This window comes from Lissotriton helveticus, assembly GCF_964261635.1.
Source record: "Lissotriton helveticus chromosome 1_1 unlocalized genomic scaffold, aLisHel1.1 SUPER_1_unloc_69, whole genome shotgun sequence".
Taxonomy (NCBI): domain Eukaryota; kingdom Metazoa; phylum Chordata; class Amphibia; order Caudata; family Salamandridae; genus Lissotriton; species Lissotriton helveticus.
In genome coordinates, this window is record NW_027611713.1 from 926,132 (window position 1) to 998,220 (window position 72,089).

Sequence of the window (72,089 nt, forward strand, 5' to 3'; positions counted from 1 at the left end):
CACTGTGAGAGTGAATAGATAAGTGCAGTTGTGGGCCTGAGATAGCTAGTTGTAGGCCATAGTGAAGAGCCAGCTCTTTAGCTATTTCTGAACCACAGATAGTCTCTCTCAAGCCTGAGGTGAGCAGATAAAGCCTTCCTGATCATGGGACCCAGGAAAGGGAACCTAGTCCTGCCAACGCGTTTGCGACGGATTCTGGGCACTGTCAGGAGGTTCTGGTGCGAGGACCTCAAAGTCACCTTAGGTAGATGTTTATTGATCAAAGAGATGATGAATCTTGGGCCGGTGTCTTGAATAGCTTTGAAGAGTGTACAACCAGCTTTGAACAAGGCCCGTTGCTCTACTGGGAGCCAGTGGCGGTCTCTAAGCAGGGGGGTAATATGCCATTGTCTGTCCTTAAGATAGATGATCCTCGCCACTTGATTTTGAATCATCTCCAATCGGTGTCTCAGGAATTGTGGGAGTCCAATGTAGAGGACATTCCCATAGTCAATTATAGAAAGGATTAGGGCTATGGCGATTTGGGTGATGGCTTTCTTACTAAAGAAGTGTCTGATCTTGCGCAGTTTGCACAATTGGACAAAGCATGGTGATGTCACTGAGCCAATTTGGGTGCTCACAGAGAGGTCGGCATCAATATGAAGACCAAGACTTTTTATAGCAGATTTAGGGATGGGTGCCTCTCCTAGATCGAGAAACCAATAGGAGGGGTCCAGTAGTCATGTTTGCTGTGGGGAACGATGATCTCAGTTTTTTCTGAGTTCAACTCTAGTTGATTTTCATTCATCCATGCTTTCACATAGAGCATCGACCACTTGACAAAATCCTTAGATTCTACAGAGTTGTCAAGGGTGAAAATAAGCTGCATGTCATCTGCGTAGTTGAAGATTTTCACACCCATCTGACGTAGACCTGAAATCAGGGGTCGTATATAGATATTAAATAAAATTGGCGAGAGAGAGGAACCCTGAGGAACGCCACAGTTCAGGTCTACCATTCTAGATTTGAAGGGTGAGAGCCACACTAACTGTTTACGGGCTTCCAGAAATGAGCTGACCCAGGCAAGGGCAGAGCCCCCGAGACCTGCTGCGGCAATGCGCTCCAACAAGATTTTGTGGTTCACGGTGTCAAATGCCGCAGACAGGTCAAGGAGGATCAGACCCGAGTATGGCCCATGTCAACCTGTCCCTTGAGGTCATCCAGTACTGATAGAATCACTGCTTCGGTGGAGTGTGCGGGACGAAAACCTGCCTGATGGTTGTCCAAGAATATAGTGGTTTCCAGAAAAGAGCTTAGGCGAGTAGCCACATGGGTCTCCAGCACTTTCGTCGGGAAAGGGAGGAGAGAGATGGGTCTGTAGTTCTCCAATTTATTGGGGTCTATGCCTTCCTTTTTTCTGAAGTATAACAACCACTGCTTCTTTAAAAGTAAGTGGAACAATGCCAAGGGACAGTGAATGGTTCAGTAATTTAAGAGAGGTATGGGGGAAGTATCGATAGATTGCTTTGGAGACATAGATGGGGCAATCCTCCTTGGGTGAGCCTGATTTGATCTTAGCTATAAGGTCCAGGAAACGTTTCTTGTCCATTAAGGGAAGGGAGTTTAGAACACAAGGATTGGAAGTCTCCCGTTGTTTCGGTGGTCACGGTTAGTGGGAGCAATGGAATTTTGAATTTTTTTTATTTTGTCCAAGAAAAAGGAGTTCAGGTCATCGCAAAGTACCTGACTGGGCACAAAAGATGGCGTGACACGGCTGGGGTTAGAGAGTTCTTTTACTATCTTGAAGATTTCTTTCGAGCCATTGTCAGAGTCGAGTACCCTATTCGTAAAGAAGGCTCTCTTGGCCTCCAGTATAGCCGCCATATACTGATGGGGAATGGTGGTGTAATCAAGTTTATCTTGTGCTTTGTAGGTTTTCCTCCACCTCCGCTTGGCTTGGCGTACTTGGAGTTTAATGTTTTTTAGATCTTTATTAAACCATTTGGTGTCTTCATGCTTCCTAGGGCGATAGGTTTGGTCTGTAGATGTGCATGGAGTTCGAAGGCTTTCTTTTGATAATCGTTAATCTTACTCTCCCAGTTATCAGGATTGCCTTCTGATACCGGCTGCTCTGTAAACAGAGTTTCTACTAGTTTATCCAGCTCAACCCGATTCCAGTTTCTATAAGTGCTTTTTGAGAGTGAGGGATTAGAGTTCAGGGTAGGGTGGGGGGGGGGCAAGCAGAATAAAATTATTGATATAGTGATCAGACCAAGCACAGGGTAGTACTGCCAGGTTAGTCAAGTTAACATTGATTGACCACGCATGATCAACGGTGTGGCCCTTAATGTGCGTAGGGGTATCAATGTGTTGAGTAAGGTTTAGACAGGCAAGGGACTCAGAAAGCTCTCTGGAAGATTTTCCCTCATCAGTCTCATTGGCCTTCAGTTCAGGTCACCTATAATCATTACTTTGTCATAGTCAGTGATCAATGATGCAATGTGATTAGCAAGGGTCTCGTCTCGTCTTCATGCTTCAACACCCTGCGCATGCTCCGAAAGATCTTCCGATGGAACCCACCGAAACCAGGAAGACGGTCACCCAGGCACTCGTCACCAGCCGACTAGACTACGGATACACCCTCTACACCGAAACCACAGCCAAACTGCAGAAAAGACTCCAATGCATCCAGAACGCCTCCGCACGACTCATCCTGGACATCCCCCGCCACAGCCACATTGCCGGACCCCTGGAAGACCTACACTGGCTCCCCGTCAGCAAAAGAATCACATTCCGCCTCCTCACCCACGCACACAAAGCCCTCCACGACCTAGGCCCCAGGTACCTCAACAGCCGCCTGACCTTCTACACTCCCACCCGCCAACTACGTTCAACCAGCCACGCCCTGCCACCGTTCCACGCATCCGAAGAGCCACCATGGGAGGAAGATCCTTCTCCTACCTGGCAGCCAAGACCTGGAATTCCCTCCCCATCCACATCCGTCTTACCCAAGACCACCTCTCCTTCAGGAAGCAACTCAAGAACTGGCTGTTCGAGCAGTAGCGGACCCCCCCCCCAAGCGCCTTGAAACCCTGGGTGAGTAGCGCGCTATACAAATTTCTTGATTGATTGATTGGGTCTTGGGGAAGTCAGGCATTGTTGCGGGGGTCTGTATAACATCAGAAAAATAAGCGTGCTACTGTATAAAGTAAGTTTAATTACAAGAGAATCTACTGATGCAATTACCAGGTGAGACAGGGCAGAGGGGGAAGTTCTTTTTTTTAAATTGCAGCCACTCTCCCCCCTCTCTTCCCTAGTGGCCTGTCTGTGCGTAGGATATAGTAATTGTCGGGGAGGGCTGCCAGGATGTCAGGTGACGACTCCTCTGTGAGCCAAGTCTCAGTAAGTAGCAGGCAATCCGGTGCCTTCGTGTCTATGGTATTACAAATTTCTAACTGGTGTTTGACCATGGAACGGGTATTAAGGTACATCAAATCGAGGTCTTTAACCAAGCCTCTGCCTGTTCCTAATGTGGATGACATCAGACGAATCACAGATCGTACACCCGGGGTTGGATATCGTCAGCAGTCAGGGGCTTGGAGTTTAAAAGCCCAAAGGACTGTAGCTTTTGCCGTAAATGATCCTCAATCTTATAAAGTTTCTTGGGTGCCATATGTAGGAGACTGGCTAAAGAATAGATGTATTTTTTGGCATGGTGGCGTGCCCCGTGTCTCGTAATGGCACGGACGGGCGCAGATGGGCTTGCCTTTGGGGAGCCCGCTGCGCCCGTCCGCCCCAGCTTTGACTAATACACCAACCTGATGGCCCGCATCCGGACAGGCAGAGATCTCAGTTTCTTTTGAAGCATGCAGCAAAGAGGCCCGCTGTCGATTACTTTTGCCCTAGCCATGGATCTGTTCGCTGTCCTGTTTCGTTCACAGGACCCAGCAATCAGTATACCGAGCGAGCCAAATTGACAGGACATGTCACTGTATGCTGATGATGCATTTGTGTACCTCAGGATCGTGCATTCGTATCTACCACAGGTGATGGATGTTCTAGACGATTTTGGTAGGGCTTCTAGATTAAGGCTAAATTGGACCAAATCCAGCTTAAATCCCATGCGCAAACTCGCAACTTACAACAGGAAGTGCTGCCCCAATTAGCACTGGGGTGGCACCCTGATATCTTCAGGTATTTAGGGGTGAACTTACCACACCGACAAAGAACGTATACAGGGCAACTTAGGTGATGTCCAATGTTTGCAGCTCCCTGTCATTTTGGGGCTCCCTGCCACTATCGACCCATGGGTAGAGTGGAAGTTGCAAAAATGATGTTAATACATTTATACTGCTTCTCGACCCCCCCCCCTCCAGTTTACCCGCCCTGGCGCTTCTTCAGGAAATTGGACTCAGTTTCTGTTCTTATGGACCTAATCTGGGGAGCGGGCCACAAGAGAGTCGCGCTTCGCAAACTATACTCTACCTTGGAACGGGATGGGAGATGTACATTTAAAAGAATAATAAAGAACTACAAACTACTGTGTGACTTGGAAAACGATTATTTCTCAATACAGCCCTTGTTTGTGATATCGTTACATTTCTCATATTATCATCCGCAGTAGAAGAAATGTGAGCCTGGGGTGTCTGATCACAGAAACTCATTTACATAGAAAGAGGGGTGAAAGCCTGTTCACAAAGCGCAACACAACTTGTTTATGTAAAGGTTTGTACATTGCACAGGGATTGTGATTCAGGTAACAGTCTGAGTGTTGTATGGCAGCAGTGAGCAGTCTTAGTTGCTGAGATATGAATCTCTGACGGGTGCATCTTTAGCTCTTTCAACTGTTTCAGACTGAGAGGGTGGCAGTCTCAAATTCTTAGGGCACAGATACCAACAGCTTCCCTCGTAATCTTGGCTTTTTGCATCTACAGGTGGCACAGATGCCACCTAAGAGAGTAACCTTAGTGTGCTTTCTGGAGTCAGCCTGCTTTGATTTTCCCAAACTTTGGTCAGCAAAGGTAAATGTCTCTTCTACTAAAGTGTTCTTAGCTCGCTTTTGGTAACGTGGCTTGAGCAGTATGGCCTAAGGCGCACTCGAAGGTAAAGAAAAACAGTGGAAGTCACAAATTTCAATACAGTTTATTAAAAATAGACAAGGAACTTTAAGATTCAAACCAAGTTTAGATCAAAAAGAATATTTAATAATTATTCAGAAGCACAATCTAAAGGAGGGCTGTGATTTAAGCATCACTAATTAGCAAAACCACTGTCAAAACCAAACAAAAAGGTAAATGAATAAAAAAAAAAGCAGATCAACTGAATCAATCAGGAAGTCACCTACAAAATTGTAGCTGACTTCGGTAGCTATGCTCGAGAGGACAAAGATACGTTTAGTCTCTGGTGATGATTAACACTGGAATTTGAAGCAAGGTTTTTGGCTGAATGAGTCTCAGAAGGTGACGAGCTGCACAGAAGTAGCTTGAAGTGCAAAATTCCCACAGAGTAGAGTTGGGCTATCAAGTTGAACCTGAATCCAGGGCCATCAACATGCGGGAAACTTCAAGCAGTTACAACAGCTGCACATTCTTCGGTGCTTCCAAGTTATGGAGATGGTTCAAGGTTGATGATAAGAGCCAAAGCATGGAACGTGGCAGGCCTGAGGCATGGTTAAGGGGATAGCAGGTTCCATTTGAAACAAAAAGAAGATGGAAAGAGGCCACTCGTATGCATCTTTGTAATACGAGGCCATATCCCATTGGAACAGAAGTCATTAGGACTATTTAGGGTGGAGCCAAGAATGGTTTGCATATGGCTGGCCTCGTCTGTAGTTACACAGGACTAGAGAATGATGTGGTGGGATGTTGCCGAGATTAGCTACCAGTCCATCCATCACCTTTAGTTTTTCTCAATGATGAGCCCTACGTGGTACAGATATGAACAGATGTTGGTCCCATAGAGACCTATGACAAAGGGACTCCTGCTGCAGCCCCCTGGTGAAGCTCATTTAGGATGGAAACAGTTTGAAGTTACATGCATTCCAGACCCTTGGGGGCGTGGCCTCAAAGTTCAGGATCAAATGGACTTTGTGGGTCAGTCATGGCTTATAAACACTCAGCAAACACAACACGCTGAATGGAATGAGGCCACAAATAGTTACAAAAGAATGAGGTTAATTCAAGCATTTCCATCCCACACTGTGAGCTTTTCTCAGTAGACGGTTTGTTGGACAAACAACGGATCAATGTCTTTGTGGCTGCTTCATGCAAAGGTTTTGTGATGCTGAAAGCTCCTCCTCAGGGTTCACAGTGAGCACCTTTTACTCTCCCACATTGTCTCTCTTATGTAGAAAGGTTACATTTACAACTAACGTTTTTGTCACATTGAGAGCACAGATCATTTTCTTTCTCATTGTGGGTTCTCTCTTGTTGAATGAAACTGAATCTCCAGTAGACGCTTCCCTGGCATTTAGAACAATGACGAGATTTTTTCCAGGTAAGTTCTCGCAGGTTGAGTGAGACCAGATTTCCGGCTGAAACTTTTACAGCATTCAGAGAGCTAAGAAGGTCTTACCCCAGTGTGAGTTCTCTCATGTCTAGTGAGAGCCTGTTTCTGTCTGAAGCTTTTCTGGCATTCAGAGCACTGATATGGTTTATGCCCAGTGTGGGTTCTTTCATGTACAGTAAGGTTGTATTTCTGATTGAAGCTTTTACCGCATTCAGAGCACTGAAAAGGTTTCTGTCCAGTGTGGGTCCTTTCATGTGCAGTAAGGCTGGATTTCTGACTGAAGCTTTTCTGGCATTCAGAGCACTGATAAGGTTTTTGCCCAGTGTGAGTTCTCTCATGGTGAGTGAGAATTATTTTCCGACTGAAGCTTTTCTGGCATTCAGAGCACTGATAGGGTTTGAGCCCAGTATGGATTCTCTCATGTAGAGTTAAACCGGATTTGTGATAGAAACCTTTTTGGCATTCAGAACACTGATACGGTTCCTGCCCAGTGTGGGTTTTTTCATGTGCAGTAAGGCTGGATTTTTGACTGAAGCTTTTACAGCATTCAGAGCATTGATAAGGTTTTTGACCAGTGTGGGTTCTTTCATGTGCAGTAAGTCTGGATTTATGACTGAAGCTTTTCCAGCATTCAGAGCACTGATACGGTTTTTGCCCAGTATGGGTTCTTTCATATGAAGTGAGATTGGATTTGCTACTGAAGCTTTTACAGCATTCAGAGCACTGATACGGTTTCTGCCCAGTGTGGGTTCGTTCATGTACCGTAAGGTTGGATTTATGAGTGAAGCCTTTCTGGCATTCTGGACACTGATAGGGCTTTCGTCCAGTGCTAGTTTTCTCATGTTTAGTGAGGTGGGATTGATGGCTAAAGCTGTTCTCACATTCATTGCTCTCATTCGAGTTCTTTGTTGGGTTTGTTCCTGGATACATGCCATCTTAAGACTGAATCTGATTTCTGATCATGTACTTGTTTGTTACAACTCAGCATTAACTTCTAAAATAAATTTCAGATGCTCTTCTTAACATATGTATTTAACTAATTATAGTTTTTTCCTGGAGATCATTTTCCTACCTTTAAAGGCACCAATCTAACTTGTCTTATAAACTTTCACTGAGGAGCCCCTTGTATTTACTAAGATGCTCCTCATGGATTCATATTCTCCAAGTTATGCCCGGGTGAATTCTGTCTAGTTTAATTAGTCTCATTTAGGTATTCTAGTTTATCACATTTGATTTAGGAGTTTTAAAGGCACTTATAAGGTCTTTGGGCTTTAGTGTTTGCCTGTTAAGTATGTTTGTTCATTCAAGTAATGGCAGGTAATTAGGGCATGCCAGGGTGGTTTATGAATTATCAATAGTGTAACACTGGCCCCTTTTATACTTTCTGTAGCAGTATATGCTGTTTTTGCTCAGTGGCTAAGACAAGTACATGATCCACTTTGGAAGGTTCAGGCCACTTGGAAACTACTCGGATCAACCGAAGAGACAGTTGGTGGGGGAAAATCTTCCTATATTGGAAATGATAATCCGGCATCTTTGCCGAAACAACATCTAATAAAGAGCAGTTACAATTTGTTTCTTTTAAACAATCTTTTCTCTCCTCTGAATCACAGGAGACGGAGTCAAAAGCTTGCACTTGTAAATCGGGGATATTAGTCTTTTTGACGGTTCTGTCACATCACAACACATCCACGGATGCTGATCTGTTGGGGAGGGTTTAAGTCTCCAATGCAGTTCTCATAAACCATCAAACAGAATTTGGAACACGAGTTTTCTCAAGTGCTCTGTGTGGGTATCAGTTGTGGCGAATGTTCTCCTTAATCTCAGTTACTGACACTTGGTAAACATTTATGATCATTTTGCTTTAGGGAGTTGACAACTTTCACATTCACCAGTTTCTTCCGCTCCAACATCCTCACCATTCCTGGCACATAGAATGTGTTTCTTCTCTAGAGCTCGAGAATGTTTTAACTTTCCTTGAAATAATCTTTTTCGTTGTGTTTCACTAAATTTAAACCTTCTTTTTTCTGTTCATGCTTCTGTCACCTGTAGAAATGGAGTCAAAAATTGTAAATGAACACAAAGACAAAATATTTGTGACTTTATACTTTGCACAAAGAAAGCATTAACAAAAATAAGACAGGAAATCAGTTTGAGTTGCATTTCTGATAGTGGTGAAACAGTGTTGATCGGGAGCTTGTGATCACTGGAAATCAAGGATGTGAGAGCAAAAGAAGTAAATATTTAAGAAAGAAACGCAGATTCTCAGAAGCAGCCACACTATCAAATTGCAATTTCTGTGGCAATGGCTGGGAACATAGTGAGATATTTGTAATTCTTGTAATAAATTACTAGATGTTATTTAGTCCCCTGCCCACCTAGACTGTTAATCTATTCCTTTTTCGAGTGTTCTAGGAAGGGACATGTTATTGAATAGCACAACAGTAAAGGAAAGCAAAAAGGGTCAAAAAAAGAAAAACACAAAACATTTGGGTAATTTCGCGTTCTGTGGAGAACACGGAATTGCCAAAATTTCGGCGATTCGACGGTTTCGAGGAATTTTTTGCTTGCTCGCGCTTTCAAAATGCTTGTTTGCGAGATATTTCTCCCCAAGCACGCAAACAGCATTCGCGAACAGGAAAAAAGCAACGTGAACGGGTGGAACAAGCAATTCCGTGTGTTCGCTGAACGTTTGTGCGCTCGCGGAGATTTTTTACCATTTCGACAACCTTTGCGTAGAGCAACTACTCAAATTGAGCCCACCCCTACTCTTCAGCAGATGCTTGTGAACCCATAAGTTACTTCTAAATACAGTGCCCCCAAGGTCAGCACCAGGAGCAGTTCCACCGGTCGCACCACCCTATAGCAAGCCCTGTGTGCATGTGTGTCCACGCACATGTACTGTGTCTTTTGCTTGTAGTAGACAGGACAAAAAAGGGCAGGATGGGAGGACGCCAAGAGATGGAAGTCAGATCCAGAGAGAAAATACGCAGAAAGAACAGACAGAGGGAGGATGGTATCATGTGGTCTGGAAGAGGAGACAAATGTGCCAATTGTTAAGGAACTGGTGGGTAAAACTGACCTAAAATGAACTGGACCTGCACTATACTCCCAACATGTACCAGGAGGAATGTGGATCCATCAGGTGATTATCAGAAGTTTATAGTGCACAGAGGGAGTCAAATGTGGAAGCTGAAGAGACAAAAAAAACAGAGATCAAGAAAGGGAATAGAGAAAGAAGAAACAGGGGAAAAGGAAACGTAGAGTTATAGGAATCCTTACCTGACAGTTATATTATATTTTGTTCTTCCGAGGGTGGCACCCACGCTGCACTGCCTGCTCATCCCAGAATACCTTGAAAGGAAGTAAAGAAATGGTTTTGCATCAGACGGCAATCACACTTTATCCCATTTTACAAATAACCGTCCTGAATTTACAAAACAAAAGAATCTCTTGTTCTCTGGATGCCATTGTCAAGCAACTCTGGTTATGAATACATATTTTTTTTTTGGGTTCAAGAACCATGATCCTTTGCTGGAAAAGGTCTCTGTGAATATAGAGTGCACACACAGTCTCAGAGAACAAACCCTAACAATCCAGTCCAAGTCTTCATAACCCCCATCTTTCCATTTACAGACCATGAAACTTGCAAATCAAAACAATCTGGTTTTCAAAGGTGTGTTAAAGTCCTTGTACATAATTCTGCCCACCGTTCATAAATCAGTCAACCAGACTCTTAGATTTATACAAACCATGCTCTCTGAGCAAAAGCAATTCACGTTCAAGCTGGTGCAGAGTTTGAATGCTGAGCAATGGAAGCAACAAAGCATCAACGTGTTGGTGCTTTTTATCGATAACTTATCTGAAGGGATGATGCGGGGGGTCAGCATAAATAAATCCTTCACGAGACAAAGCTTGGAACATTGAAATGTTGAGACCTCCATTGAAGACAATGGAGCAGCAGCCTATTCAACCTGATATAGGCCCGCTGCTCTCAACATTACAATGTCCTAATACACAGCCTCTGCCTCTCTGAAATATATGGTTTGGGCAGGAGAAGGCAGAAGATAGAGCCTGCAGCGGGGCACACAGGAGCCTCCCCCTTCCTCCTCTCATAGTTCGCAGTGTCACTGGTATCTAAGAAGGAAGAGGGGGGGTTCTGCTCATCTCCTGCATCTCCCCGGCTCAACTGAATGATGAAAACAGTTTAGCCGAGCCCAGGCAGAACCAGGGTCTGACTTCAGCCTCCTTTCACAGCTATTGCTGTGACTGTTCAACATTTCACCCCTGTGGTCCTGCATGCGGCTGTTAACTGTTTCACATTCACAGCAACAACTGTGAAACAAAGGTTTCGGAGTACCGGAGGTGTTCCGACCCCCTCGGTCTCTGGGACACCTTTATTTTATTAATTAACACATTATGCCCTCATGGGGCAAACAGTGTAATGACCTTATAGTCAGCCGTAGCAGGCAAAACTGCCCATTAAAGGACCGTTCCCTTGGTAAAGGCACTTGCATTTAGCTTTGGAGTTACAACAAGCAGTAAGGTCATATTAAAGATTTAAAGTAATGGTTACTTAGTCAGAGAAATAATCATCTTAATATTTGCAGACTCTGATATAACTCAAGATGTAAAGTCAATAGACAGACCACCACAACAAATGTGTGCTAAGAAATAAGAAAACCTTTTTCTATAATATCAAATAGCAAACTGACATAGAATCTGCTTAGTTCAAAATCAAGGAAAAGTTCTTACGTACAAAATCAGTAAGAGGACTGACATGTAGTCTGCATTTTGGAAAAGGGTAAAATAAAACAATTGCAACAAATATCCCAAAACAGTACATTTTATAAGTTTTTAGACAGAGAGAACACATTATTGACATGGTTCATGATGAGGTAAAAATGACAACAACTAATGAATGTTCATGAAAACATAGCACAACAAAATGTAATTTAATAAAACACACCTACAAAATGAATAATTAATTATGACTCTTCACCTTAAAGCAGGAGATTGGCATTGGATCTTGCATGTTCTACCAACCAATACAGCAACATGGGACAACACTAGTATTAATTCTTCTCAGGTCCTTTACTATCCTCCTTTTTCTACCTGTTTATTTAATTCCCGTGATAGTAGAGTTACATGGGCTCCATATCTCTTCTTTTAGAATGCCTTGCTTAAAAATGTTATCAATGACAGGTATATGCCCTCCTCTGCTTCACGTGTATGGTTGTACTGAGGAGTGTGTGGACACACTGCATTCGGTTTCACTGTGATTTAAGCTGGCTCTGCACTTTCAATCAATTCACATTTTTTTCCTGTAAAATTCCAAGCCTCTTGATTTACTGTGCAATTTAAATCTGGAGTTAAATACTCTTATGTAAAGCCTGGAAACAAATTAACTCTTGAGTTGCCGAATGTAATTTAGAGTCTTGACGTTGTGTTTGAATACCAAACACCATCCGGTGTACAGTAAATTGCTCAAGTCACTTGACACGGTTATTCCCTCACAAGTTTCTGGCCATTCATCATTGACCCAATTTGTACGGGAACATTTGCTGACAGCTCATCAGTTGTTTATTAGAAATGCCTACAACTTGGACTCCTTTCCCAAGAGGGATGGGTTGGGAGCTCCTGTCAGTCTGACTGTGGAACGGGTAGCACATTTAATGATTAAAAGTGATGCTGGGCGTGGCTTGGCGGCAGCTGTAATGGCCGCCTGATCCCGGAGCTCCGCCGGCCTGAGCCCTCAGCCTCGATCCAGCCGTACATAATCCGCTGCTTCGCGCGGATGACCAGTGTCCCCAAGTTCCCCTGACCCCGCCGCGCACAGCGGTCTGCCTCCGGCTCCTCTACGTCTCGCCAGTACCGAGATATGGCTCCCGCCAGAGCGGGCCGGGAGAGGCCCCGGAACGTGCCTGCATCGCGGCCGGCGTGCCGCGCCACGAGAGGCCCCGGCTTGAGGCCTAGTCTTGGTGGCGACGAACTTGGCCCTGCGGCGGGCGCCCGGCCTCTGCTTCACGGAGCGCGCTGGGGGGAGGCCGCATGGGCCGCAGACCTTCGGCCCGGAGCCGGTAAGACCCCTGGCTGGACACTCCTGCCACGTGAGGGGGCGGCGTGCAGGGAACTGCGGCCCCAGCTTGCGGCCAGTCTACCAGTGGCCGACTTCGCCCACCGGGGCGCGCCCGACATCCTCCACGTGGTGCCCTGTAAGGGCAGGACATTTTGGGCCGAGGGGCCCCCGGTGAAGTGTCGGCGGACCTGAGACTGCGGCGCATGGGCCTGAGGAGGTGGCGGAGGCCTCGTGCAGCGCCAGAGATACTGTGTAAGTGGCGAGCTGGCCTGGGGGAGTGACTGGGACCCTGCGGAGCCCCGGCCCGATGATCGTGTTGCCTCTGCCGTGGCAGTGGTGGTTCCGCCTCTGCCTGTGGTCCACTGAGGTGCCATATGGCTGGGTAGTATGGCCCCTGGTGTCCACGCCGATCGCCTCACACTGCCTGAACTTTGAGGCGCTCCCTAATACCACTGACCTATCCTATCCGCCCTGGTGATCCTCTCCTGACCGTCGGCCCAGTTGGGGGGCTGGAAAATGGAGGGACGAGCACAGAGTGCTTCCATTGTACCAGCTATTGCATTGCGTGCCGGCGACCCACTGTGACGACAGAACACCGCCCCGGCCCACGGGTCTGCTTCTCGTTGCCAGCTTCAACATGAGGCCTAAGCAGGGTCCACCCGCACAATCGAACAATCTCGATAAATACACAGTACAGAGGGGTACGCCGTGGACCGAGGTACCGGCGAGCGGCCAGCAGAGTCCAAAGGAACCATCGCTGGCCAGTATTATGACGGCTATTCAGGCACTGGGCACCACCCTTGAAACTAAAATCGACAAGATGGCCATAGAGGTGAACCTTCTCCGGACTGACCTCAATGAAACCTCGGAAAAGACAAAGGCTAATGAGACCGACATTGCGGACCTGCGGGCGTCTACGAAGCATCTGGAAAAGAGAGTCAATGATTTGGCCCATCAACACCGTCAGATGACGATACGGCTGGACGACCAGGAAGGGAGGGCCAGAAGAAGTAACGTACGCCTGGTTGGAGTTCCGGAGGACCTCGAGGGGCCCAGTGTGGAGCTGTTCGTTGAGGATTTAATCCTTAAGCACCTCAAGCCAAAACGTTTGTCTAAAATCTTTACCGTCGAGCGCGCGCACCGGGCGCCCATCCCCAAACCTAAACCGGGAGCGCCGCCGAGGAAAATTATTGCTAAAATCCTCAACTACAGAGACAGAGACGCTGTCCTTCAGGCGTCCAGACAATCTGGGGATCTACTCTACGAGAACGCCGTAATTCGATTCTTTCCCGACTTCACCCTCCAGGTCCAGCGCGAGAGGAGGTCTTTTGCGGGTGTGAAAGGGGCACTCCGAGAAAAAGGTATCAAATACATGATGTTCTTCCCCGCCAAACTCAAGGTTCTCATGGGAGGAAAGTCCTTTTTCTTCACGTCGCCGTCGGAGGTGCAGGAATGGATCGACAAGGAGGTGGCCGTGACGGGCGAGGGTGCGGAGGCCCAGAACTGGAGAGACACTCAGACCGCATCTCTGGGCTCAGCGGCCGGGGGATCTAAACGAGATGGCCAAAGTCAATGCTCCTGGAGATCCCGCTCCGCAAGTCCGACCTGAACGACACAGCAGAGGGACGCCCGAAGACGGCCTTCGCGAGACTCACAGAGCCGATAAGTGTCACTTTAATGTATTGATCTGTTGCCTTTGACTCTTAGATTCTGACCCAGGGGGTTAGTTGCCCATATGACATCATAACTAAACATAGACACTGGAATTCCGAGTTGCAGGACTTATGAACTACCTCACTTCGAGGTTGGGGGGGGCACGGGTGGCGGGTGGGGCCGGGCCAATGCACGCTTCACGTGACAGGTCCATCTGAGGGGAGGGTGGATTGTTCATTGTTGGAGGTTCCTCTTTGGGGAGTGTCTCTGGGGCGAAAGGCACTCTGCTAATTGGGGATGTGGGTAGTTCTAAACCCGCAGACCAGGGCGGCAGGGAGGGGGGATGGTGCTCTGGGTGTTGGGGATGTGGGTGGGAAGGGCTGGGGGGGTCGGGAACAGTTTGGTGGGCTCCACCAATGCTGTAATGATCAATGTTTGTATTGAACATGAATGTTGGGGAGGTAGCTGGGAGGGTGGGGGAGTTGGGAAGGTTTTACGATCATGTGTAGTTCGCAATGTCATAATCGACCCGGGCGCCAGAATGCAGGAACAAGTCATGTCACACAGCAACGGTTATAGCTAGGAGATGGGAAAAAAGCCTCAAAGTTCTGAGCTGGAACGTCAACGGGCTAGGAGACAGACTCAAGCGCACCATAGTCCTGAGATTCATTAAAAGGTACCAGCCGGACGCAGTCCTGCTGCAGGAAACACACCTCATGGTGAACACATGTCAGGCCCTCAATAGGTGGGGGTACACCCTTGCAGTTCACTCCGGCTTCACCTCAGGCTCCAGGGGTGTAGGGATCCTGTTGCGTCGCTCACTGCCCCTTCACATAGATCACACTGAGTCAGACCCTCAGGGCCGCTTTGCAGTGGTGTCCGGCAGATGGGAAGGTTACCACCTGAACCTGCTCTCTGTATACATCCCACCTGGCCTCCAGACTCAAGCATACACAGATCGGGGCAAACTGCTTCTCTCCCTCCCTGATGGTCAATTGGTAATGGGAGGAGATTATAATGCTGTAGTGTCGGGGACCCTGGACAGACACCCCCCCAGAGACATACCACAGGGGCAGAAGTGGCTGGTTGACTTCTTGGAAGCCTTTGGGCTCACAGACTTCTGGCGGCTACTGCACCCAGCGGATACTCACTTCACCTTCTTTTCCGTGCCACATCGCTCATTCTCCCGCCTTGACTACATCCTCACTCTACTACAACACGACACAACGGTACGAGAAGCCACGCACCTCACCCGTGGCATATCTGACCACTCGCCGGTTATTACCCATATAACGTTCGGGACTCGGCGTGAGTGCTGCGTCGCACCAATAAGCGCTTGGCACTTAGAGAATGAGGAGACTAGTAGGAAGCTATCTAAGTCAATTACCCAATACTTTGACGATAACGTAGGGAAGGTGGACTCCCCAGTCACCCTGTGGGAGGCCATTAAAACCGTGATCAGGGTGGAGGCGTTGTCGGCCATCGCAGGTAAGAGAAAAGATAAAGAATAGCAGGTTGCCGCAGTGGAAGCAGATCTGGCGGTGTTAGAGAGGGAAGCGTGTGAAACTGGGGCGACTGACGTACAACATCGACTGCAGCTAAAAACAACGGAATATAGGGAACTAGTTACACAGGAAGCTAAAACAGCAGCCATACATAAGATGGGAAGGTTATAAGACCAGGGCGACAAAGCTGGGAAACTTATAGCATGGCCCGATAAAAAACAACAGGCCAATAAAGTAGTGCCGGAAATACAAACTGCCTCAGGGACTGTTGTAACTGAACCCCGGGAGATAGTGGCCGAATTTGCATGACACTATAAACAGGTTTACAGCCGGGAGTCCGACCGCCCAGAGGAGGACTCGGTAGCCCTCCTTACAGATATCCGACTGCCTTGTCTGTCGGAGGAAGACCGAGAAACCCTTGAGAGCCCACTCGAGGTCACTGAGCTTCAACGCGCTATAGCCGACCTCCGCCCGGGAAAAGCCCTGGGACCCAATGGCCTCCCAATAGAGCTCTACAAGCTAAAGCCGGATGCCCTCAGTAACCACCTAAAACACATGTTCGAAAAAAGTAAAGAGGCGGGACTGTTGCCACGAGACCAGCGCCTAGCAACTATAGTGGCAATACCTAAAGAGGGGAAACCTAGAGAGTCCTGTGCCTCATATTGACCAATCTCGCTGCTCAACGCAGAGCCCAAAATGTTGGCCAAAACACTGGCAAATCGACTTCAATCGGTCCTTCCTACCCTGGTCCATCCGGATCAATCAGGGTTCATGCCCCACCGCAACACCGCACTCAACATTTGACGTCTTAATGGGGTACTCGGGCAACGACATAGGTTGCAAGAAGATGCAGTGGTGGTCTCTCTTGACGCCACTATGGCATTTGACACCCTAGAGTGGCCTACATGATCGCGGTACTTCGTAAATTGGGCTTTGGGCCGAATTTTATATCCTGGATCCGTCTCCTTAACACTGAACCGCTAGCCCAGGTGGTGGTAAATGGTAAGGCGTCCGAGGTCTTCACCCTTGAGAGAGGGACTAGACAGGGCTGCCCTCTCTCTCCCCTCCTATTCGCGCTTTCCCTTGAACCACTCGCGGCCTGGATAAGGCAGGACGTCTACCTCAAAGGGATAGCATGGACGGAGGGATGGGAGGACAAGATCTCCCTATACGCCGACGATATCCTTCTGTACCTCTCCAGACCGCGTAGATCTGTCATGGCGGCGCTTGATATCTTCACGAGCTTCGGACGAAACTCCGGATTTCGGATAAACTTGAGAAAATCCCACCTTTACGTACTCCACGGAGACCCCCCAAGGCTCCCTGCCACTTGTCCCATAACAATGGTGGAGGACGGCTTCAAATATCTAGGAGTCTTTGTCTCCACAGACAAGACTCTACTGTACGAAAGAAATCTACTGCCACCTCTAAGACGGCTCCAACGCGACGTTAAATCCTGGCGGCAACTTCCATTGTCATTGCTGGGCCGAGCGGCCCTTTTTAAAATGATGGCGCTGCCAAGATTTCTCTACGCTTTAAAGAACTATCCAGACCTGGTACCCAACTCGTATTTTGTAGCAGTTGAAGCGGCGCAGCGTGACCGCCTATGGGCAGGGGCGCCTAGAATCGCACTGCGCAAACTCACACTGGGGTGGTACGACGGTGGAATCGCCCTCCCTGACATCCGCAAATATTACTGGGCCGCCCACCTCTCAGCGATCAACCAAGGTACATACAGTGACGGGAACGACCCCGGGTACGGGATGGACAGATGGCTACTTCCTGGGGGGAATTATGAGGTCGCACTCTACTCCAAGCCGGGTAAACACCAACTCACAGGACCAACTAAACACTCAGTACAGATATGGCACATTGCTCAGCGGAAACTAGGGTGGTCAGATGTCCTTACTATGTAAACTCCACTATGGGCCTCCGAAAAACTTGGCAACTTGGGGCACACCAAGGGGTTCCGTAACTGGGACCTGATAGGAATCTCACAAATCAGAGACATCTGGGGCCCTAAAGGAATCCACACGTTTGCCCACTTGCAGGACACATACGACCTAGCTCAGACCGAACACTTCAGGTACATGCAAGTGCGACATTCTCTGCAGGCGAACATTCCACCAGAGACTAAACTGCCTCAGACCTCCCCACTCGAAGACAGATTACTGGATGGACACATTACAGACCACGCCATCTCTCTCACATACAAAAAGCTAATCAACAACCCCCAGACACGCTCCTTCCCCTAAAAGAGAAATGGGTTGCTGACGGGCTGGAGATAGATGAGGAAGAATGGATGTATGCTCTTGCCTCCCCTAGGGAGGTGGCGATTTAGGCCCGATTGCGATTAATCCAACTGAAAATTCTTCACAGAATGTATATCTCATGTACTAGGCTACAAGCGATGGGGAGGTGAGGAGAAGGGCTCTGCAGAAGGGGATGTAGAGGGACAGGAACCTTCTTCCATATACTGTGGGACTGTCCGAAGGTGCAAAGATACTGGAGACGAGTGGTGCAGTGTATGCGGGAGGTATGGGAAGTAGAGATCCGTTTGGAGGCTAAGAGATGTCTCCTGAACATTTGGGAGCCCACGGACCTGCCTCCAAAGGGGAAAATCTGGGTGACACGTTGGCAGATGGTGGCGAAGAGAAACATTGCTAGACTGTGGGGAGCCCCAAATCCACCAAAACTGACAGACTGGCAAAGCGACATGGATTGGTGCATGCTGCAAGAAAAGACTGTATATACAGCGAGAGGATGCCCCCGCAAATGGGGAGAGGTATGATCAAGCTGGAATGACTTTAGGGGAAACATATGTGAGCCTCCTCATGTCCCACAGACCGGCTCGGAAGACATGGACTAAACTGTTTTTATTGTTGCTATAAATGTGAGTAATGTATACATTTCGGATGTATTCCTGGTGCTGTAACGGGCTGAAGCTGAACGTAACTTACTGACCGTGTTTGTTTCATTACTCAATAAAAAAGAAATAAAAAAAATAAAAAAAAGTGATGCTGGATTCCCATTTACTTCTTCTACAAAAGGGCCACTCTGGGTGACCTCTAGGACTGCACCAAGCATGCAATCCTTCTCCCGTCTCAGGCGCTGTCATTGTGTCTGATTCAGTCCACTAGAAACTCCTAGTGTAGATGCAAGTTATGGAAAATCCTTATTAATCACTAAAGGATTTTGTTGAAATCCTGAATTCTATGTCAGGAAGCGGAGGCGAGGATTATGCATGTCCTTTCTTCATTTTATTAACAGCAAGTTAGAAGAAACAGAAAAAACACAGGCTGCCAACTACATATCCCATGAGGCACAACAGTAACCATGGGAGCCAGTCCACCAATCATAGTCCAGCCGAATACATAAAGCAGCTCCCTCGATGAAGTCCGTCCTCTTTCTTCATTGCTGCCCTCCGTTAAGTCCCTTTGCATATTCTTAACTGCGTATTTGGGACTTGCGGGGGCAGTTTCCTTGTGTGACAGCTTTTATTTATATTGTATTGCTTGCGGGTTTCTCCCGCTGTGTAGCTGACGCGGTAGGCTTGTCTTGAGCGTCTCTGTTTAGCCAGTGCGCCGTGCGGTGCTGTCTTTCCATAGACGCACGGCCGGTGCTTCAGCTTCACCACAGCGTTCTTCGCGCACGTGTGGTGAAACACTCCGAGGCTTCTGGTGCTTCGTCTGTTGTGTTGCTCTGCCCCCCCCACCCCCCTCCCAGCACTGACACCGCATGGCGGTCTATTTTACGGGCTTTGCCCTTTAATAATAAGCGTGGCCTGGTTGTATTAAAAAAAATAAAAGTTTGAATATATGTGAAAGTCTTCACAGCCACTTCTGTAGTACATTGAAGTCTAACATTTTGGTTACTCACCTGTTTCTAGAGGCACTCGTGTTGGGGGGAGCCTTTTATAATTTAGTTGGGTGTATCTGTTTATGGGTGCCCGGCCCTCATTAAATATGCAGTCACCTTCTGACCATGACTATGTATCAGCTCACTCTGCTGAGGTGCAGCCCCCCCAGGCACGCACTCCTGCAGAGGTTGACGAGCTCCTTTCTTCGGCCAATGCCCAGGCGCTTGCCCCTCTGCAGGACAGCTTTAACAAATTGTCTGCGCATGTGTTCAAGACTGGTTCTGGTGTTGTGAATTGATCTAGGTCCCTAATTAAATATTCCCGATTCATGCCCTTATGTGGTTATAACAAAACATATCCTTATAAAGGCATAAGAATCATGTCCATATTTAGTCATAGCCAATGCAGTACTAATACGGCAAGGCTACTCCCATGGATTCCTAGAAAGTACAACGTGTTCTTTAAACAAATCCAAGCCTCCAGCAGACCGGGAATTCCCCCTGCTTTTGTCTTGATTTGCGCAAGAACTCCTGGAGTCCAGAACATACTGTTAGTTCTTAGTGACGTCTTATGTCAAACCTTACATCAAACACGCCACCTTCCAGGTATAAATATACCAACGTTGCCGTAAGCAAATACACGGTGGTGGTTTGGAGCGGAGCGGCTATCTACTTGCCCGAAGCCCAGCTGATGCGAGAGCCGAAGGAAGCCGCCCTCCCATTGACGCACTGAGAGAGACGCTGTCTTTTCTCCTGCCGAGAAATCCAGCTCCGGTGTTTCCAGTCACCCTTGCGGGTTACTGGGAGATCGAGTCCTGAGAGAGAGATACAAGACCTCCTTCATTCTAAAAACCAAGGTACGGAGCTGACTAAAACCTTAAGAGAATTCTTGATTCAGATTCTTGGCAAAACAACCAACTTAACTTAAACTGCTACTCACTTACTCCTTCCCACGTATTGTAGTGTAGTTCCTATCTTCCCAATAGGCTCTGCGCATTGGAATAATACCTACAGCAGTAAAGGCCTAGGCCAGATGTTAACTAGGTCTACTACTGTCGATACTAGACTTAAGTTTTGGGTTTGCCAGCGTAGCTCAGAGTTCGCTAGAAACTTTCTCGAATGTTCAAGGAGGAATTAACTTCCCTGATTAGACAAGAAGGGATTTAGTTTCTGACAACCATAGAACATGACAACTTTGCTCTCCCCTAATCAAGAGTCAATCTCGAGAGTCGTGTGAACAAAAGGCAAATTATTTTACTCAGTCAGTACGTGCATTCTTAGTCTCATCAGAATGTAGAGAAAAGGAAGAGACGGGCGTGTTCAATAAAAAGGTGTTATTTATTGATCAGTCTCTTTTCTCGTACAAGAGAAATGGATCGATATTATTGCGATACTTATAGTTAAGTGCATACATTAAAAGCAATAGTATAAAGTAATACTGTAAAAACATTGATATGGTTTCTAAGCCATATGATGTTTTAAAATGAATAAAATATATTTACATACACATATACATTTGACTAAACGTACTCAACTGGTGTTTCTAAATACGCCTACCCCGTGTACCTGACCTAAGTCTAATGCGTGGGCGGGAATAGAAAGTTACAGTTTAAGTTAAGTTTGTTTTTGCCAAGTGAATAACTAAAGAATTCTCTGTGAGGGGTTATTCAGTTCTGTACCTGGAAGTTAGGATGAATGAGGAATGGTATCTCTCTCTCTGGTCTCGATATTCCAGGCTGCCTGCGAGGGCTACCCGGAAACGCCGGTGCTGGATTCTCGGCAGGAGAAAGCAGCGCGTCTCTCAGTGCGTCAGAAAGGCGGGGCTGCTGCCAGCGGGGTCTGCTCTGCTCTCGGCTTCGGCAAGGATGGCTGCTCCGTCTCGTCACCACGCGTGTGTTTGCATATGGCAAGATCGGTAATATTTATACCTTTAAGGTGCCGAGATTGACGTAAGGATGGACATAGATACGTCAATAAAGATGTCATACGACTTGCTCGTTAGCACATTCTTTTACTAAAGTTCTCGGTGAAATCAAAACAATGGCCGCAGGGTTTTACCCAGGTTGTCATAGGTTTGATTTGTTATGAGAACTCCGTATGCCTTATCAGGGGCTGGAGGAATATCGCTTGTCTAATTAGATCGCAAGCGTTATGACCTAATCAGATAACACGTTCCTGTGCCGTAGTGTGACTGCGTCAGATAACGGTATCTGCATCATGGGGGTTTTCTGCCTCATGGGCTGACTGCTAGTTAACTTGTTGGTTTGTTTAACTAGAATAGGGTCAGGAATAGGGGGATCGATTCAGAACCGATAGGAATACATGACACCCACTCCACGCTAACTATGGACATATTTACTAATCTAGGCATAGTATAACATAGTACAACATACTATAGAGTAGTGTGTATACCTTACCACCCCAAAATACATAAATGCATTTTGAAACTTTCAAATATACTGAAAAATTGCAGACATATATATATAGTATGCACTCAAGCTGTAGAAAAATGCCAAAGTAATTGCATTTGTATACATTATTGCTTATTTGGTATATGAGAATTACACATGAAATGATGTCTTACAGAAAAAAGTTTCGAGACCATTCCATCACAGAATAAAATATATTTATGAACATGCCAGCGGGCAGCTAATGTCTATAAGCTATCTAAAATTTAGAAACCGTAGTTCTTTAAGAATAGTTCTTACTTTAAGCAGAAGATAGTGTCCCGACAAATATGCAAAATTATTTGGGGCTGCTGAAAAAACTGCTGTCCCTGAACTGGAGCGAAAATGTTCATGTGACTTTATTTTTAAAGTTGAAGGCCGAATTCAGGGAACGCCGTGTGCGAGCTTGCTCAAAAGTCTCTATTTCTGTTCGGGTGAGAACATCATATCATTTAGGCTTTCGAAAAAACTGTCAACAGCTTCCTTGGAAAGTTCCACTAACTCGGAAATAGGTGTAATCATGCATTCTTGCGCATGATTGTCTCCATTGACATTCTGATTTGTATTACTGACAGAAGGTCGTACCTGTTCGATGCTGCTTTCATCTTGAACTTCACTACCCATCAATCGTAGTGGTGAAGCTTCCACGAATGCCGTCATCAGGATTGGTAGCCTTTGAGGGCAGCACAAAGCATGAACTTAATCGGGCTCAACAATGTTTCTGCATCCATCGGCGCATCCGATTGTAGCGTCAGACAGGTGTCTAACACGCATTCTTCTCCGCATAGCAGACACCTCAGTACAGGTAAAACACATCTTTGCCACATTGGTCGAAATGATAGAAACCAAGTCATGTTTAGGTCTCTAAGCCGGGAGAGTCCCAGGATTTTTGATATCCGGTCCCGGTATCCAATGGCTAGGATTGTTTCTTCCCTTGTCGCAAGAGTTTTGTCTGTGACATGGGTTGCCATAACGAAAAATAAGGACTAAGAATAGGATTCCTGCAATTAGTCCCAGGATCAGGGGAAGTCTGCCAAAAATCGAATGGACGAAATCTGGAAAAATACCCAGTATGGCTTTGAATGGTGTTAATGCCATCGAAAATACTGTCTTAAATACATTTGAGACCCCATTGGTATCAGAAATATTTAAGATTTCACTCAGGATTTCCGCGAAATGTACGGGGGAATTAGTTGATAATAATGTATGTATCTCTGCAGTCGTCCTTGCGACTTGTAGATCATACGTTTCTTTTGATTACGAGAGCCTGGTAGGCGTCTGAAGAAGGACTGTTTTCATTCTGCTTAAAGTATCTATTCGAATAGAAGTAATTTTCAAATCGGGCCATGCCCTTGCCTCCCTGTCTGGGAAGGAGCTGGGGAACAATGAGCGTCCACAGCACTTGACCTTCGCAGTCGTAGTAACTAGATAAGGAGTCCCGGGCATAAGACTACAACATCTGCGGTCTACAATAAGAATGTAACTCCCATTATAGAGTCTTTGAAAGAATGGTTCTATTTCAGTTGCAGGTGCGCCTTGCTGGTGACATGAAAGGTTGTATGAATTCCCTTCACAGGCTCCATGCAAACTAATTCCGTTACACAGAAGCGTGCCGCTTAGTGACATCGCACAATTGTTGCCACTAAGAAACACTTTCTGGCCTTTATTACTGACACATGCATGTGAATAGGGCAGGTTCCATGTTGTTTTAAGGTACCCCTTTCCCAATTTCTCGTACATGCCAGCCTGTATATATTTTTGGCAGTATTGAAACCTGAAGGTTGAGATTGGAATATTTATGATTCCGTGTATTATCCATTCACTGACAGGTCGTTCTGACATTGTCATTGGTAATCTTTCTAGTTTTTCAATGCTCAAGATTGTATAATCAGCACCCTTTTGTGCCATACCGATTTGTCTATCAGTAAGGTTAAAGATTTGGAATAGTGACGTTGTGTTGATTAAACGCCAAGGCACATAGCCTGAACGCAGATTTTGTAACGTCCAGCCAAGCTGTACAATAGAACGCAATTGTGACTGACCATGTTGTAATAACAGTAAGTCTTGCGATAATATATCGATTGCTGAAGACACAATGCTGTCCAATGAAAAAATTCTGGAGGACAGAGTCATTAACCCATTGTCCACTACAGAAAGTGATTTTTCCAAATTAATACGGTCAATTTCCCGTATTCTCTCTGCTGTTTCAATTTGATTAACCTTCCAGGCCTCATTGTATGCTGCATATACAGAGGCTGCTATGAAACGCTTTTGACGCTGTTTGCGTGGTCCCAAAGTGAAATCACGCAAGTCAGCACCATCAGTAAGTAAAGTTAGGTGTTGCTTAATTTCAGCCAGTGTGGAAGTTTGTAGCCATTGAAGGCATAATTTGCCCACACTGTAGGTGGTTATTATCCCTGGGTGATGTCTTTGAGGATATCTAGGGTCTGGCCTGTTCATTTTGAAACCCTGTGTTTTGTTCAGGAATCTGTCTTGACAGTTATTAGTATCTGTGGGCCAGATCAACCACTGTTTCCAATCAGGATGTGTTCTGTTTTGGTTTAATAAATGGTTTACGTCTATCTCTTCATCTGTAGAAGTGTTGCTAAACATTGTTGGCTTTGGAATAGACGGGTTATTTAAATCTTTGATTTTGGCTAGGCCAAGACAGGTGGTTTGTTGAACAGTGTCATTTCAAAATATCATTTGTTCTGGGATCATGCAGGCTCTAAACAAAGCTTCTATACCCTGTACTTGCCAATCTTTTGTACCCCAAACACTTTTCAATTCAACATTTTTTGTCCCAATAATCAAATCCAAAGGTATTCATGTGTGCAAAAAATGAGTCTGAATATAACAATTTTGTGTTGGTTATCATGGTTTTGGTTCCTGTCTTGTTTGACAATTTAAAATAAAATGTTTCAGCATTACTTGTGTTAAAACCTGAAAAATATGAATATTTGTCGTAAACGGTTCTTGAGCTCCCTTTTGGAGGTGTTGCACAATGTTCCCATTGATTATAATTTAACACATTTCTAGGTTGTGCAGATCTATGTAAAAAGTGATTACCATAGTGGTTATAGCAATACATACTGTCATAATTTGTAGAACCCTGCAAATAATCATGTTTGGTAAATTTAGCAGACATTACTAAGTCAGACATCATATTATTAATACTTTCGAAGTCCCAATCATCAGCAAATGAGTTTGGTTTTGCAAAGTCACTCAATGAGATCTTAATTTGGTGTGGATATTTCAGGATCTCGACCGGACCATAAATTTCATAGTCAGTGTTGTCCCAGGCTACCCCACCAGGTATCGGATTGGCTGTGAAGTTGGCTGAAGAAAGTTCTCTTTTCTCGACGTGTGAAGATGTGTGTGGTTTGAGGACCAAGTTGATGTTCTGGCTTGCTGTGTCCATTTTAGCATATTTTCCCTCAATGAAGCGTCCCAAAGTAAGTACCATGATGAGCCAAAGTATGAGGATAAATGCACCAAAACCCACCCAAAATTCCATCCATGGGGAAATCAGATATGTTTCTTTCAGTTCTTTCAAAAGTTCCTTAGTTTTGTCTTTAAAGGATTTTGATGATGGCTGTGTCTTTGATTCACTGAAGTTTTCAGAGGAATCATCGAAGTTTATGAAGTAGCCGGATGCAGTTCTGTCAATAGTTCCAATTGCTTCAGGATTTCTGTTTCTTGCATTTTCACTTGGTACTTCATTATAGATTGGTGTGTCTCTGCTAAATGTTTTTATTTGGGTTTTCAGAGGTCTGAGTTCTATTGCATTGTTGCATAGTCCTTGTTGTTCTTCTGTAGGCGTTTCGAATGTGATGAGCCTCTTCGTTAGGACCTCTGTACTGGTAGCAAACCTTGGTGTTCTGCTACTTATTGGGAGTCCACTTGGCCTACTGTTTGTTATCGGCCACATGTTGTGGTTTTACCAGGTCGATGGATACAACTCGGTTCTCCTTTTTACCAGCAAGTGGCGGTAGTACAACTGATCTTGTCCCGTTGACAGACAAGACAGGAACTGCTTTTCTGTAAGAAGGCCCAAATTCCTTCTTTACCGCGATCTTTTCCCTGACTAGATCCCCGACTTTTGGAATCCAGACAGGTCTTGCTGGGACAGGTGGTGGTTCTTCAGTGGTTGTTGGCTGTTGTTTCAACTTTATGTTGCTCAGGTCTTTTCTTGTTTTGTTTAAGTCCTGCAAAATAGCCAAACGGTCTTTGATATCAAAGCTTTTTTCTTTCACCACTGAAGTCTAACTATCAATGTCAGAGATAATCATCCTAGTTCCAAATAATAATTCGTACGCACTGAATCCCTTCAGAGAATTTCTTGGCAAGTTATTGAGACTACGTTGGACACTTATTAGATGTTTGACCCACACAGCTCCCGAACCTAATATCCTTTCCGTTATAGATTGCTTTCTGCCTTGGTTTTTTCTTTACACCATCCCGTACCCTCAGGAAGGAAGTGAGAAGATTCCCGCTGGACTGTGCTCATTCGGCCATGTTTCCCCCCAGGCTGGTGGGCTTGAGTGAAAACAGTGGTCGAACGTAGCATGCTCTTAGCGTATATGCCATTTAGACTCGCAAATCTTTGTATAACAGTCCGGACGTCAGCCGAGTGCTGGTGATCTACATTATAAGTGGAACTAGCCTGTATATGTTAATCGCAAGCCCTGCTTTTTACTGGTGATATTATCTGCAGTCAGATTCCACCGTATTATATTTTTTCTCTCCCCACTGCGATTTCTGTTGCAGTTTGGGCAGTTTTTTACAAACATGGTATGATGTAGGCTCATGCCTGGCCACCAGTACCGTGATTGTAATTCTTCCAGAGAATCTTTTAGTTTGAGGTGTCTGAGACCCTCGCCCATATGTGCGTCTGCGATTAACAAGTTTCTCCTGTCCATGTTTGGAATCACTCTATCCCCCACTCCAGGGATTCGAGCAAAAGGGACGGAGTTTGCATCGATTATGTATGTATAATTGAGTGGATAGTTGATCGGTAACGCTGAGCAGTCGCCTTTTGATGACGTTTTCACCGCCAGCACTGTTTCACCGTCAATGTATTTTAATGTACGCTTTTTTCGAACTACGGGAGCCGATTTAGTGGCTGCCGCTGTGGCTGTTTCAGCCAATGAATTCCCTACAACGTGAACGCCAACACGCTGATGACTCAGTGAGTGAGTCACGTGAGTCTTTGGTAGTTCTTTTTGTAAAAGAGCTATTTGTTCCCAGAGTAGTTTCTGCTTTATTGGTGCATCTGTGTCATCTTTGTAACCGTTTTGAATCCATGTCTGCAAATCGCTGTTATATGATTTGACGCAGTAATATGAATCTGACACTATAAGTGTCGGGAATTCGCGATCCGCATTATCTAGCGCCATTTTCAATGCTATTATTTCAGTTTGTAGTTCTGAATTAGTTTCTACTGAGTGTGATTTTGTTAATAGAGGTCTTAGTTTACCTCCGCGCACACTTCTTTTGTAATCTCACATGTGGGTTTGTATGCCTGTTCTCCCCAAACGGAGGGTTGAGCATGTCCGTCTGTATAGATTACACAGGCGTAATGTCGTAGAGGCAGAATGTCGATTGGCAGAGGGTATGTTTCTTCATATTCTAGATTTTTTAATTCTTCTAGTTCTAGAAGATTGTAAGCCAGGCTACACTTGATAATTCATATCCTACGAACAGGACCGTCAGATGGGCAATTCTGGATTTTTTAAAGTTGAATTTGTAACCCTCTGCTGCGAACCCAAGTATTATGGTGTTCACTCTTTTCAAGTGAGTCTCCAAGTCATCATCTGTTAAGTAAATGTCATCGACATAAGATAATGCTTCATCATCATATAGTTGTAGTAATTCTGTTACTCTCGCTGAGAATACCCCCGGGCTGTTCTTGTACCCCTGGGCTAACCGACAGAATTGTTTTTGAGTGCCATTTACTGAGAATGCAGTTAAATATCTGCTCTCTGGTGCTATGTTTTGACAAAAGAATCCATTGGAGATGTCCAAGGTTGTTTTGTATTTTTTGCGCACTATGTTATTCATTAGTGCAGCACTGTGTGAGTTTTGTACTGCAAAAGTTTTGCAACATGTGTTAAGGTGTCGGTAATCCAAAACTAGACGATATGAATTGTCTGGTTTGGAGACCGGAAACAAAGGATTGTTCATTTGTGAGGTGCAAGTTTCAATCTCCCCCTGGTATTCTAGCTGATCTAGTATTTCATTTACCTGTTTTTTAGCTTCTTGCTTAATTGGGTACTGCCTTTGTGCAGTAGGTTGTGATTTTAGCTGGATTTTGTGAGGAGGAGAATCCTCATCCCATCCTACATGATTTTTATATAAAGCAGGTGCTAGAGCCACTGCCCACTTTCTAGCAAGTGTGTATTTTTTATGAATTGGAATTTGATTTGAGAAGGCAGGCATAATTACTTCTTCACCATGAGGGCACTCCCTGACAAACTTTGGTGGCCAGTCTTTTTTAGCTAGAAGGATATCATAGCCCTTGGAGAGATTATCCCAAAATAGTCCCCTTATTTTCCTAGTCTTATCTCCCTCTATACGTAATGTTATCTCGTATATCTTGTGAGGTTTGCTAACCCTGGTGTCTGCAGTTTCCACTTGAAGATATTCATTCATGTCCACTGTCTCCAGATGATTCATAAGGACTTTGCGAGCTATGCTCACTTCTGCTGCGCTGTCTAGCATTGTCTGAGCCCACTCTCCGTTTTTCAGTTGTGTCCTCAGTATTCTCGGCATTGTTAACTACCTTGATACTGGCTACCTTCTTTTTTGGAAATTGTAATTTCTTTTTTAGTTGAGCAGGTTCCTTGTCTTTGGACTTGGCGTGCTCTTCTCTTTGTTCTGATCGTCCTCTTCTTTCCGATTTCTGCGAGGAATTCTGAAAAGATTGAGAGGGACGTGTATCAATGTCTTGATATCTATCAAGTTTTTTAATATTATCCCTATTTCTAAGGTTATATCTATTCCCAGAGGGGTCACTCTGCGGTGACCTCTGTCTTCGGTTTGGAGATTTTTCTCTTCGCCTAGGAGACCTTCCTCTGGACTGGAATTTCTTTTCTTTAGGATTGGATTGTTTGTTTCCATCCCAGTTCTTTTTTGGTGAATTATTATTAAAAAAAAAATTTTCTGGACTTTCAGTCAGTTGCGGTTTTACTGGTATTCCACCTAAACTATCTCTACCTAGTTTCTCATAGGATTTTTCTATGATTCTGGCAATTTCAGCTGGTTGGTCTGCTATATCTGTCTCTTTTAACCTCTGGCGGATCGCCACGTTTGCTGCTTCACCTTTTATGTTGGCTAATAATATAGCCGAGACCTGCTTGAAGTCTTTCAGTAATTTCATACCAAGAGTTAAAGCCGGTTCTGGACCGTATTCATCTTGAATTTGTTTTAGCACATCTGGTATCACCGAAATGGATGGAACACCGTGCGTTTTTGTGTAGATAGAAGCGAAGACTGTACCCCAAGTGTCACAGTCCTCTATGTGTGGTGCGATTCCCATTGGAAGACAGATAGTCAGAATCCTATGTTTTTCTAACGGGGTGGTGTCAGGAAACACCGACTCTATTTGGGTAATTTTCTGTGCCAACCAGAATGGTATTTGTTCCCGTTTAGCCGGTACTTTACCTAGGCAGGATTGGATGTTCTGTGGTGTAATTTTATTTGTGTTCCCCTGGTGAGGGGTCAGCTGTGGAAGTTTAATCGTTGGCTGAATTGTTGAAGTCCGCATTACATACTGGATTAATTGTCTGTGAATTTTTAGTAATTGTTTTAGCTGTATTAACAGCTCTCCAGTAGACATCCCTTCGATGTCTGGGTGTGGTGTGTATCCTGCTAAGACCGGCCACGTTGCTCCTGGTCTACCTAAAGGACCGAGCCTGGTGATGTGATTGTTATGTTTTAGGGCGCCATCAAATAAGAGCAAATGCTCTTGGAATTTGAGTGGTACTTCCACCTCCTCGAATGGAGTGTAAATGTCAGGTGGTACCTCTATTTTGTAATAGTGGAAGTACTTTGTTACAGCATTTGCTGCTGGAAAATGTATCCATGTATAGTATACCTCTGTCTGCCGATATTCGTGTGCCTCAATTACGAATATGACTGTGCCACCTCTAGGTGTCAGTCCATTTTCTATAAGTTTTAAGGTTATAGATTTCCTTTTGGTGACCGGGATTAGTATTATATCCGGGTCTGCTGCTTGCATGGTAGCATCAGCATCTGCGAGTTCAGTTGCTAATCTAACTGCCTCTCTTTCATCCTCATTGTCAGACATTTTACTGTCAAAAAGGTTATTTTGTTTGTTTGCAGATCAGGTTTCTTATGGAACAAAGATTAGATGCACAATATTTTGGAACTGTTTATCCTTCAACGTTGACAAAACCAAGAACCATACATAGGAGTTCCCTCCTGCGAGGTCTGGCGGATATTACCTTTCACCCACTCCAGACGTCTTTGGAGTATGTGGGAAAAGGGGTCTGAGTGAGAAAGCACGACTGAGTTACTCTAAATGTCTTACGTTAGTTTTATCGCCCTTTCCAAACGCGTTGGGCGCCATGTAGTGTAGTTCCTATCTTCCCAGTAGGCTCTGCGCATTGGAATAATACCTACAGCAGTAAAGGCCTAGGCCAGACGTTAACTAGGTCTACTACTGTCGATACTAGACTTAAGTTTTGGGTTTGCCAGCGTAGCTCAGAGTTCGCTAGAAACTTTCTCGAATGTTCAAGGAGGAATTAACTTCCCTGATTAGACAAGAAGGGATTTAGTTTCTGACAACCATAGAACATGACAACTTTGCTCTCCCCTAATCAAGAGTCAATCTCGAGAGTCGTGTGAACAAAAGGCAAATTATTTTACTCAGTCAGTACGTGCATTCTTAGTCTCATCAGAATGTAGAGAAAAGGAAGAGACGGGCGTGTTCAATAAAAAGGTGTTATTTATTGATCAGTCTCTTTTCTCGTACAAGAGAAATGGATCGATATTATTGCGATACTTATAGTTAAGTAAAGTGCATACATTAAAAGCAATAGTATAAAGTAATACTGTAAAAACATTGATATGGTTTCTAAGCCATATGATGTTTTAAAATGAATAAAATATATTTACATACACATATACATTTGACTAAACGTACTCAACTGGTGTTTCTAAATACGCCTACCCCGTGTACCTGACCTAAGTCTAATGCGTGGGCGGGAATAGAAAGTTACAGTTTAAGTTAAGTTTGTTTTTGCCAAGTGAATAACTAAAGAATTCTCTGTGAGGGGTTATTCAGTTCTGTACCTGGAAGTTAGGATGAATGAGGAATGGTATCTCTCTCTCTGGTCTCGATATTCCAGGCTGCCTGCGAGGGCTACCCGGAAACGCCGGTGCTGGATTCTCGGCAGGAGAAAGCAGCGCGTCTCTCAGCGTGTCAGAAAGGCGGGGCTGCTGCCAGCGGGGTCTGCTCTGCTCTCGGCTTCGGCAAGGATGGCTGCTCCGTCTCGTCACCACGCGTGTGTTTGCATATGGCAAGATCGGTAATATTTATACCTTTAAGGTGCCGAGATTGACGTAAGGATGGACATAGATACGTCAATAAAGATGTCATACGACTTGCTCGTTAGCACATTCTTTTACTAAAGTTCTCGGTGAAATCAAAACAATGGCCGCAGGGTTTTACCCAGGTTGTCATAGGTTTGATTTGTTATGAGAACTCCGTATGCCTTATCAGGGGCTGGAGGAATATCGCTTGTCTAATTAGATCGCAAGCGTTATGACCTAATCAGATAACACGTTCCTGTGCCGTAGTGTGACTGCGTCAGATAACGGTATCTGCATCATGGGGGTTTTCTGCCTCATGGGCTGACTGCTAGTTAACTTGTTGGTTTGTTTAACTAGAATAGGGTCAGGAATAGGGGGATCGATTCAGAACCGATAGGAATACATGACAGTATTAGGCTTAGGTCAGGTGCACCGGGGTAGGCGTATATTAGAAGCACCAGTTGAGTACGTTAGTCAATGTTTTTATGTATTTATATATTTTAACCATTTTAAAGTATCATATGGCTAAGAAACCTTATCAATGCTTTTACAGTATTATTTCATAATACTCCTTTTACTGTACGCAATTTACTTCATGATAAGTATTGCAACTGTGGCAATTCATTTCTCTTGCATGAGAAAGAAGACTGCTCAATAAATAACAACTTTTATTGAAAACGCCCGTCTCTCTATTTCTCTGCACTCTGGTGAAACTAAAGCATGCACGATTGACTGAGTGAAATAGTTGTCTATTGTTTTCACACGACTCTGGAGATACACTCTTATTCTGAGGGAGCAAAGTTGTCATGTTTATACGGTTGTCAGAAACTAACCCCTTCTTGTCTATTCAGGGAAGTTAACACCTCCTTGTTCACTCGAGAAAGTTTCTAGTGACCTCTGAGCTAGCTGGCAAAATTAATTAAGTTTAATACAGTCAGTAGAGACCTAGATAACCTCAGTCCTACTTCTAAACTGCTGTCTATATTATTCCAATGCGCAGAGCCTATTGGGAAAATAGGAACTACACTACATGGCGCCCAACGTTTGGTAAGGCGATAATCTAACGCAAACCTTAAGACGCTAGAGTAACTCAGTCGTGCTTTTCACACAGACCCCTTTTTCCCGTAAAAAACTCCAATAGACGTCTGGAGTGGGTAAAAGGTTAAGATCCGCCGAAACATAGTAGGATGAGAATCCTATGTATTAGTTTTTGGTTTAGTCAACGTTGAAGGATACAGTGTTCCAAAATAGTGTGCACCTAATCTTGGTTTCCCTTGAAACTTGTTCTGCATAAAAGAAAAAAAAAAACTTTCTGTCACAAAAAATGGCAGAAAGTGATGAAGAAAGAGAAGCTGCTTTAGCAACTCAACTATGAACTGAGGACACAAGTCTTCAAGATGAAGACCCGAATGCTATAATCATTCCGGTCAATGTAAGAACAACCATAACTATTAAACTCATAGAAAATGGACTATCATCAAGAGGTGTTTCAGTCATATTCGTGGTAGAGGCCCATGAATATCGGCAAACAGAGGTATTCTATTCATGGATACACTTTCCAGCAGCACACGCTGTAACACAAGTCTTCCACTATTACAAAATAGAGGAACCTCCGGATGAATACGCTCCTTTCGAGGACGTTGAAATCCCACTAACTTACCAAGAGCACCTGCTCTGGTTTAATGGCGCCCTAAAACATCAAAATCACATCACCAGGCTCGGTCCACTAGGTAGACCAGGAGCCACGTGGCCGGTTCTAGCCAGCTACACACCACATCCTGACATTGAAAAGATGTCAGACCGAGAGCATTTAGCTCAGCTAAAACTGCTAATTAAAATACATAGACAATTGGTCCAATATGTAATGCGGACTTCAACAGTCCAACCAGCAATAAAAATTCCACAGACCACCCCTCAGCAGGGGAACATAAATAAGATAACTCCACAAAATATACAATCAGCAATTGGCAAAATTCCCGCAAAACTGGAACAGATTCCATTCTGGTTAGCTCAGAAAATTACTCAAATAGAGGCAGTATTTCCTGATACTACACCTTATGAGAAACACAGAATTCTGACTATCTGCCTTCCAATGGGGATCGCACCACATGTGGAGGACTGTGACACTTGGGGCACAGTCTTTGCTTCAATTTACACAAAAACACATGGTGTTCCGTCTATGGTGGTTATACCAGACGTACTAAGCCAAATTCAAAATGAATACGGTCCAGAGCCTGCTTTAAATCTAGGTATGAAATTACTGAAAGACTTTAAGCAAGTCTCGGCTATACTACTAGCCAACATAAAAGGAGAAGCAGCATCTGTGGCGATCCGCCAGACATTTAAAGAAACAGATATAGCAGAACAACCATTTGAACTTGCCAGAATCATAGAAAAATCCTATGAAGAATTAGGTAGAGATAGTTTGGGTGGGAAACCAGTAAACCCCCAACTAACTGGCAATCCTGAAAAAAGATTTATTAAAAATAATCTCAACACTCCAAACAAGAGTTGGGAGGGTAATAAACAATCCACACCCAGAGAAAAACGATTCCAGTCCAGAGGAAAGTCTCCTCAACGAAGAGATAGATCTATAGAACGAGAAGGCAAGTCTCCCCAGAGGGAGCCCTCTGAGAAAAGATACAACCTTAGGAATAGGGATAATTTTAAAAAACCGGACAGATATCAAGACACTGATACATGTCCCTCTCAATCTTTTCAGACTTCCTCACAGAAATCGGAAAGAAGAGGACGGTCAGAACAGAAGAAGAGCACGTCAAGTCCAAAGACAAGGAACCTGCTCATCAAAGTAAAAAATTACAATTTCCAAAGAAGAAGGTAGCTAGTGTTAAAATAAAACATGCCGAGGATTCTGAGGACACAACTGAAAAACGGAGAGTGGACCCAGACAATGCTAAACAGCGCAGCAGAAGTGACCATAGCTCGCAAGATCCTGATGAATCTTCTGGAGACAGTGAACACGAATGAATACATTCAAGTGGAAACTGCAGACACCAGAGTTAGAAAACCCCATAAGTTATACGAAATAACATTACGTATAGAGGGGGACAAAACTAGGAAAGTAAGGGGTCTCTTTTGGGATAACCTTTCGAAAGGCTATGACATCCTGTTAGCTGAGAAAGACTGGCCACGAGTTTGTCAGGGAGTGCCCTCATGGCGAAGAAATAATTATGCCTGCCTTCTCAAATAACATTCCAATTCATAAAAAATACACATTGGCAAGAAAATGGGCAGTGGTACAAGCTCCTGCATTATATAAAAATCATGTAGAATGGGATGAGGATTCTCCTCACCATAAAATCCAGTTAAAAAATCAACCAACTGCACAAAGGCAGTATCCTCTTAAGCAAGAAGCTAAAAAACAAGTCAGGGAGATCTTAGATCAACTTGAATATCAGGGGGTGATTGAAACATGCACCTCGCAAATGAACAATCCTTTGTTTCCTGTCTCCAAGCCAGACGATTCATATCGTCTAGTTTTGGACTACAGACACCTTAACTCATGTTGCAAAACCTTTGCAGAACAAAACTCACACAGTGCAGCACTAATGAATAACATCGTGCGCAAAAAATATAAGACGACATTAGATATCTCGAATGGCTTCTTTTGTCAAAACATTGCACCTGAAAGCAGGTATTTGACCGCTTTCTCAACAATGGGGTCGCAAAAACAATTCTGTCGACTCCCACAGGGATTCAAGAATAGCCCAGGATTATTCTCAGCCAGGGTAACAGAGTTAATACAAATATATGATGATGAAGCATTGTCATATGTCGATGACATCTATCTTACAGACGACGACCTGGAGACTCACTTGAAAAGAGTGAACACCATTATACTTGGGTTCGCAGCTGAAGGGTACAAATTCAACTTTAAGAAGTCTCGAATTGCCCATCTAACTGTCCTGTTTTTAGGATATGAATTATCAAGTGAAGGCAAAAGCCTAGCAGACAACTTCTTAGAGAAGTGTGCTGTACTCCAAGCTCCAAAAACGCTGAAGAATCAATACTAGGTTTTCTGAATTTCGGAAGAACATACATTCTAAATTATGCAGAGAGGGTTAAACCTCTCTACGAATTAATAAAACCTGATTTCAAACAAAATAATTGGACTAAAAAACACACAGAAATCTTAAGATCATTACAAACAGACATTTTAACAAAAACAAAACTGCAAACACGCGAAAACATACGCAACCTTGTAATCCGAGTCATCCCAGGAAGATGCGGATTCACGTACCTGACCTCTAATGAGGGAGAAATGGTACCAATAGCTTACAAATCACATTTGTACACACAAGCGGAAATGAAATTCAGTTCTACTGAAAAAATTCTAACTGCGGTTCAAACTGCTGTTGCAAATGAAAGAGCCCTAGTCCAAGGGAGAACATATCTTTTTTAACAGCAGAATCAGCCCTTGAGGCATTAACAAGCCCACACAATCTAAATGCTGTGGCATTAGATCCAAAATGGATACAATGGGAAAATTATCTTGCTGCAGAAGACGTGAAACACTATTTTGATCCGAAAATGAAAAAACTAGAACATCTAGAATATGAACAGGAATATCCTCTGCCAATCGAAATTCTGCCTCTAGAACAGTATTCCTGTGTAATCTACACAGACAGATTTGCACAACAATAAGTTGTGGACAAACAACTTTACTATCACGCGTGCGCGATTGTTAAAGGTCGCTGGCGCTTAGGTAAAATTAGACCAATGATCGCCAAAACTGAATCACTCAGAAACTGTACAGCTCAGCGAGCTGAAATAAAATCTTTAAAGATGGCGCTTGAAAATGCTGATCGCGAATTCCCGACACTAATATAGTGTGATTCGCATTTCTGCGTCAGGTCTTACAATAATGACATGCAGACATGGATCAAGAACGGTTACAAAGATGACACAGGTGCCACAATAAAACATAAAAAGCTTTGGGAACAAGTAGTTCTTTTACAGAAATAACTACAAAAGACTCACGTGATACATACACTGAGTCATCAATGTGATGGCGTTCACGTTGCAGGGAATTCATTGGCTGATAGAGCCTCAGCGGCAGCAGTTCAACCGGCTTCCGTAGCCACAAAAAAACGTTCTGAAAAAGACATAGATGGAGAAACCAGGCTGGCAGTAAAAGCCTCATTAAAAGGCGACTATGCAGCTTTACTTCTAGGCTATCCACTCAATATTACATACATAATTGATGCAAACTCCGTTCCTTTTGCTCAAATCCCTGGAGTGGGGGATAGAGTAATTCCAAACACGAACCGGAGGGCTTACTTGATTCAGGAAGCACACATGGGACAGGGTCTGAGGCGCCAAGAGATCTTAAAATCCCTAATTGAATTAGAATCAGAATACTGGTGGCCGGGGATGAGCCTGCATGTTTTTAACTTTGCAATGGCTTGTCACAACTGCAATAGAGATCGCAGTTGTGAACCGGACCAGAAACCAGCCCAGATACCACTATTAGAAAGCATAAGGCTATCTATACGCAAACGTCCAGAAAGATATCAGCGATGCTATAATTATTAAGACTAGATTCCCTTAAGATGTAGACACCAGCACTCGGCTGACGCCAGAACTGTGATAAAAGAATTGCGAGTCTTTATCGGCATATACGCAATTTCATGCTACATTCTGACCAGGGTCCTGCGTTTAGCTCTCGAGCTTACAAAGAGGCCATGGCCAGCATGGGCATTGCATTGCGGTACTCTAGTCCCTTCCATCCTGAGGGAAATGCGGTAGTGGAAAGAAAAAAACGTGACATAAAGCAATCTATAACGGCTAGGGTATTAGGTTCGGGTGATGGGTGGGTCAAACATCTAATAAGTGTCCAACTTAGTCTTAACAATTTGCCAAGAAATTCTCTACAAGATATCACTACTTACAAACTATTGTTCGGCACTAGAATGAAAGTCCAGGACTTAGATTGTCAGACTTCAGTGGTGAAAGAAGAAGCCTTTGATATCAAAGATCGTTTGGCTGTTTTACAGGACTTAAATGAAACAAGAAGAAGTCTTAGTAACATTAAGTTAAAGCCAACAGCCACTGAAGAGAAACCACCTCTCCCAGCAAGACCTGTCTGGATTCCAAAGATTGGGGATCTAGTCAGAAAAAAGATCGCGGTGAAGAAGGTATTTGGGCCTTCTTACAGAAAAGCAGTACCTGTCTTAGCTGTCAGCTGAACAAGATCAGTAGTACTACCGCCCCTTGCTGGTAAAAAGGAGAACAGAGTTGTATCCATCGACCTGGTAAAACCACAATCATGTGGCCAATAATAAGTAGTAGGCCCAGTGGACTCCCAAGAAATAGTAGAAGACCAAATCTTGCTACAATCCAAGAGGTTCAAACTGAGAGACTAATCACCTTTGATAAACCTACAGTGAACAAAAATGGACTATGCAACAACGCCATGGAACGTGTGCCTCTTGAAACCCAAATTGCAACAGTTCGTAAAGAAACACCAGTCTACAATGATGTAGCCTCAGACTATGCTAATGAAACAAAAAAAAATGCAAAGACAAATGAAAATCCGGAAACAATTCCAACAATTGACAGAACTGCATCTGGCTACTTCGTCAACTTCGATGACTTTTCTTATAATCCAAGCGAGCATGAAGAAATGCCAGCAACAAAAACTTTCAAAGAAAAAATTACTGAACTTTTTCACCAACTAAAAGAAACATATCTGGTTTCACCAGGGATTGAATTTTGGATTGTGTTAGGTGTACTTTTCCTCATCCTTTGGCTCATCATGGTTTTATGTTTGGGTAGATTTATTGATGGAAAATATAGTACAATGGACACAGCAAGTCAGAACATCAACTTGGTCCTCAAGCCTCACAGATCCTCTCACATCGAGAAAAGAGAACTGTCACCAGTAAACATCACAGCCAATCCAATACCCGGTGGGGTAGCATGGGACAAAACGGAGTATGACATCTATGGCCCGATTGAGCTCTTGAAATATCCTCATCAATTTAAGGTTTCCTTAAGTGACTTTGTGACACCAAGTACTTTCTCTGATGATTGGGACTTTGAAAATATTAATAATATGATGTCAGATTTAGTAATGTCAGCAAAATTTACAGAACATGATTATTTACAGGGTTCATCGAACTATGAAGAAATGTACTGTTTTAACCACTATGGTCATCACTATTTGCATAAATCTGCTCAACCTAGAAATGTTTTAACTTATAATCAATGGGAACATTGTCCAACACAGCCGAAGGGCAGCTCAAAAACATTTTTTGAGAAATTCACATACTTCTCAGGGTTTAACCACAGTGATCCAGAAACGTTTTATTTTATAAATGACAAATAAGACAGGAATGAAAACAATGTTGACAAATACTAAAATGATTATTCTGAAAAATGTTATGATAAAATGTCTGCAATTAGTTTTGAATTTTGGAAAAATAACATTGAAACAAAATCTTTCTGGGGACAAAAGACTGGCAGGTACAAGGTCTAGAAGCATTATTTATAGCCTGCATGATCCCAGAACAAATGATATTCCTGAATGACACCATTCAACAGACAACCTGTCTTGGTTTAGCCAAGATTAAAGATTTAAACAAACCGTCTATTCCAACACCCATACCTGATGATAGTAGTACTACAGATATGGAGGTAGACGTATCCCATATTTTACACCAAAACAGAACAAATCCTGATTGGAAAAAATGGATGATCTGGCCCACAAACACTAATAACTGTCAAGATAGATTCCTGAACAAAACACGGGGGTTCAAACAGAACAGGTCAGACCCAAGATATTCCCAGAGACAACATCCAGGGATAGTTACAACATATAGTGTAGGAAAACTCTGCCTTGAATGGCTACAGAAATCCACACTGCCAGAAATTAAGCAACACTTGACTTTACTTAAAGACGGTGCTGACTTGCGAGATTTCATAATGGGACCTCGCAAACAGCGTCAAAAACGCTGCTTACAACGAAGCTTGGAAAGTAATGCAAATTGAAACTGCAGAAAAAATACGAGAAATTGATCGTATAAATTTGGAAAAATCACTTTCTGTAGTGGACAATGGGTTAACGACTCTGTCCTCCAGGATTTATTCATTGGACAGTATTGTATCATCTGCTATTGATATAATAGAGCAGGACTTGCTAATGTTACTACATGGTCAGTCCCAATTACGTTCTATTGTACAGCTAGGCTGGACGTTGCAAAACCTGCGTTCAGGCTACGTGCCATGGCGTCTAATCAACACAACATCATTATTCTCTATCTTTAACCTTACTGATAAACAATTCAGTTTGGCACAAAAAGGAGCAGACTATACGAATTTGAGCAATGAAAAACATGTGAGATTACCATTGACAATGTCAGAGAGACCTGTCATTGAATGGATAATACACGGAATTATTACAATTCCGATAACAACTTTCCAGTTTAAGTATTGCCAAAAATATATACCAGCAGGCCTGTATGAAAGGTTGGGTAAAGGATACATCAAATCAACCTGGAAATTACCTTACACTCGTAGATGTTGGAGTGGGAGAGATAAAGAGGTATTCCTTAGTGGTAACAATTGTAAACAATCACTAAGCGGTACACTTATGTGTCAAGGTATTAACTTGCATGGAGCCTGCGAAGGTTCATCGAATAACCTTTCATGTCATCTGCACGGCACTCCTGCAACACAGATAGAGCCTTTTTTCAGACAGCTTTCCAACTGCAGTTACGTTCTAATAAGTGACCACAGCTGTTGTGGCATGGTGCTCGGAAAAGCCTATATCGTAACCGTCACATCCAGGGTCGATTGCTGTATGCAAGTATTGTATCCTATCAGCAATCCAGACATGGAGGCAATACTTTGGCCTTCTCTGAATATCTCTTCTATTCGAATTGATACTTTAAGCAGAATGAAGTCTATTCTTTTACAGACAACTGTACCTTTAACCTCGTCCAAAGAGACGTATGATCTGCAGGTTGCAAGAACAGCGGCAGAGATACATGCCCTATTATCAACAAATTGCCACGTACATTTCGTAGAAGTGTTAGGTCAGATTTTTAACATGTCTAATACCAGTGGCATCGCACATGTATTTAAGACAATTTTTCAGGGCTATTAGCACCATTTGAAGCAGTCCTGAACATCTTCCCGAATTTTGTGCATTCATTATTTGGCGGCCTGCCTCTTCTTTTGGGACTCGTAGCAGGAATTTTATTTTTGCACCTACTGCTCCGATATGGCAAGCCAAGCCACAGACAAAACCCTAGCTACAATGGAAGAAACGATCCTAGCAATACGCTACCGGGACCAAATCACTAAAGTGCTCGGATTAGCCCAGCTAAGAGATCTAATTGCAACCTGCTTTCTTTCATTCAGACCAATCTGGCAAGATTGCATCTTACCTGTGCTTCGATGTCTGCTATGCGGAGAAGAATGTGTGTTGGACATCTGTCTTACACTACCATCAGCAGTACCAATGGATATCGATACTTTGCTCGGTACGGTAACGACTCATGCAACGTATTGTCCCCAGCGGCTACCTATTCTGAGGACGGCATTCATTGAGACTTCACCATTACGAGTAGGTGGCGGTGAAGTACGAGATGAACGCAGCACCACACAGGTACAACCTTCTGAGAGCATTGCTGATCCAGACATCGATGATAGCAATCACTCTCACATATGCACAATTTCAGCTTTTTCGGACTTGGTCAAACTTTCACCTACTGTTGTAGACCAATTTTTCACAAGCCTGTCTGATATGATGTTCTCTCCTAGCAACGAGAATAACTTTTAAAACAACGAGCACACAGCGTTCCCTGAACTCTGAGTTCGGCCTTCAGTTTTGATAAACAACACTACTGAAAACAATTGGAACTATTTTTCCCCTGAAAACGAAATTATTATTTATACATTTCCAAAATGTTTACCTTTTTTTTGGCACATGGTACTCTGCTTAAAGTAAAACTATTCTTAGAGAACAGAGCTTCTATTTTTAGGAACTCTAGAGACAATATTTTACCTCAGCCTCTAGCATATGTACAGTATTGTATAAATATGTGATGAAATGGTCTCGACCTTCTTTTCTGTATTCAGAGCCATTTCATAAATGTAATTTTCGCAAATCATTCAGCCGATATTTATATATGCATTATCTGAATGATACAACTGCTTAAGAAACGTACAGTATAATACTCATTTTTCGTGTATATACCATATACCATTTCAAATGCAATCAATGTATTTTGGGGTGGGTTGGAAAAGACATGCATCGTTATATGTTTACTATTGCTTCGTATTTTTAGTAATGATTGACATAATACGTAGAGTGGGTGTTGTGAATCGATCTAGGACCCTAATTAAATATTCCTGATTCATGCCCTTATGTGGCTATAACAAAACATATCCTTATAAAGGCATAAGAATCATGTCCATATTTAGTCATAGCCAATGCAGTCCTAATACGGCAAGGCTACTCCCATGGATTCCTACAAAGTACAACGTGTTCTTTAAACAAATCCAAGCCTCCAGCAGCCCGGGAATTCCCCCTGCTTTTGTCTTGATTTGCGCAAGAACTCCTGGAGTCCTGAACATACTGTTAGTTCTTAGTGACGTCTTATGTCAAACCTTACGTCAAACACGGCACCTTCCAGGTATAAATATACCAACGTTGCCTTAAGCAAATACACGGTGGTGGTTGCAGAGCGGCTATCTACTTGCCCGAAGCCCAGCTGATGTGAGAGCCGAAGGAAGCCGACCCTCCCATTGACGCACTGAGAGAGACGCTGTCTTTTCTCCTGCCGAGAAATCCAGCTCCGGTGTTTCCAGTCACCTTTGCGGGTTACTGGGAGATCGAGTCCTGAGAGAGAGATACAAGACCTCCTTCATTCTAAAAACTAAGGTACGGAGCTGACTAAAACCTTAAGAGAATTCTTGATTCAGATTCTTGGCAAAACAACCAACTTAACTTAAACTGCTACTCACTTACTCCTTCCCACGTATTAGGCTTAGGTCAGGTACACCGGGGTAGGCATATATTAGAAGCACCAGTTGAGTACGTTAGTCAATGTTTTTATGTATGTATATATTTTAACCATTTTAAAGTATCATATGGCTAAGAAACCATATCAATGCTTTTACAGTATTATTTCATAATACTCCTTTTACTGTACGCAATTTACTTCATGATAAGTATTGCAACTGTGGCAATTCATTTCTCTTGCATGAGAAAGAAGACTGCTCAATAAATAACAACTATTATTGAAAACGCCCGTCTCTCTATTTCTCTGCACTCTGGAGAATGCACGATTGACTGAGTGAAATAGTTGTCTATTGTTTTCACACGACTCTGGAGATACACTCTTATTCTGAGGGAGCAAAGTTGTCATGTATATACGGTTGTCAGAAACTAATCTCTTCTTGTCTATTCAGGGAAGTTAACATCTCCTTGTTCACTCGAGAAAGTTTCTAGTGACCTCTGAGCTAGCTGGCAACATTAATTAAGTTTAATATAGTCAGTAGAGACCTAGATAACCTCAGTCCTACGTCTAAACTGCTGTCTATATTATTCCAATGCGCAGAGCCTATTGGGAAAATAGGAACTACACTACACTGGTTTCCTGGGAGACAGTGGGGCCTAGTGGCATTCACCCTGTGGTGCCACGTAAGGCCATTAAGCGTGACGCGGGGCACCTGGAAGGCTTCAGCAAGCTCGCGGAGGTCTTCCATAAGAGTGCGCGCACGCTAAGAAGCGCACCCTACCGGGAGGAAGACTTACCCGGATTAACTGGTGGTGAGTCCACCCCAGACTTGGACCCTGATGAAGGGTTTCCCAAAGACGGAGAGGGTGAAGATGAGGAGGTGTTTGAGGATGATGACAATTCCTCTGACGATATGTTTGATTCGGGCAGGGCTTGGTGTCCACGTTCTTCTTGTTCTGATGTTGGTGATGGAGCTCAGGTTCATGCGGATATGTTTGACCCTTCCTGTATCTTTCGACCTCGGAGTTCTGAAATGGGTACCTGATAAGAAGACGGCGGATTATGTTGCCGCAAAGATTAGGCAGCCTCTTTCTCAATAGGTGAGATCTCGCCTTAGGTCAGAATGCCCTAGACCGTCTTTACCCAACGGCGTTGCTAGTGCCCCAGAGTTGGACCCCAAGCTCTTCACATTTTTTGCTAAATACATGAAGGGTCCAAAAAAGGGGATAGATCGTTCCTGGAGGGCTTGTCAGGACAAGCTTCTTGATGTTGAGGGACCCCTAACTAAAATCATTGAGTTAGCGCAACGGTCCAGAGAGTCAGGCCTTCCTCTCCCGACAAACGATATTGCGGGATGGGCGCAAAGGGCAATGTGTCTCTTGGGCAATGCCAATTGTGCCCTCTCTGCCGAGCGTCGCCGTTCCCTACTTTCGAAAATGGATTCCAAATTAGGAGAACTGTCTTCCTCCGAGGCAGGTTCAGTACCTCAAGGTATGCTCTTTGGTGATCCCTTCGTTAAGGAGCTAGGAAAGTTTGTAGCCACCTTTTCTGCCCTGGATAAGGTTTTTGGGGGGGCCGGGCGAAAATTAAACCAAGGTCCCAATAGAGCCCAGGCAAAAAGAAATAATGGATGGAACGATGGCAGACAAGGAACCTTCTATCCTTCCCGTGGAGGCAAGGGACAAGGCAGAGGCCGTGGTGGCAACAAGAATGCACAAGGATTCAATGGTAAGCTTGAAAATCCTCTCTCCTGTTCATCTGGGGGCAGGATTTCTCTGTTTCTAGCAAACTGGGCGGATTTAACGTCAGATCCTTGGGTGTTAGAGACAGTTCAAGGGTTTCACATAGAGTTCTACGGGTCCCCCATCCAAACATCTCATCCTCGCCCTTTGGTTTTTTCAGACTCAGAGACCGATCTGATAGATCACGAGGTTCTAGATCTTCTTTCAAAAGGTGCTATCGCTCTCTCCCATCTTCATCCGTGCGGATTCTTAAGCAATATTATTCTGGTAGAAAAGAAAGAAAAAGGCTTCTGACCGGTTATCAATCTCAGGTCCTTCTACGAGTGGTTAGTTTACCAGCACTTCAAGATGGAGGGAATTCATCTGCTCAGGGACCTTCTTCTCCAGAACGATTGGTTGGTCCGGTTAGACCTCAAAGATGCGTATCTGTCAGTTCCAATTCCCCCCCCCCCCCCCATTGCAGGTTCCTGCAATTCCAGTGGAAGGGTCAAACTTACAAATTCAAAACCCTTCCCTTTGGTCTCTCATCAGCTCCTTGGTGTTTTACCAAGCTTCTTCGTCCTGTGGTGGAACATCTCCGCACCAAGGGTATTCGACTAATAATTTACCTGGACGATATCCTGCTCATGGACCAATCCAGGGATCATCTTCTCCTTCACTTACAGATTACAATATCCCTATTACAGAATCTGGGGTTCACCATCAATGTCCAGAAATCGGACCTGGTTCCCCAACAGAGTATGATCTTTCTAGGCTTTCGCATCAACACGAGGGATGCCTCCTTGAATCTTCCTTCTCAGAAGATTTCAAAGATCAACAAGGAGATTCGACATGTTCTCCGCAGAGACAGGATATCCCTGCGACAACTGGCCAGGATTGTTGGTTTGTTACGTCCTCGATTCAAGCCATCTTTCCGGGTCCTCTACATTACAGGGTCCTGCAGAGGTTGAAGGCCTCCCACCTGCGCAGGTGTCTCACTTACTCGGAGCTGATCTCCCTTTCCTCGGAGGCCAGGGCGGAACTTCTTTGGTGGATGGACCATATGGAGGCCTGGAATGGGAGAGCGATCATCGGATCCCATCCGGATCTAGTGATAGAATAGGATGCCACTCGCCTCGGCTGGGGTGCCAGATGCGGCTCTCTATCGGTGGGAGGTCGGTGGACGTAGGAGGAACTCCTTCTCCATATCAATTGCCTGGAACTCCTAGCGGGCTCCTTTGCCATTCGATCTTTCACGACCAACAGAGTGTCCTGTTGTGTCCTTCTCAGGATGGACAACACGACGGCGGTGAGGTACATCAATCGCCTTGGAGGTACTCATTCCAAGATTCTGGCGGATCTCGCCAAGGATTTTTGGCATTACTGCCTCCAACATCAGATTTCGGTGACGGCAGAGTATCCCCCGGGAGATCAGAATTGTGTGGCAGACTGGAATTCCAGGAATTTCAGGGATGCCAGCGATTGGAGACTGGATCCCGGAGTGTTCTCTCAGATTGTGTCCCTTTGGGGCCTTCCCCTAGTTGATCTTTTTGCATCCAGATGGAACGCTCAGGTTCCCCGTTTCTTCAGCTGGACACGGGATCCGGGAGCAGAGGCAGTGGACGTTTTCCTTCAGGATTGGTCGGGGATACCAGTTTACGCGTTTCCACCATTCCTTTTCATCCAAAGGGTTTCAGCCCAGGTCCGCAGACAGAGGGCCTCTCTGATCCTGATCACTCCAATTTGGAGAGCCCAGATTTGGTTTCCGTCCCTTCTAGAATTATCTTGGGACAGACCTCTTCGGTTGCCGTCTTTCAACAACATCCCCTCAGACCCTCTGGGACTTCCTCACCCCCTGGTTCTCCAAGGCCATCTACATCTTATGGCATGGAGGATTTCAGGAGACTTTGGACTGACGTCTCGCTTTCAAGGGAAGCTGAACTCCTTATCCAGCAGGCTTGGGCCCCGGGCACTACCAAGCGATACAGATCAGCTTGGAGAAGATGGGTTCGTTGGTGTGTGGCAAAACACCTGGATCCCGTGGGCGCCTGCGTTGCAGAAGTTGTGAACTTCCTATCGGAACTTTTTAATCAGAAATTAGCCTATTGCACTATCAACTCTTTTAGGCCGGTCATTTCTGCTGGTCACTCTCTCGTGGATGGGGCTCCGATTAGGGAGCACCCATTGGTTTGTAAGCTTTTAAAAGGCATACGTCTTTCACGTCCGCCGGAGCCTCTATTTCTTGTAAGAGAGTGTCGGATGTCAGGGCCCTTGATATTTCTGCCTGTGTTTTTTCCCCGGAAGGTGTTACCTTTACCATCTCCAGGAGAACTAAATTGAGTACGAGGTCAGTAATCTATCCTGCTTTTCCAGATTCTCCGAAATTGTGTGTTGTTCAATGCTTAAAATCTTATGAAGATATGACTTTGGAGGTTCGTCTCCGGGTGAACGGCAACTTCTGATTGCCATTAAAAAAACGTTTCAGGCGGTATCTTCTCCTACCATTGCTAGATGGGTCAAATGGATTATTAGTGAATCTGGTATTGGCGTCAGGCATTTTGGGGCTCATTCTACTAGGGGAGCAATGGCCGCCAAGGCTGTCCAGGTAGGTTGCAGGTTGGGGACATTATGAATGCAGCTGATTGGTCTTCAGAATCTACTTTTAAGAAATTCTATTAAACCAATTCATGAAGCCGTTGCGCTGGTGGAGAGTAAGCTTTGAACTTTCATAATCCTCGCTCCTGCTTCCTGACATAGAATGAGAAATTTCCTAGTTATCACAAAGGAAAGTTTCAATTCTATTAAGGACACGGAGTCGAGGATTATCCCACCCTGGCTTTTCGAGCCTCCCTCCCTTACGCTTGGAGGTCTTGCTGGATTTCGTATTTCTACATATCAGGAGAGTAATGGTTTCTTATATTTATGGTATTTTGTGCATTGATCTTATTCTGTACATTTGCACGTTCTATTTCTCTTTTGGCTATGCTACTGATAGTACTTTTGCATTTGCATTTTATCTTGCTCTGTGGTTCTTCTCTTCGTTTTCTGTTGCCCTAGGATCTGATCAGAAGACGGATTAATCTGGGGACGACTTAACTTCCTGCAGCGACAAAAGAGGACGGACTTCGTCGAGGGAGCTGCTTTATGTATTCGGCTGGACTATGATTGGTGGACTGGCTCCCATGGTTACTGTTGTGCCTCATGGGATATGTAATTGGCAGCCTGTGTTTTTTCTGTTTCTTCTAACTTGCTGTTAATAAAATGAAGAAAGGTCATGCATAACCCTCGCCTCCGCGTCCTTAAACGAATTGAAACTTTCCTTTGTGATAACTAGGAAATTTCTCATTTGTTGAGAATTTGGTGTTCTATTCTGCACTGGGCTGTGGGACTATCTGGACTGAATGTGTGTTCCAATATACCTGCCTTTGATTCTGCATGCTCGGCACAGAGGCCAGTTGGGCTGGGACCATTGACTGAGACATCTCATTTGGTGCCTTCTAATTCGTGTTCCAGTTTCCCAGGTTCCTGCAAACATCGCACAGATCATGTCTTATTCTGCACATTATTAGTGTTTGAGGTATTTAAATTGCCACTGTCAGTAAAACCGATACCCTAAGCGGTGCCGCACTGGCCGTAACGGGCTTCCGGTGTTTCCCCGGGAGGCTAGAACAGTGGGGACCGATTGTTCAGTGCTGGTCACTGGGGGCTGGTTTTGCTGTGGGGATTGCTATATCACCCCCAGCAACAAAAGAGGCAGGGAGCTGGTCCGTCAAAATTGTCAGGCCTGGTTTGGGTTCCCAGTCCGGCCCTGACCCAGAGGAACAACATTTCCTCCTTGCACATACTGAACATCATTACTCTGCACTCCAACGCCGTGCATATCCAAATTCACACCAGCAACAAACCCAGAATCAAAACGAGAATACAATCCGTGAGAACCACTTTCGTCACCCGTTTGGAAAAATGTTGTCTGAGCCATCATTATTTTTATTTTGATCTTCTTCTGCTTAGTAATAAAATTGTCACTAGAGTACTTTGGTTGCAACAAAATCTCATCCAGAATGTTAGTCCGCAGCCCCTCACATTAACCACTAACATCTGGATGCAACGCTAAATGATGCGTCCTTTTTTACCCGGTCTTCGACTTTGCAATATGGTCTGCAAATCTGCAATAATCGCTTGTAATATATAATAAAATATTTGGAGGCGCTTCACTCTGTGGCTCTTCAATTAGCCAGTTTACAAACAACTTACACTCATTCCACAAATCTCTTGGAACAACAATTAACAAACAAACTCAGCTCTCGACCACCCTGCCTGGACAAACAGGTCTCATCTCCACTGCATCCCTCCTGGACAGGCCCCACCTTCTATGAATCACCCAAACACAGGACAGGCCTCACCTCATCTACACCCCTGGGCAGGCCTCTCCCCTTCTGCACCCCTGGACAGGCCTCATCTCCTCTGCACCCCTGGACAGGCCTGCACCCCTGGACAGGCCTCACCTCCTTTGCACCCCTTGACAGGCCTCACCTCCTCTGCACCCCTGGACAGGCCTCTCCACCTCTGCACCGCTGGACACGCCTGCACCCCTGGACAGGCCTCACCTCCTTTGTACCCCTTGACAGGCCTCACCTCCTCTGCACCCCTGGACAGGCCTCTCCTCCTCTGCACTGCTAGACAGGCCACACCTCCTCTGCACCCCTGGACATGCCTCACCTCCTCTGCCCACCTGGACAGGCCTTACCTCCTCTGCACACATGGACAGGCCTAACCTCCTCTGCACTCCTGGACAGGCCTCACCTCATCTGCACCCCTGGACAGGCCTCACCTCATCTGCACTCCTGGCCTCACCTCCTCTGCTCCCCTGGACAGGCCTCGCCTCCTCTGCCCACCTGGACAGGCCTTACCTCCTCTGCACACATGGACAGGCCTAACCTCCTCTGCACTCCTGGACAGGCCTCACCTCATCTGCACCCCTGGACTCTCCTCCTCTGCACCCCTGGACAGGCCTCACCTCATCTGCACCCCTGGAAAGGCCTCTCCTCCTCTGCCCCCTGGACAGGCCTCACCTCCTCTGCACCCCTGGCCAGGCCTCACCTCCTCTTCACCCCTTCTGGACAGGCTCCGACTCCTCTGAACCCCAGCTCAAGGCCTCTCCTCCGCTGCCCCTCCTCTGGACAGGCCTCTCCTCCTCTGCACCCCATGGATATGCCTCACCTCCTCTGACCCTGGGCAGGCCTCACCTCCTCCGCTCCCCACTCATCCTCAGCAGCAGGAAGAGCTGAGCTCTCCTGATGTCACCATGAATGCCAGTGGGGAGTGGGTGGGGGGGGAATCTGATCCATGGATTCATAAATTGCAGCCAAGTGAGTTGGCAGCTCTCCTACCTGATCAGAAACCTGTCCGGGCTCTCTCCTCCTCCTGGGGGCCTGCGGGGGGCAGGGGCAGATCTGGGGTCTGAGGGGGGTTCTGTGAGGGTCTGAAGATGGAGGTAACTGCAAACACAGACAGACAGGGCCCCTTCCTCCTCTGCAACAGGCTGGGCACAGAGCACAGGGAGAAAGTGATGTCACCCCCTCTGCTGGTGCTGTCTCTGCCACCGCTGACCCGGAACAGGAAACCCTTCTCTTTTTCATCCAATGTGCAGCTCAGTGGGTTTCATCAGCAGGCGAGGAACGCCCTCTGGTGGCCGCTGACGGAACCGCCGCCTCCAGGCTCCAGCAGTGAATACATTTCACATAAACAAGCATTTATACCTGTAAAGACCTGGGATTTCAGATGTCTCAGACAGGAATGTTTTAAGGGTCAGACAGTTCAAGTACAGGGCCTCACCCTTGGCTGCTGCTGTAAAAAAGCATTTATAGCTTCACTTCAGATGAGCATCTTCCAAACATTGTTGTATAGGACTTAAGAGTATTTACAGAAAGGTGACAACTGGAAGCGACAGTCCGTATTTCAATGAATATATCTGTATTTCATTGAATATATCTGTATTTCAATGAATATATCTGTATTTCAATGAATATATCAGAATATCAGTCAGTTTTCCAATTAAACTGGGCAGCTTATTTATTCTTTTAAATAGTTTATTTGCAGTTGTTCAAATCCACAACGTCCTAGATAGCAAAGTAAACAGAGGTAAATACCATGGAGTTTAAGACACCAGTTCAGTGACAATGAGGCATAGGTCATGTGTCAAAGCGACAATTGAAGGAACAGCTTATTTCTAATTTTCCTGTGTCTGTGGGTTATTCCTTATATTTGATACGGTTTTATATCCTCAAACAAGACTGAAATGTAGGTTCTAATTAGGTTTTGAGTTTCTGGTTTAAGAGCACAACTGTCTCCTAAAATATTAAGATAGCGGTCTCTTCCAGGCTTTGTTTTTTTTGTTTCCAGTAACCATCATCCTCTCTCAACAAAGATTCATTGACAAAAAAATAAAGCAATACATCTTTGAAACAATTAATTCCTAAGATAGGACAACCAAGTATGAACCAGAAGTTCCTCACACAGTTTATATTGTATCATAAACATGAGTGGGTGTTACTGGTCTGAAGATTAGGGGAAGGGGCATTTCATTACTCAAAAATATTCTACTCTTTCACATAGGCTCTTATATCACAGTACGCTCGTCATCAATACACCATTGATTAGCGAGTGTGTCAACTCTTTGTAGCATTGTCATACAAGCAGCCTTGAGTGCCTCGACAGTGACATTAGTTCGGAGGTGCATACATCAGAGCCCTCAAGCCTCACTCATCACGAGTGACACTAACACATTTGGAGGTCGGTCTGAAGTCTCACTCAAACCTGGCCCATTCTTCAAAACTATGGGGATTAAGAAGAACTTCACAAGTGACTACTCGGCACAGAGCAGGGGAGGGAGATTCACAAGGATTTTTTTAAAGCACTCGCTACTTTAACAAAGCCAGTTTCCAAGCACTCAAAGTGTTTACCGATAAGAGACTAAGGGCCAGACGTAGGAAGCTAAATACCAGTCAGTAATGGCCACAAATCAGTGAATTTTCCATCACAGACCGGTATTTAGCCCTTTCCAATGTAGGAGGCTGTAAATAAGGATTCGGTAATTTACCGATTCGTTATTCTAAGGAATCGGTAACATTCCAATTCCTTATTTTAAGGAATCAGTAAATTACCGAATCCTTAAAACCTAAGTAGGTATTACTTAAGTGAGTGCATTTTTGCTTTAAGGATTCTCTATTTACCACCAACTACAAGTTGGTGGTAGGGAGACGGTGGCAGTATCTCCCGGACCCGCTGCTGCATTCGTGAGTAAATAACAGAGTGTGTACATTGCCAGTGGTTGGGCTGCGAGAAGCAACAAATAACAAAATTATAGCGCACTGATTTTAATAGTCGCTTGTTTTTTACCTTCGGCAGATTAACGTGTCTTTTAAAATACTTGCATTCTCTCCCATTTAACTGTTACACCTGGGCTCGATATTTCAGCCTGCCCGCCTCGGTCCGACTCGGCAAGCAGTGCCGTTGTGCGGAGGGCGGACAGGCAAGAGCCAGGCTGCACTTCCGGTTTCGCCGGAGCTGAGGTTAGCGCTCTAGTGGCTACCTCACTCCGGGCTATTTAGACCGCCCTGACTCTCGGGTGCACGCGGTAGGGAGACGGTGGCAGTATCTCCCGGACCCGCTGCTGCATTCGTGAGTAAATAACAGGCAAGAGCCAGACTGCACTTCCGGTTTCGCCGGAGCTGAGGTTAGCGCTCTAGTGGCTACCTCACTCCGGGCTATTTAGCCACGCCCTTCCTTCAAGCGCGCAGCGGTTGCGCGCAGGGGGCGCCTTCGAGCACGCCTAAGAAGCGCCGAAGAAAAGCCCGTCTGCGCCCGTCCGTGACAGGACGGGGCGAGGGGCGATGGACCCTGGTCCCTCCACACGAGCCTGTACTGGTAAGGTCTACCAATCTCTCTCCTACTCCGCTTTTACACTACGTAGCCTTAGACCACCTACATGCTGCAGTACAGTCATACCTTGGCACCGTATTGAGGATGCCTATTCCTGTCCTCAGTGTTTGCGCCTTTCTAACGTCATTGCGCCCCCTCCTGATTCCTACACTTCTATTAAGGGTTTGAAGAGCTTTTTGTTAAATGTACGCTCCTTACCCAAACATCAACATCAGGTCTGGGACGCAATACATTCCATTCAACCAGACATATGTTTCCTTGTGGAAACCTGGTTAAAACCCCATACAATTACAGCCATTGCAATGGGGATTCCCTCTGGCTATAAGATTAAACACCTAGACAGGGACATTAAAACGGGAGGTGGATTGGCTATTATATATAGGGACCATATTCAACTTACTATTATTGAACAACACTCAAACTCGCAGCTAGAAATACTGCTTTTTAAAATTCACCTTACTAATCTTCTCACCTGGAAGGGTGCCTTGGTCTATCGCCCCCCAGGAGTAAACCCTAATTTTGCACTTACTCTTCAAGAAATACTAGCCCCGCACATAAAATCCAAAGAAGACTTTTTACTTCTAGGTGATTTTAATATACATGCAGACAAGCCTATGCTGACCGAATCCATGACTCTAATCACAGATCTATCGAACCTGGGCTTAGAATTGAAAAATCATGGGCCTACTCATGTAGGAGGACATATGCTTGATTTAATTTTCTTAAATTCTACCAAAATATTCTGCTCACCGGCTAAAAGTATATCTTGGACAGATCACTCTTTGTTGGAATTTACACTAATAACCCCTGTAAGACCCACAAAGAATGCTCCTCCCCCCCCCTCTTGGAGACGTCAATGGCATAAAGTTAATTTCAATACAGCTCAAGAAGCATGGACAGACCCCAATTTTCTGGAATCCGACACAGCAGACATAGCTCTAGCCAAGCTGAATGAGTCTATCAAAAAAGCCATCGACACTATAGCTCCTCTAAAAAGACATAAACAACACCCAGTGTCAAAACAAGAAAAATGGTATATGAAGGAATTGAGAGCAGAGAAACAAAAATGCCGACGAGCTGAGAAGGCTTGGCGGAAAACAAAATCCGAAGATAGTCGGAAAATTTTTCTAAATGTTCAAGCAGAGTACTACAAAAACATAAAGCTGGCTAGAAAACAACAATTAATATTAATAAATAGCAGAAGCAGGCAACAGCTCTAAGGAACTTTTTCATTTTCTGCAAAACTTCATAAAGCCCACGGCATGTGAAAGTTCTGACGACTTTTCACAGGATTTGTGTGACAAAATCTCTCTATTTTTTGAAGATAAAATCAACATCATCTATGAGAGAATAGTAGTAGCTAATGACATCAGCAAAAATAACACCAAAACTTGTTCAATTACAACCCCCTCCACATATAATGAACCTTCTCTGACGTCTTTCCCTTCTATTGATCACACAGAGCTCCTCACTCTTTGCAACCACATAAAAACAGGTTCCCCTAATGACCTGGTACCAGCTAAAATGGTTGCTCCTCTGATCCCTTTATTAGGCCCTCACATACTTGAAGTGGTCAATATCTCCCTCAGGACAGGCCAGGTCCCGGCAGATTGGAAAAAGGCAGTGGTGAACCCGATAAGGAAAAAGGCATCATCTCCCTGGACAGACCTTTCCAACCTACGTCCTATCTCTCTCCTACCTTACCTGGGCAAGATCACGGAGAAGCACGTGAACACCTATCTCTCTCAACATCTTGAAGCGACGGAAGGCCTGGACTATTCTCAATCCGGGTTCAGGCCGAACCACAGCACAGAATCAGCACTTCAAACATTGACCAACAACATCAAAATGGCACTGGATGATGGTTGCTCTATGATTCTGGTGCTGCTGGATCTTTCCGCCGCTTTTGATACGGTGTCTCACAAGGTGCTTCTCCATCGCCTAAGGGAGGTAGGAATAGAAGGAGAGGCTTTGGCGTGGTTGGAGAGTTTTCTGTCCGGGCGTTCCCAAGAGGTTAGGCTGGGCTCCCATAAATCCATCCACAGGGAGCTCAATAAGGGAGTGCCACAGGGCTCTTGTCTGAGCCCCACACTCTTCAATATATATGTGGCCCCCCTAGCCAACCTAGCAAGATCTTTCGGGTTCACCCCCGTGTCGTATGCTGACGACACCCAACTCCTTTTTCCTTTTAAAAATCTTACACCTGCAATAAAAAAATCTTTTGCAGATGGCATGAGTGCCATTGCAGACTGGATGTCATCAAACTGTCTGCAGTGTAATGTCGGGAAAACCGAAGTTATGTTGTTCGGTCAAGCGACGGCACTTTGGTCATCGGATTGGTGGCCCCAAGAACTAGGTCCTGTCCCCACCCCTAATAGCAAGGTCAAAAACTTAGGAGTACTATTTGACCAACAACTCACTTTCAAGGATCACATCAATCAAGTAGCTGGCACCTGCTTCCGGGCTATCGGGATGCTAAGGCGTGTCTTCCCCTATCTACCAGACCACTACAGGAAAACACTGGTCCAGGCTCTTGTTATCAGTAGGGTAGACTACTGCAATGGTTTGCTCCTTGGAGCCAACGAGGAGCAAATCAAGAAATTGCAGGTTATTCAAAACACTGCAGCAAGGATTGTCATGAATGCCCCACCAAGGACACCTTCCTGCCCCCTACTGACTCATCTACACTGGCTTCCTGTGAAGAAGCGAGTTCAGTTCAAGACCTTATGTACTATACATAAGAGCCTAATAGGGATGGGCCCCAAATATTTCATTGACATCTTTCAGCCCTATATCCCAGGACGCTCTCTGCGTTCCAGCAATCAGCAACTGCTGAAGGTGCCCAGAGTTAAGAAAGCCAGGCAGGGTGGCCGTGCATTGGCTCATACCGGACCCACACTCTGGAACACACTGCCGCTGGAACTAAGGTCCATTACCAACCATATGAACTTTAGAAGAAATCTAAAAACTTACCTGTTTCCTACCAACTAAAGATCATATTACATCTGGCTACACTTCTTATTCTCACTCACATCTGTAGTTATAGCGTGGAGATACCCCTTCGGGAGTCTAGTCTGGCGCTTTATAAGCATATAAAATAAAAAATAAATAAAAATAAATACTGAATACCTTTAAAAAGCAATTATTTGCTTTTTTCAAAGTGCCATGTGGCAGACATACATGCCCTTAGGGCATGTATGTGCGCCACATGTGCACACATGCACGATTCAGGGGTGTAACAGGGTGTCAATGTGACACCCAGCAACCCTTGAATATGCTCCCGCTATTACCGATTCGGTATTTACCGAATCGGTAATAGTGAATGGCTTCCTATTCATTCCAGGGCTATAGGAATAAATGGGAAGGTATTCCTCATTACCAAATCGGTATTACTGATTCGGTAATAAGGAATATTACCGAAACTGTAAATTTTACCTATTTTTTACCTACATCATATTTACCGATTCTTAAATACCGAATAGGTAGAAATAGGAAATTTAAGAATCAGTAAATTGAGATGACCTACATCGGGCCCTAAAGGTATAATAAGGAGATAGCGATTCCTAAGATTTTATTTCATACCAATCAAGTTACTTCCTGTGTAGACTTGGCTCACCAAATGCAGCAATAGCAGGCAGAAAAGGCTTACTTTAAGGTCCAGTACCGTCTAATCTATGTTTCTTCTAAACACTAGGGGATTCAACAAACTTTATTTGGTTTTATAAATGGGAAAAAACATAAAAGTCATAGATATGATGCTTTTTTGCAGCATGCTGCTGGGGTTCTGGAAAAGGACATTGAACTGGCTATTAGACAATTATCTCGCTCACCTTCCCACCCTTCCCTAGGGGTTTCTTCTGTTGCTCCATATGCTGGTTCCCATACTCAGCCTCAGTCCCCTCAAGTAGGTTTGGTAGACATACCTCAAGATATGCCTCATCACACCAGTTGCTGTCACACGGGTCGGTGCCCAGTCGCCAATTTTTAGGTCAGCCCCTGACATGACCCCTGGCAAAGGGTGGGGCCCAGGAGGCGCTAAGAGGAGGCGCCTCTCTGCTGGAGGCCCTTGTAAATGCAAAAAGAACATTGGATCACAGTCATCTTCAGCAGTCCACCCAGAAGTGCCTAACCTGGATGGTTTTTCGTTAGACATGCTCAAAACAGCCTTGCTGTCAGCACTTGGAACTAAATTGGACCCCATCCTACTCTGACTTTCTGCACTGGAAAGCAACCTGTCTGCACTGATAGCCACTTGCAAAGGGACCGTGTCCTTCTCTCGACAAGTATCCCTCCTACAAGGCCTACGATCTCAACCACCATTTCCAGTCCCAGTAGTAATGGCACAGGAGCAAGAGACAGAGCAGTGTCTATCACGAAGCAGTCTAGTCACATGGTAGGAGATACAACGCCACCTATTATGCCCAGGACTGACCCTAAAGACCGTCCAGCCAACCGGAGGGGGGCGAGGGTCACCCAGAATTCAGTATCTTTTCAGGCTCTGCAATCTCAGGGTTTCAAAGTGGGCGGATTGTACAGTTCTGATGATAGGTGGGAAGGGCTGGAAGCCATGCCCCCCGGGGACTAGAATAACTATTCTCCTAGTTTGGGCTCTGTTCATCTCCTACCCGAGTCCACTCCGCTTGTGTGAGTACCATGCCTCAACTCCGGGACCAAGGAAGACTTTTACCAGCTGAACAATAAGGTGGTGCACTGGCTCAATTCCAACATTGCCCCTGGGCTTAGGGTGGAAAACCAAATTCTCATGGTGCACCGGACACAGTGGGTTGGTAGTACCAAGAAATCCTGGCTGGGGGACTGCATTATCATCAATTTTAACAATCCAGTCATGGTAAACCGAACCTTAACCACGGTTGCCCAGTCTAACTACAGGTGTTCGAACTCAGCAATCTCGACACTTCTACAGACCCAATTAATACCAACTACTGTCCCAGCGCGAGCAGCTCCAAGAGGTGGGTCATAGGGGTTGTGCAGAGGGGATGATAGGGGTAAGCACAGCAAATAGGTTTACTCCTCTGAGCTCATTGGAAGATTGCGATTGACGATGTGTGGGTCTCTTGGGCCCTATGGAACCCGCATCCGAGGGTAATGTATCGCCCCCAGAACAGGTATCGAGTGTGAATGGAGGGTGTAAAATTCTTTCTTGGAATATCACGGGGCTGGAGAGCGAGATTGAGAACACCAAATGGTTGGCCCTTGTTAAGAGTTTTGATGTGATATGCCTACAGGAAACTTGGGCTGTAGACAATAATTATCATCTGGATGGCTATAAAACCCTCTTCATTCCAGCTACCCCATCCAGGTCAGGGAGAGCCAAGGGGGGGCTTATCACCTTTGTTTCTCTAGCTGTCCTTGGCATCTCTGCTACCTCAATAAACGTCTCTCCCAATTTACATGTGATGTTGTTGTCCAGTGGAAAGAGCAAGCTACTTCTGGTAAACTTTAACAATGCGGGAGTAACACGCTTGGATGAGGGCAATATAACTCTGCTGGGGTCTGTACTTCAGGATTCAATCTGCCTGATAGTCCCAGAGCACCCCTTGTTATAGGTCTGCTCCTCTTTGATGTCCGGAGTCCTCGCAGGCAGGGGTCTTGGCACCTGGGGGTCGCTTGTCGGGGTTTCCTGCCACGCGGCCCTTTGATCCTTTCAAGTTGGATTTGGAGGGATCCCAGACAGGCAGCAGGCGTGGAGCCAGCCCCCAGGGAAGCCGGAGGAGTGATCGAAACCCATCTCTCGAGGGGAGGTCGGAGGTGTGATCGAAAATGCTCCTCCCACTCTTGCTCACGGGGAGCCTTCTACCCCCCAGCCTGGCATGGCGCGTCTAGGGCCAAGGTCGCCCTGGGGCCCGGGGCGGCCATCTTAGGAGCAGTGGAATGGTCACCGGAGGCCTTTGGGGCCGATGGGGTTGGGGTGCGTCCGGTACCGGGAAGATGGGGGGTGAGGACGGGGAAGTCCAGTGTTGTCTGTGGGGTCACGGAGGGAGTGGGCCAGGTAGGCCATGATATTCAGGGCCTGGTGTGGTGTTCGGGTTAGGGTTGGGTCGCTACGGGTCAGGGAGGACCACGCCACGAGGCCGGGTCTAACAAATGTACTGCTCCAAAAAGTTTCCAAGTGTGGAGTTTTGAAAACTGAAAATATTCTTTAAAAATCATGCGAATAACCAAAACGTAATTACCTAGCTGTTTCTAGGAAATGTACCAGTGCTGAATCTAGGTATCCAGCACTGAGTTAGAAAAGTAAATCAAAAAGTAACTTACCTGCAATTTAGTTAAAAAGCCTATTCATATCAATGTACTGTATTTGCTAAGTGTTGCATACTACTTCTCCCCTGTAAATCAAACAAAGTACAATTTGTACTGCATACTTGATCTGTGTTCATACAAGTAAATGATTACCGCAAAGTATTTTTATGCTTACCTGTACCAGGCTTGCTTGGTTCTAGAAATAAAATAACAGTATATTTTGTTATACAAAAACAATTGGCCTAGAGTTCAGTTCTTGAGTGTATGAATTCATTTTCTGACTGAGTGTGTACATCAAATGCTTAACACTGTCCTCTTATACTGCCTTACTGCTCGACCAAGCTACCACTTTAGAGAGTAAGGTTCTATCTAACTTTAACCTCTTCCTACCTCTGGAGACCCTTGGACTCTATACACACACTACACCTCACTTTGGTGCAGTATACAGAGCCAGTTTCTTACAATACCTCACTGTATGTCTCTCTCAATTTACATGTGATGTTGTTGCCCAGTGGAAGGAGCAAGCTGCTCTGGTAACTTTTTCAACACTGGAGTTAAACACCTGGATGAGAGAAATATAACTCTGCTCATCTTGAAAGGTCAGAGTTATCACTATATTTTTTTAACAGGGGATTTTAACACTCATGTGTGGGGACATCATGCAAGGAGGAGTGGAAGCTATGGGCTGTGCACGACAAGAAGGCTTACACATGGAACATACTCCCAAGGGTGTTGAGCTTAACTCCATCTTGCTTGAATTTGATCTAACATCTGTAATAAAGAAGCTGCCTTCGGGGACAACAGATATTACTCCCACCTTTATTGGGAGAGGGTGTGAGGCCGTTATTGATTTCACCTTTGTATATACCCCCTTTTACTCTCTGGTTACCGATTTTTCTGTGCAGGCGAGTGAATGCAGTGACCACAACCCCATTTGTGTCTCAACTGGCTGGACCCGAACACTCGGACTCACCAAGGTGGGCGGGGGGCTGGTGTCCCCCTTAAAGAGGTGGAAGCGGGAAGGAGCGTAAAGTGGGGGTGTATTATCCCAGAGCTACTCCACGAGTCACTTTTAACTCGGTGTCGCAGCGAGTTTGCCACCTGTCTCGACGATGAGGCAAGTGCTCCGGACATCATGGGTGCATTTGGATTCATGTCTACTGTCATAAGGAACTTTCTACGGGCCTGTTAGCAACCAGGTCCACGATGGTTTGACTCTGCGAGCTCCCAGGCTTCCAGGAACCTGAGACAGGCCTTAGGTGTTAAGCCCCGAGACCGGGTGACGGTCAACGGACTACGAAGAGCAAATAAGGCTGCTCTAGCAACTCGCGAGTCTGTCCTGAAGGAGGAGGCCTGGATCAATTTAGTGGAGGCTAGTACACTGCATAATAGCTCAAAGTTCTGGGGCATTATTAACAGCCCATTTCTATCTGGAAATAATGCTAATTTACTAGATGCCCAAATCACAGAGGACGATTGGGTACATAATTTCGAGGGTATCTTCCAGTCGGATAGCCCTCCAATTGAGGGGCAGGAAAGGGTGGAAGGCAAGTCAGAACTTATTTTCACCACGCAAGAGGTGAGTGCCGGTATTCTGGGTCTATCTTAAAACAAGGCCCCCACGCCAGATGGGATCCCACCAGATCTCTACATTGCCCACTTAAAAACCTGGGTGCCTGTCCTCACAGCTGTCATCAATACTGCAGTCCAGATTGGCCACACAAATTCTTGGGCTTTATCGATTATAGTCCCAGCATTTAAAAGGAGATAATGGGACAGCACCTATTGTTATAGGCCCATTTCTCTGCTGGACTCTGTGGTGAAGGTGGTGGGCTGCATGGTACTTGACACACTTGTATCATGGGTTGAGGAAAACAACTTTTTATCCGATATCCAAAACGGCTTTCGCCCAGGTCGTTCCACTGTGGAACAGTGTTTAAACCTGTACATGGTTCTGAACAAATACACTGTGGCTCGTTCCAGCCCCATTACCTAGCTTTCATGGACCTGTCCTCAGCATTCAACTGGGTCAATAGGTCCAAGCTGTGTCAGTTGATGTCCTCCATTGGCATTGACAGTAACATCATTTTATTCACCGTGATTACACTGCGGTTGTCCGCTATTCAAAGGACCTGAACGTGTCCTGTCAGCTTGACATCAAGAGAGGGGTGCATCAGGGGTGCATTTTAGCACCCTTTCTTTTTAACCTATATATTAATTCCTTAGAGAAGGCCCTTTTGGCCACAAATGCGGCTTTGACCTCGTAAAGCTAAGCAGTTCACTTTTAAACTCTGACTTTCATCAATACCGAAGACCAATGTTTTCTCCTATTTGGGAGTTGTGTTTGACGATTCCCTGAGTTGGTGCCCTTTGCTTACTTAGAAGAAAGGGGATGTAGTGAAAGGTTTTGCAGCTGTTTTTAACTTTGCCAGCAGAGGGGGAGGGAAGCCAATAGGGGCTCTTTTGAAGACATATGAAGACAAATATATCTCAAAGGTTAGTTATGGGAGTGAGATTTTGGGCCACATTGGGGTAGGAGCAGTGCAAAGTACTGAAAACTCTTTCCTGCGAAGGGCCCTTTCTGTCCCACAAAGCTCTTCGTTTATGTCGTGCACAAAGAGTTGGGAATGCCTTTCCTCTCAAATGTACTGGCTTTCCGACCCCTGGCTTTGTGGCTTAATATTTGGACTAAGCAAGAAAATACACTAAGCAAAGATATCCTACGGGAATGCCTTTCACTTGGCAGTGTCTCACGCATCCGATGGCTCCAGTATATAAGAGTTGGCCTCTCCAGGGTAGGTAGGAACTATTCGCTAACCCTGAGCGCAGATGTAAGAGTGACTTTTCTCTGGTCATAGAGTATTTTTTAGGAATGAGCCACTGTGATAGAGGGAAATGAGCTCTGTAAGCCTAGTGTGTGTATGTACATCGTGTTAAAAACATTACCAACCAGCGAACCTTATCTTCTAGGGCTTAAAAGCATCCATAATCATTTTCAATAACCCGGTTTCGGCTCAACCTCTTCCATTACCTCTTGGCACACCCTCTCGGCTTCCACAGAGGCCAGTGCCTCATGCCCTGTGGCTGCAACGGTGAGTCTCCTCAGGACATGATGCACTTTATAATGTTTTGTAATTTTTATGCTGTCCCTAGAAAGTTATTTATTATTCCCATTCTCAAAAAAACAGGTTTTAGGAAGGTGAGATCAGCTCTTATCTTTTTACAACTCCTCTCTAAAGACACTGTTTTGCATACACTTTACTTTTTACGGTTCGCTGTTAGACTCAGGTCAAGCTGCGATTAACTACTGTACTGTAATTCATGAATTTTTATCTTGTGTTTTGATTAACTTGTACATATTATATTTATCAATCTGTAACCGGGAAAATCTTTTATCATTTTATGTATGACTTTTATGGTTTTCTTTTATAAAACCGAATAAAGTTTGTTGATAATAATCACTAGGGGATTCATTTACAGGGTAGCATGGTATCCCTCACAATAACTCCAGGAGTCACAGTCCACACAGTGTACATGCTTTGTTTCCCCTACTTCCAACTTTACATGTATCCCCCAAACACCTGCCCAAACCTCTCCCTGCTGATGCCAATGTGGTCCTCCGTCATCCCGCAGACCATCTTTTTGGCCCCTTTGAAAGTGCCCATACTATAAAAATGCTGCAGTTGTAAATACATATCAACTACCATTTGTTGCGTTTGAAACATTTTATTGAATAATAAAACCTAATAAACATAAGCTGATTATTAAAGCAAAACAGAACATCAGTTGCCATACACATAAGAGACAAAAATTGTACATAAAAATCAACATACTGTAACACTGCAAAGTTATGTAGAGCACAATTCCTAATTTCGGGCAATCTTTAAAGTTCAACTATAGAAACGTTCATAAAGAACAGGAAAGAAAGGTGGTAGGATACAGAAATGTCATTAATGTAATGCTTTTACATATAGAAAAACAAAATTAATTATTGTGTAATTTGAATTCAATTTGAATATTTTAACCTCCTCAGCATTATTTGACTCATGATTACAACCTGAATGCTTTCTGGAAAGGAACCGCCTCATGGGGTTCAAAAGCACATATTTTCCAACAATAGGATTACAATGATAAACTTGAATTTCAATTCAATTAATTGATTTAGGCCTTTTTGGAGATCAGCAATTTTAAATATATACAAAATCCATACAGTTTTGTAAAATTGTCACCTAAACTTGAATTCAATCCACCTTTTGATTAAACACTTCCCATTCCAGCAAGCATCACAGGACCACTTGTTGTTATCTTCCCAATTAGTGATAATGTTTCAGATGGCAACAACAATAAATATGTTTAGAATTTTACCCCCGAAAGGAAAAACATGCCATTTCTGAATCATGGTGCACAATAAAATGTAGGCACAGAAGGGCGTCTTTAGGTATATCATTCATTAAGGTTTGACCAGGCTTGAAACTAGAGTTCATGAACTTTTGGACATTTAAATGTCATTTTAAAAGAGCTCAAACAGACCCAGCACGAGCTCCACGAAAAACTGAAGATGAGTGCATTGTACTTAGAGAAAATGTGCTGATTAGTAATCTATTGATGTAAAATGCAGTGGTCAGGCAATGCTTGTGGATCTAATCTATTCAGATTTTAACTCCATAGTTTGTTCAATAAATTGACTAGGCATAATACTTGAAAGTCCATCTCTCAGATCAGTTCTATTACAGTTTTATTTGCGATAACACTAAAAGAGATCAATGATAAATAGATTTTAAAAGCCATGGATAGAATTGATCCTTGGTGTAAATCTAGATTAATGTATGCAATAGAAACCCGTACAAACAGATCAAATCTCAAAGCATTGAATATGTTTATTATAGTGGTTTAGAGTAAACCCAGAAGACACACTTTGGTCCTAAAACTCAGAAAATGTATCTAAAGATTATGATTACATCCAATTTATGTCCAGAGACCGCTTTACATGCTTTCCTGTTTAAGTAACAACATTTGCAAATATACTTAACAAAACATTGAAGCTGGATGTCAGAAATTCTGTCTTTAAGTATTGTGTAAGAGTTTTGTGTGATGATTATTATTTGATCTGAAGCAACACTATCACTAAATAGGTATGTGCACAGGTTATCATTCAACTAACATTATTAGTAAACTTAATTTGGAGGGAATTGAGAATAATTGCCTCATGTACCAAGGGTTTTATTGTTCAGAAATCCACTGGTTCAGTAATTCACCAAGTTTGCAAATGCTAAACCCCTTTTTGAAATGTACTAAGCCCATTTAACAATCCATAATTTGGAAGGGGAATGTTAATAGTGTCCTTTCTGAATATGTTATACATCCTTAAGGTATGTATTAAGCTTTGAAACCGTATGTGGGCTGAAAAAGAGTAACAGGAGGTAGTAACCCACGGGGACATTTGTGAATCTGAAAGTAAAATGGGGTGCATTAAAAATGCCTTTATTCAAAAGCAATCACAGACACAGTAGTGTGCTGACTCCACAAACAACCACTTTTACCAAATGGATTATTAATACGTGAACCTCAGTATTTCCTATATTGCTGAAATTTAGTCTCTAATATTTTTGTCATGTGGTGTAAATATTTGTTCCTGTTATTTTATTTCCCATTTCAATATTGTCATGAAATGTACCTATTTTTTTGTCAAACATATTGAAATATCTTTATCACAATTTTTGGGGCATTCTAAAAAATGTTTTCACTCTAACTTAAAGCTTCCTATGAAAAATACTGACGCCAGTTCCTGGTTTCTCCTAGATCATTTAGCTTTCTCACTAAACCAAGCACAATATTGATTTGAGAGAGGTGGTTATTGAAGTCATACGCACTGGGTTTAGCTTACAAAAGTCAAATATAGAACTTCCTTTATCTTTAGAAATAATACTTGCAAAAGTTTATGTCCAATAATTTCAGATAATTTACTGATAAAGATATCAGATAAAGATCCCCTAATTTCGTATACCTTGTGGTATCAACAATCTGCTAGAATTAACAGACTTCTCTTCTAGATAAATCCAGGTATGAGAAGGTATTAAATGCGATTATCAACTTTCTGTTATTTTAACACATTTTCTCAGTGCACAGAGTATTTTTCCTACATTGATCACAACATTTCAAGCAATGGCCTGTGCTTAAACGTACAATGAAGGGGCAAAAATGTATTTCTACCACAATCAAGAAACCCTTGGGTCTATGAGGATTACTGTTGCAAATGAAGACCTAGCTAAGATAAAATATCCCTTTAAAGGGAAGATTTCCCTCACCCACCATAGTTGGCATGCTTCCTCATTCGGAACCTCCTCCCACCGTTATACCTAGTTACAGTACAGGGTACAGCCCCCTCACTGAGAGGGAGGAGTTCAGGCATGTTTTGTTATAGAGAATGGTATACAAAATACCACAAAAATGAGCTCAGGTTATTGGGGGCAGCAGGGTGAAAGTTAATAAGAGGTCAACATGTTTCAGCCTATTAACCCTTCAAAGAGGTGTTTGCTGCTTTCTTCAGGACCTAATCAAAAGTGCTGCTGTTCATTGTACTCAAATAATAACAATCATTGGCATAGCCAATAGGTCTCGCCTTTGGGACCTTATAAGTGTTTAGCCATGCAGATCCAGTAACAATGTGAACAAATTTCTCTTAAAAAATAAGACTATAAACTAACTAAGCTAGACGTGACTTTATAACTGGTTAATCAAATGTTTCTGGAGGTTTAGTATATATTAAAAACTCATTTTTTATGGCCTGTCATATAAAATTGATGCTCTAAATTTTGGTAAGATTAGACAATTTCAAAATATTCAATTCTGCTTTTATATCAATTTACTTTTGAAAGCTTGAAGTGAAAGAGAATTCTAAATGTCATTTGCTTATGAGTAGGCTCTAATGACTATTTCCGGCAGACAATGTAGTTAGCATTTTTTTGTAAAAGATGTGTTAGAAGTATGGGTAGGGAAAATGGCTATTTTGGCCAAAGGCTCCCCTTTCTTTATGCATGCTAGTTTTAATTTGTACACAGAATCACAATTTTTTATGTGGTACACTATCATGTTAGATGAATCGGTTTTACCCTTTTGATAAGCAAGAGATGACGATGAACCGTTTTTTCGTCCCTGGTTTTAAATGGATTCAGGTTGGAACAGACGAGGTGTTGGTTGACTGCCTCAGAAAATAGTTGTTTCCCGCATGCTGCTTTCATGCGACTTAAATCCCTTCAGTCCAAGAGGTGGCTGCATGCCTGCAGATATGGCCAGATCAGTACTTGGCTGGTTCAGTTCACCAGTGGGGCTAGAATAGAAGCTGTTAAGGGCAGGGGCTTAGCTTCCTATTGGTGCAGCAGGTGCAGTGGCACCAGGCCCCAGGCGCCTTAAAGGTCCACTGAACCCTGATAACTGCTGTTTGTCACAGTTCAAACAAAGGTCTGAGGGGCCCACAGAACAATGATTATTGCTGTTTTCCACAGTCCAAACAGAGGGCAGGGGTCGCATTTCCTTTCTTGCCTTAGGGCCCAGGGCACACTGGCTAGGCCACTGGTTAAGGATGCAGTGGGGAAGAGGTGGGGAGACAGGTGGATATTTAAACTGCTCGACAATGACTTCATGCCTGGGTATTAAAGTATTCATTACAAATAAAGACTGAAGCAGGAATAGATCTCATAATATAGGGAGACCTACTTACAAATGCAGCTCGATAAGCGGCTGCCTTTTAACATCTCACTTATCACCTCTCCTAATTTACAGTTTTATTTTAGATGCAGACTTAAATCGTGACCTTTGAATATGTTTATCTATCTTTAGGTTCCAAATGGCCCATCCTTTCCATATGCAAGTATCAGACAGGTCGGGAACACCCAATGGCGTTGAACTTCATAAAGCCACATTAATCACTGGTCTTGAAATGCAAATGGAAGCATTAGGCACGCAGAGGTGTATTCTACGTAATCTCATTATGTACCTTAGTATACAAGTAGTACCACATTCTTTGTATACCTGAATTAAATAGGCACACAAAATAGTACTGTATTTAAAGGCCCAGTTCAGAATTACATGGAAGGTGCACTGTCCCAGACTACACAACAGTGCAGTCTTCAGTGGGTGCTGTCATGTCACACAGGGGGAGTACACCAGATTATGCTGAAAAAAGCATGTGGTGCCCCAACGTAGGGGCAGTTGTAAACCACCAGTCTGCTTACAAAGTAGCTTCTGGCAGCTATTAAACGAGGTGGCACGTTTCCCATGAAGGTGGCTGGGGTCTGTCACCATCCTGTCAGGTGGGGGTATAGAATCAGTGTGCCTCCTAACTGCTTGTTTGCCCTTTCGCCCGTGTCAATAATACAGTGCAGTCGCAAGACAAAAGGTTTTCCCACATTTGAATGTGGCCATGCCCAATACAAAGGAAAGCATGCCCGCTGAGAATCTCTCCTACGTGATCCATACTACATAAAGGGCTATGGAAGTGTCTGCAGCCTCTTCTGTAGAACAAAAGCCAAAATGCCCATGGGACGCAGAAAGAGGGTGCACTCTGATACTTCATCATGTACGAAGCTTTGGCGTTCGTCTGTACTAAGCGAGTGACAGAGTTAGTGGAGTGTTTATTGCCCTTTATGTCACTCTACTTCTAAGCACCTACTACAGCTTGTACAGTGGTTACTGTCATCTGTTCACCTACATTATGCTTAATATAAATAGTGCAAAATGTCGCCGTTTGTGTCTGCCTACAATGTGGACCTGATACAAATAACAGTACCTACAAGGTGGATGTTACAATTCAACAAGAGTCTAAAATACTTCAGCACAACTGACTGCATCAATATTACGGGGCATCAGTCTTGATGGCAAGCCAACTTTGTATACATTATTATCAGAGACTATACTTGCCTCTTGGATACAACTTTACAATAGAATTTTATGAATTTTCGTACAGTTGTATTTATATAATAAAACAACCTACCCACAATAATTGATCTATCTATTCATCTTTTTGGGTTCTGGAGTAGCATGCGACTCGCTGAGGGGTAGCAAGCGCTATATAAACCCTTCCCTCTTCTATCCCTGCACTCTCTTTTTCAACCCAACTAACAGACCAACATTTCCAGCTCTCGAATAAATTTTATATTTCCCTACACTAATTCACCACTAATCATTTTTGGATCCTGGAGTAGCGTGCTACTCGCCGAAAAAGCGCTTCAAATTGACCCTAACGCACTTCGCTGCTCGCAGAACTCCACGTTGAGCGGTTGACTTTTTTTGACACTTTGCGGAGTTCTTCATTGAGGAACACCGCCTAGGCCTAATCCTATCATGAAAATCTAGATTTCAGTCATATGTTAAGAAACAAGTGTGAGTAGAAACCTTTTGGGTGGAGAAAATGTAAGACATTAATATTGTGAATTTTTTGTTAATTAGTTGATGTTTGCAAGTACGAACACTTCTCTGTGTCAAGTAAAGACCTTGAGAGTTTTGTAACTTTCAGATTCTCAAATTGTGAATTTTGTTGCAATTAAAACATTTTCAAGGCCTGAAATTTCTTTGGATGTTGCATGCGGGCAGCCTAAGTTATCCTGCAAGAATTTCTTGATTAATCCTATTGCAACTACAATATGTGCTCTCTCATGTAAAGTCAGGTCGTTAAAAGCTTTTCTGCAACTCAAGATACGCCTTACTTTTCACCTCATGTGGATGCATTTCTCATGTTTAGTGAGATCTCCTTTCTGAGTAAAACGTTTCTGGCTTTCCCCTCCTGTATAAGGCTTTAGTCCAGTGTGAATTCTCTCATGTGAAGTGACATTGTATTCGTGATTAAACTTTATCTGACATTCAGAACACACATAAGGCTTTTTTCTCCCCTGTGAGTTTGCTCATGAAAAGTGAGAAGTAATTTGTGACCAAAACTTTGCTTGCATTTCGAGCACTCATAAGGTTTTTCCCCACAGTGAGATCTCTCATGAAGCATAACTCTGTCTTTCAGATTCAAGCTTTTATGGCATAAGGATTTTCTCCAGTGTGGAGTTTCTCATGGTGAGATAGCGTTTTTCTCTGCAGCTTTTCTGGCATTCAGAGCACTCATAAGGTTTTCATCAGTATGGAGTTGATTATGGTTAATGAATCTGTGCCTATCAAAAAATAGGAATTTCGGGCATTCACAGCATAGGTAATGTTTTTTCCCTGTGTGCGCCTGCTCATGTAGAGTGAGAATGCATTTAAAATTGATGCTTTTCTGGCACTCGGAGCACTGAAGTATTTTTGATGGTGTGTTTTCTTATGGCGCTTGTAACCATCTCTACCCCTGAATCTTTTCTGACATTTAGAGCACTGATAATGATTTTCCCCCAGTGTGGATTCTCACATGTGCAGTGAGAATAGATTTACGGCTGAAACATTTTTGGCATTCGGAGCACTGATAAGGTTTTTCCCCAGTGTGGGTTCTTATATGCCGAGTGAGTATTCTTTTTTCACTGAAACATTTGTGGCATTCAATGCACTGATAAGGTTTTTCCCCAGTGTGGATTCTTGTATGTTCAGTAAGTCTGAATTTTACACTGAAACATTTCTGGCATTCAGAGCACTGATAGGGGTTTTCCCCAGTGTGGAATCTCGCATGTGCAATTAGAAGTGATTTACGGTTGAAATGTTTTGGGCATTCAGAGCACTGATATGGGTTTTCCCCAGTGTGGATTCTTATGTGCTTTGTGAGACTACTTTTTACACTGAAACATTTCTGGCATTCCGAGCACTGATAAGGTTTTTCCCCAGTGTGGGTTCTTATATGCACTGTGAGATTGCGTTTTTCAGTGAAACATTTCTGGCATTCAGAGCACTGATAAGGTTGTTCCACAGAATGGGTCACTGCATGATTAGAAAGACTTTGTTTGTTACTAAACCTTTTCTGGCATTGAGAGCACTGATAAGGTTTTTCCCCAGTGTGGATTCTTGCATGTTCAGTGAGTCTGATTTTTACACGGAAACATTTCTGGCATTCAGAGCACTGAAAAGGTTTCTCCCCAGTGTGGGTTCTTATATGATGAGTGAGACTATTTTTGTCAATGAAACATTTCTGGCATTCCGGGCACTGATAAGGTTTCTCTCCAGTGTGGGTTCTTCTATGCAGAGTGAGCTGGGCTTGGCTAATGAAACATTTCTGGCAATCCGTGCAATGATAAGGTTTTTCCCCAGTGTGGGTTCTTATATGATGAATGAGATTGTTTTTTGTACTGAAACATTTGTGGCATTCAGAGCACTGGTAAAGTTTTTCCCCAGTGTGGGTTAATACATGTTGAGAAAGACTTTGTTTTTTACAAAACATTTTCTGGCATTCAGAGCATTGATAAGGTTTTTCCCCAGTGTGGGTCCTTGTATGTACAGTAAGGTCTCTTTTTTCACTGAAATATTTCTGGCATTCAGAGCACTGGTAAGGTTTTTCCACAGAGTGGGTTAATACATGTCGATTTAGACTCCCTTTGAAACTAAACCTTTTCTGGCATTCAGAGCACTGGTAAGGTTTTTTGCCAGAGTGGGTTATTACATGTCGAGAAAGACTTTGTTTGTTATAAAACCTTTCCTGGCATTTAGAGCACTGATAAGGTTTGTCCCCAGTGTGGATTCTTATATGTTCAGTGAGATAAGAATTACTGCTGAAACTTTTTTGGCATTCAGAGCACTGATAAGGGTTTTCCACAGAGTGGGTTAATGCATGTCGATAAAGTTGCGGTTTGAAACTAAACCTTTTCTGGCATTCAGAGCACTTATAAGGTTTTTCCCCAGAGTGGATTCGTATGTGATGTGTGAGCCTACTTTTTAAACTGAAACATTTCTGGCATTCAGAGCACTGGTAAGGTTTTTCCCCAGTGTGGAATCTCACATGTGCAGTTAGAAGTGATTTAAGTCTGAAATCTTTTTGGCATTCAGAGCACTGATAAGGTTTTTCCCCAGTGTGGATTCTCATATGCTCAGTGAGATAAGATTTATCTCTGAAACTTTTTTGGCATTCAGAGCACTGAGAGAGGTTTTTCCCAGTGTGCATTCTCTCAAATTCAGTGAGATGTGATTTATGGCTGAATCTCACATGTCGATACAGACTCGCTTTTAAGCTAAACCTTTTCTGGCATTCAGAGCACTGATAAGGTTTTTCCCCAGTGTGGATTCTCATATGCTCAGTGAGATAAGATTTACTGCTGAAACTTTTTTGGCATTCAGAGCACTGAGAGAGGATTTTCCCAGTGTCCATTCTCTCAAATTCAGTGAGATGAGATTTATGGCTTAATCTTTTTTGGCTCAGGTAACTTTTTCCCCAACTTGGGTTATTTTGCTTTGATTGAGGCAGGTTTGAACACTGAAATTGTTCTAACAGCCCGTGTTTTTAAAAGGTGTATTCCTAGAGTTAATATCTCTACAATTAGTTTTCTCTTGCTTATATGCCACGGTAAGAGTGAACCCGATTTTAGAGTCGGGCTTGTTTAGATAATGTTCAGCATTATCTCTAAAAGATATTGTGTGTAATCTTCTTAAGACTTGCATTGAGCAAAATATGTCTGGATGCAGCCCTGTAACACCTGTCGAAATGTTTGTAGCAGATAATAGTCTTTTGGTTATAGCCTCTCCGGCAGCAACTTATTTTGTGACTGAAATTTTTCTCAAATCTATTTGTATAGGTTCTTAGCAATGCAGTGATAAAGAGTTAGTCTGATATTTAATGATTAAACTGAAAAGTACCTTTTTGCACTGACGTAATGACAGTAACTGAGAACATTAGAACATGCACAGTAATATTGTGTCTCACCAGTCGCAGAACATCAGTTCCTTTTACCCGTTCTGTGTTTGGTGTAAGGTTAAGGATTGTAGTTCTGAAGACGAGGATTTATTTACATTAGCTATAGCCCAACGGTGCTCATTTAATCCATTTTTATATTTAACAGTTTTACATATCATTCCTGCACAACAGATAAGGTTGAGGCGATTTACATAGAATTACAGAACAGTACACAATAAAAAGGAAACAATCTGAGATGGTCATGAACACAATAAAGTGGTGAATTTTTAAGGTTTTCGCCAGAGTGAGCAGAGTGGGTCGAGGTGTTATATCCCGAGGCAGATAGTCTCAAACTTGCGTAACTGGTTAAAAATGGTTGTTGAACAAAGGTGATTTTCCAATCTTTTGGTTGTTAGCGTGTCAGCTTCAGGGTCTTCTATCAGTGTTGTTTCTTTGATGGTTTGCAGAAGAAACCTTTTGTTATATCCTTCTTTTATGCAGTGTGTGCTTCCTCTCCGGAATTACATGATGCTTTAGATCATGCGTGCTTTAGATGAACGTTATTCTGTCATGCTGAGGCAATTTGTCTTTCTGATAATATTTCAGATGAGGATGTTGTGATTGGTCTTTCTGGCACTATTTCTGATGCTGTGTGGACAGATAAGACTTTGCTCTGGGTTAATGAAATGCAAAATTAGAGACTTCACTTACAGGTATAGTACTTTCCTCAGCACCCACTTCCTCGCCACACCTAGATTTTGGAAATTGTTTAAACGTAGAATGCTGGATGTCCATTCAGTTTTTC

General features: G+C 44.0%; 1 protein-coding gene across 1 annotated transcript; it reads right to left on the reverse strand.

The window, feature by feature from the left end:
- Positions 1 to 5,216: 5,216 nt before the first annotated feature.
- LOC144806389 (uncharacterized) lies at positions 5,217 to 49,835 on the reverse strand. The gene is made up of 3 exons (XM_078672752.1): positions 49,689 to 49,835; positions 9,769 to 9,840; positions 5,217 to 8,532 (listed from the first exon to the last, which is right to left on the reverse strand). Exon 3 carries the CDS (start codon positions 7,414 to 7,416, stop codon positions 6,538 to 6,540), a length of 879 nt encoding a protein of 292 aa, XP_078528878.1. The 5' UTR covers positions 7,417 to 8,532; positions 9,769 to 9,840; positions 49,689 to 49,835; the 3' UTR covers positions 5,217 to 6,537.
- Between the last annotated feature and the right edge of the window lie 22,254 nt (positions 49,836 to 72,089).

Bases quoted from the DNA above. Each gene is read 5' to 3' on its own strand.
- LOC144806389 (XM_078672752.1), bottom strand. From the start codon at position 7,416: ATGTATCCAGGAACAAACCCAACAAAGAACTCGAATGAGAGCAATGAA.